Below are 72,089 nucleotides of genomic sequence, written 5' to 3' on the forward strand. Positions count from 1 at the left end.
ATTAATATTATCAAGCAGTTAATAGCATTTTCATAAAATTATGGTCAAAGGCATAGGCGTTTGATTTATAATGGTACCTGCAAACCACTCTTTTACTGAATTAATTTGTTTGTTTTGCTTGTATTTCCACAATTGTAAATGCTGTGAGTTAAGTGACTGCTTTGCTTCAACTACAGGAGAATGTGAAAACACTCCAGGAGAGAGAGGTTGCATATATCAATGCAGACTCATACACAGAAGGTAAATTTTATTTCAGATTGTCATTAAATAGTATACCAGTATTTAAGTCTATCAACTCCAACTCATAAACTAGGATTATCCTCTTTCTATGAGATGCCTCAATAATACCTCCATTTCTCCATTTTACCAGAGAGAACATTATTATGATTCAAATGAATCAATATGATTCATAACTAAGCTATTGATCCTAATTTCTTTAGAATATTTACCATTTGCCTATCTTGGATTACTACTTAAAACTTTAGTACTTTTGACATTCTTCCTGTGGAGCTATTTTTAAAAGTTGGGGTAAAATATTTCATACAGAAATAGTTCCTGTATGTATTGGACCAACTCTGAAATAAGCACCCACTACAGACTTCCTTTTGACCCTGACATGTGGCATGTGCATCTGTAGGCTTTCATCATATTATGGTTATTTCTAGGTAAGTGTCACAGGACACATGTTAGTTACTGACATGCTCTAGTCTAAAGTCTTGATATTGAATTGAATGAATGAATAAAAACATGAACATTATGGCCTTACCACTTCCTTTGCCAAAGACCCCTAGGTACTGCTGCCGTAATGAGCAATGGCCCTTAGTGTTACTGCAGGAGCTGCGGCCTTAGCAGCAGAGTCCGCCTCTGCAGCCTCCTATCCTGAGTGTGTGCTGCAGCCTCTCTGGCTCCTGAAGAGTTATTTCCACCTTGTGTTTTAGTTTTAGCCAGACTGTTTGTCTGTCTGTCTATTTATCTACCTACCTATCTATCTATTCTAAAATCTTATTTATTTGTTTTTACTGAAGTACATTTGATTTATAATATTAGTTTCAGGTGTACAGCAAAGTTACACAGTTATATACATATACATATACATATACATATACATATACATATACATATACATTTTTAGATTCTTTTCCATTATAGGTTATAATAAGATACTGAATATAATTCCCTGTGCTATACAGTAGGTCCTTGTTGTTTATCTTTTTCATATATAATAGTGTATATCTGTTAATACTGAACTCCTAACATCTCTCTTCCCTTCCCCCTTTCTCCTTGGGTAACCATAGTTTCTTTTCTATGTCGTGAATCTATTTCTGGTTTGTAAATAAGTTCTTTTGTATCATTTTTTTGTTTGTTTACATTCCACATATAAGTGATATAATTTGATATTTGCCTTTCTCTGTCTGACATACTTTACTGAATATGATAATCTGTAGGGTCCACCCTATTTTTAATTCTCCAGGAATGATGCCTTCAATTTGAAATCTGTTATATCTTGTTTATAATTAGAAAATAAAGTTAGAATTAAATACAGGTTTGAAGTCCATTTGGAGGTATTAAAATACTCTCTTATTTATTTTGCAGGCAATTATACCCTCAGAGTTGACTGTACACTTCTTCTTTTCCAGTTGGTATATAAACTGACAGAAGAGGTATGTAAATAGATTTGTCATAATGTTTTCTGATGAGTAGATAAGTCAATAACTTTTGTTTTCTAAATTACTAATATTTAAACTGGTGACAGACATAGCTGATTTGTATAAATAACAAATCAGAACGAGCTTTAATACACTTTTTATGTGACATAACTATGAGAACAGTAGTGCTAGTCTCTGTTCTAATAATAGTTCCTAATAATTGTATACATTTGTTAAAATGTGCAGGGTCTGTTGTTTCATGGGGCAGAGTCTCTTTGATGTAACAGAAAGAATACTGAGCTGGGATGGGGAAGCCTTGGCTGTGAAGATTGCCTTGGCTATTCATTCATTCATTCAGCAAGTATTTACTGTGTGGTTACTATGTATCAGGTCCTATGAAATGAATTCTAGCAGCAACAGTGATAAAAGGACAAGGTTACTGAATCCAAATACTTTGTAATCTAGAGAGGCCACAGACCTGTAAATGAGGACTCATACTTCACTTGAATATTGGATACTATGTACAGTGGAGGACAGTTGCGGAAGAGAGAAACTAAGACCCTGGGGTAGCTGGTGAGGTTGGAAAGCATTAGAAGGTGTTCACAGAAGGATTAGTGGTTAGGCTGTAAAATGGAAGGATGTGAAAGTGGGGAGGTTTCTCCTCAGAGGACACAAGACCAAATAAAGACATAGATGTGTGAAAGAACATTTCCTGACCTCTGGGTAATGCAATATAACCTAATTGTAAGGTGTTGGTGAAAAAGCTGGTAAGAAACGGGGCCTGACACATAGGCCTAAATGTTCATAAATCTGGTGATGGAGAAATTAAAGAATCTTTAACAAGTTTGTACATTATCATTTTTATTCATTAGAAAAATTACTCTGTATCAGTGCAGTGAATAGGTTAAGCTGTAGTAAGTCTAAAAGCAAAATGGAAATAATTCCACATACTTATTTAGCACACAGGAATTTATAAATACTAGTTATTGTTGTAAAAAGTACTCTGAAAATGCTAATGCACTCTAAATCTCTAAAAATTAGGTGATCTACTCATTGAGAATATGTGTGCTTCATTTAAATAACCCCCTATTATAGAATTTAACTGTAGAAATGTTTCTTTCAAGTAGGTATCACTTAGATGACAGTGGGAAGTAGATGTCACATCTCTGTGGTCCTGTTTCCCAATCGCCCTTCATCTTGCCCTGTCCTTTTCACTGTTAGTGTCTTTAACATCTCATCCTCCCAAGTGAGCATCCTCCCATGCCCATCACAACTCCCACCATACTGGGAAGCTTAGGTCCTTGATCCTTTTATTAAAATGTCCCATAAAAACATCTTATCTAAAAGCACGCTGTAAAGACAGCCCTTGTTGTGGAATCCTTCTCAGGAGATACATTTACACTCTGTCCTACAGAGGAGGCTCCTGCCTTTATAGGAGGTGTAGTAAGAATTTTAGGACCAAGAAGGAGAAGCTTAGGTCTATCCCCTTTGTACATTTATTTAATAAGTATTAAATGTGTAAGTGGTTACCATAATGACAGGATAAATCAAACAGAGATTCTGCTATTAGTGTGTTACCTGTGTAGCCAGGAGAGACTATGATCAAGAATTTTCAAATCCAAGATAGAGATTAAAATCACCAAAGTGAATACAGATAAAAGTGTGGGAAGCAAAAAATAAATATCTTAGTTTATTATTTTACATGTTGGAATTAAACAGCCTGCTTAATGGGAAATTGCAAATTTTTTTCCAATTTTAAAGCCTCTTTTATGTTAATTTGAATTTAATTTGTATGCCACTTGTATTAGATACAATATATTTGTCTTTCAGAGTTTTTGTTTTAGGTAGTTTTTTAACAGTTTAACTGGGAAATTAAAATGTATCTTTAGAAGTTACATTATCAGGATGAACTAATTAATTGTCCAGAAGAGAAGAGTGAGATTTTATAATCTTTTTTGATTTGATTGTCAGTGGAGGAATCAGACATCATTCATCTGGAGAAATGCTGTTGGTTGCTGAGGGCTCAATCCCGAACTGGATGATTTGATTTAGAGACATTTGGCCCATTGGCTTCACCACCAATTCGTCCATCTCTGAGTGAAGGTGGGAATCCTTCTATTTTCTACAAATGTTCTTTGGTAAACACGTGAGCCTTGTTCCACCTTTGGAGCCTTGTGTAAGTCGGTTTACCTTTCTGCACCTGAATATTCTCATATATAAAATCAGTTTGACCAAGACAATCATTATGAAACTGTGCTCCAGTGCGGTGCCTCAGCATCTGGTGCAAGGTCAGGGTGGTGGACACTAAATAGGCAAAGCTCTAGCTTCCACACGTGACCTCACCTTTTCCTCAGCTGAGTAGTGTCTATTGTATTTCTTTTATATAGAAGAAGGTTCCACTGCTGTATCCTTCCCCCACCCTTAAAAAATTAAAAAACCACTGGACTAGACCATCTCTAAGGTCCTCACTTAGCTCTAAACTTTTCACTACTATATATATATATATATATTAAATGAGGTTTACAAGGAGTAGTTGTGGCTGATAATCATAAAAACTGTATTTGAAATCTGAAAGCTTGGGTTCTGCTTCTGATTCAGACCTTTTTAAAAAAATTTCTTACTTTTAGCAAGTCATTTAACTACTTCTTAGCTTCAATTTTCTGCTCTTTGAGGGCACAGAATTAGATTCTTGAAATAGTCTGTATTCTTCAGGTTTCTAGTGTGTTTTAGAAATATTTGTTAGGGGAGCTAGAACAGACAGGGCTTCCACTTCAGCAGTGCAGTTATGTTTTTACCTTTTTAGAATTAGAGATTGAGAAATCATTTCATTTGAAAACAAAATGATTCCATTTATTTTTTATGAAAAGTTTAAAATCCACAGGATTAGATTATAAATTGCCCTTTTTTTCTGAAATTTAATATATTTATATATACAGATTAAGTAGTACAATGAAGACTGCAGTACAGAATTTCTTTCTCTTATAATATAGTGTGTTAGTTTTCTTTGCTTCATGAAGGAGTTGTATGAAGCTTGTTAATAACAACACAGTATATCTTTGATAGAGTTCAACTTTTCTTCTTTTTTCTTTTTTCTTCTTAGTCTTTCCAAATTAGGATAATTGTGGTCTCTGACTTTTTTCCAGTTAAATTTTTAAAATATATTTTTATTTTTTACATTCTACAATCACTTTTGACTTTTGGAATTAATATAAGATAGAGACAGGTAGGCAGACAAAACCAAACACTAAATGATAGTATTTTCTTCTAGAAAGTTAAATTTTGGTTATAATTATTACAGGGGGGAAAAAAAAAACTTCCTAAGACAGTGGAAACTACTGATAACTTTTAAAAACTAAGTCAGTTTATGCGAGTCATGCCTCCTTTCATAAGCATGTCATTATTAACAGGAAGTTTGTTGGCTGTGATTTATTCTGTGTTCCTATTTTACAGGTTTATTTAATGCTTTTGGTGAAAATCATGACAGCCACATAGATTTTAAGGAGATATCCTGTGGGTTATCAGCTTGTTGCAGAGGACCTCTGGCTGAAAGACAGAAATGTAAGTGTGTTAAACATCACAAAATTTGGAAGCTATGCAGAGAAAAAAATTAGCATCCATTCATGTAAAAAGTCATCTGATTAAGGCTTGAATTTTCATCCCTTTGGCAAATAGCAATCTCTTGCTGAGGTTTTACTGAGGTCAGTGTAAAGGTTCAATCATCTATTCTTTTTTACTGTGGAGTAATTTAAGATCTTTGTTATTAATAATGGTTGATTTTCCAGATGAATGTACAATTCATGATAAATGAACTACATCATTCATGATGTGTTTGAAAATGTTAAGCATATAGAAAATATTTTCTGGTAGTCTATATAGAAAATTTGTCTTGCTTAACTTGAATTCCAACTTATTTTCTAGCACTGTGTATATTGATATTAGCAAAATTAAATTTATGATAAAACAATTTTATTAAATACTAAATTTATCTTTTAAACCTAGCTAAAATATTATAGCGTAATTTATAAGCATATTACATTAATAAATCTTAACCATATTTGGTTAGGAAAATGCAGCAGTTTACATTTAATTGGAACCTAATTCTTATATATTCACTAGGGTCATTATCTCTGCATATTTCTAAAATACAGCTTCACAAATACTGCGTATTTTGGGTATGATACTTATTAGTTCAATATTCTTTAGTAATGTTGTACTGTGATGTACTCAGTTAATTTAATAGCATAATTAATACATAATTATTACACACACAGGTGTGTGAAGTAGATAATTATTTAATCTTAAAAATTTAGATTTCTTTTATCTTCCCTGATAGTATACCATTACTCTAACCTGGCTTTGTGATAGATTATTTGTTCACATTAAAGTTCTGGTATTAAAGAGGCTGAAGTCTTTGTTTCTCAATTGAGGTTAATTATTGTCTTAAATTTTTTTTTAATTTATTTTTTGCCAGTGGACTAGTGGAAGTTAACTAACTAGACTAACGAGCAATTTTGCTGATATTGATGTTAATTAGCAAAGTGCTGATATTTCGGATTTTTAGCTTGTTGTATATAAACTTCATTGAAGATTTGAGATTGTTCTTAGGCAAAAATATTGGGTGCACATTAATTACACTGGAGAGGCAAAATCTTTATACAGTCATCTCTCATTATCTGCTGAGGATTGGTTCTGAGACCCCCTGAGATACCAAATCCATGGATGCTCAAGTCCTTATGTAAAATGGCATAGTATTTGCATATAACCTATGCACATCCTCCTGTATACTTTCAATCATCTCTAGGTTACTTGTAATACCTAATACAATGTAATTATTTGTAAATACAATGTAAATGATATGTAAATAGTTGTCAGTGAATAGCAAATTCAAGTTTTGCTTTTGAGAACTTTCTGGGAAAATTTATATATATATATATATATATATATATATATATATATATAATTTTTGATCTATTGTCTATACCTGTGAATGCAGAACCAATGGATACAGGGGGCTGACTGTACCAGCTTTTTGTTGATTCTTAATGTAGATGGAATATTTTCAACATTGTAAGAATCAACTCTGAAGTGATCAGTTTTAAATATTAGAAATTAATTTAAAAGCTTGAATTACCTTCTCAAAATCTGTGAGATATTGTATAGTAACTTGGCCCTTCTTTTTCAGTTTGCAAGAAATTTAACTTTAGATTTAGGTGAAGGATACAGTTCTCTAAGCTGGCTAATGATATAAGGAGAGAGACTTGTGAAGTGTACAGGAATTCCTACAAGTACAAAGGACTTTAATGACACAATCTCCTCCAAATAAGAACTTAATCCAGAATGTAATTGAGGAACTAAGTAATTTTACTAGGGCAGCTTGTAATAAAATGTATTATACTTCAGAATATGAAAGTAATTTCCCTCCATAAGAATTTCTTTTCTTTAGTTTGCTTCAACGTATTTGATGTTGACGGTGATGGAGTTCTCTCTAGGGTTGAACTGAGAGACACGTGGTTGCACATTTAGAGGTCTGGAAGGACAACTGCACCGATGATACCCTGGTAAAGTCTGATTGTATACATCTTCTTGAATGTAAACTTCCAACAGGAACATAGAGTGAAGAACTTTTTAAAACAGGTTGAGAAAAAGATTTCTTACTACTTCTAGGTTCTATATTATGCTACTCAAAATATTCATAGCCAAAGATGCAAAATTGGGAAGAGAATTTGCCTTAGAAAATTTAATAAGCTGAATGTATTATATTAAAAAAATGAAACCACTGGAAAATTGTCATAAATTTTTAAGGCAAACAAGCAACCTATTTCTGTAATTAAAAAAAGAAAAAAAAAGTTGACCGAAAATACTTTATACTTCAGCTACTGGCTAATAAAAATGATACCTTCTCTATCCTAACTACTGATTTGGGTTTCTGGTTTTAAAGGAATTACATGTGGATGTATCCAACATTGTAGTAGACACATAGAATGCACATGACACCACAAAGGTGAGTCTAGCAGAGACTAATTTATTCTTTTCTAAAAATACATTATATTCTGAATTGGTATACATACCTTACATATACATACTTGAATCTCTTCTACATCATCCCTGCTAAATGCTTATTTGGACCTGTGGTTACAATACCTCCAAGTTGTCCCTAAGGAAAGCCCATTCCACCTTTAAACAACTCCATTAAGTGTTATTTACATAAAAACATTATATTTTATAAGCTAGGCATTTTATAAAAATTAAGTAGAGACAGCCCTTGACATCTGTAGTTTATAATCTTTACTTCTCCCATTTTAATACATTATGGTAAGACAAAGCTTATATTGAGCAAAAGAAGCCACAGAATAAAAGAACACATTGTACAATTCAATTTATACGAAGTTCTAGAACAGAGACAACTCATGTTAATAATTGTTACAATAGTGATTTTGGAGATGGGTCATTTAACTGGGAAGGACCATAGGATATCTGGGATGATGGAAATTATTTTTTATCTCAGTCTGGGTGGTGTATATAGTTTTAAAATTTTTTTTCAATAATATTGGTGAGGGTCTGTTCTAAGTTTTTTAATAGCAGCCAGAATAAGTGTATAATAGCGGAAACAAGCATGTACTTTACAAAGAATAAAGCCTTGAATTTTTTTTAGTTTCACAACATTTATTAAAGATATTATAATAGGTTTGCCTTAATGTCTATGTATCCCTGTGAAACTAAAGATAATCCATATATGTGAGACACATATGAGTTAATTTGACCCTTTCTATTCAAATGTTGACATGTACCAAGTAGCAGATGGTAGGATGTAGACCATAGTCGTCTTCTACAGGCTTAGAAAAATAAGTAACTTTTTTTTTCAATCACAAATCCAGAAGAAATCATCATAGTCTTATTAAGTGACACTCAACAGAAATAAATAATAGAAATGAATTTTTCAGGGCTTGATCTTTGTTTGGCAACTCAGGTAACCGTCTTCATTTACTTTTCTGCCCAAAACTAAGGTAGCCATTTCTATTTGGTATATATGAAAACAGAAACATAGGAAAGTTTCTGTTAGGAAATACCTTATGTAGAGATACAATTTCCATTGCCTTTTTTCTGGGTGTTTGATAAGTATGGAGGTTATCATCGCTGTCTATTTTTATGTAAGACCGTGTTTCTTCTTATGGCTGTACTTTTGAACATTAAAAAAAAAAGATCATTTAGCTGCTCCATCTCCGTGTAACCATAATAATGAAATGGTAAAAATTTAGAATAGAATTTGGACCTTTCAACCAAACCTATTACCCATATTCACTGGTGACTAGACTGTGACAATATTACCCATTATTTTGTACCATTACATTGGTGTTAATATACTTTTATGGAAGTTGCATCATGAAAGCCAATAATTACCATCATAGTGCTTTAAAATCTTTTCTTATAATACATGGTATTATATATTGAATGAATACATGAATATCATTAATAATAAATATTAAATATAATTAAATAATAAATCATTAGATAATAAAAATATAATTAAGTAATAAAAGCTAAGAACATTATTATTCATCTAGGATTGTTAAGGTGATTGTTCAAAACATGAAGTAAGAAGCATTTGGTTATATTTTTGCCTGCCAAGAAATATTGTCTACTGTATATAAATGTAATTTTTGGTACACTTTGACACCAAAAAAAAAAAAATACTGCTTTATTCAACTTGTGAAAGTAATGTTAAATTTTATTTTGAGGAAATGTTAATATAGATACTCATTTATTATATATATTTAGTTTTTTTAAATCTCTTAAGAAGTCTAATAATATTGCCAGATGTTTTAAAGAAGATCTTAGAAAATTGTTAGGGTCAAAGGGCATAATCCAGAGAGTTTGGAAAGATGCTTTCAAAGTTAGTAAATAGTCCTTTTTCTCTAACCAGAAACTTTTGTGGGTTCTGTTAGTAAACTTCACCTTGAACCAGAAGATACTGTGAGTTATTTCCCAGGTCTTACTGGAGGAAGAAGATTTTTGGTGATAAATTGCCCACGTTGTGACTGACTACTTCAGAGTTTGGTTACTTTTGAACTTATTCTTGCTGGCCTACTTTCAGATGAACACATAGCATCTACGTTAAATCATTAGTTTTCTTTCAGACAAATGACCATTGCAAGTTTAATAAAACAGATTTTATTCAAATATAAGAAGATGAAGATTTAAGATATTCTTAAATATTGTTTCTCTTTCAGAATGGCCATCTTAACTCTAGAGGAATATCATCTCTGGAGTGTGAAAAATGTTCTTGCCAATGAGTTTTTGAATCTACTTTTCCAGGTATGTTTAAGGTAAATGACAGAGACCGAGGGCAGTGGTATCAGTAGTTCTACATCTTTTCCATTATGTAGTAGTTAGACAACTAGACTACAAAACCATATATTGTCAAAAGAACTGCATTAACCTGTACACCACCTGCAGATGGTAAGTTAGAGCGTGCGTGCTTCTCAGAGTCACAATGTGCATGATAGAAAAATAGAGTATAGCTGATAATGTTTATCTTAATAACTCATGATAGAGCAGATTGTAGACACATAGAAAAGAATTTAAAATGTAAAAGCCATTATAATTTGCTATTTTTCTTTACTTTTTTTTTTTTTAAGACCCTTCCTAACAAGTAAGGTAGTGTGGACAGAGACAAAGATCATAAGTCGGCAGCTGTAAATTTTTCACAAAGTATACAATCTTTCCAGTTAGGAGGTTATTTTAGATGCAAATCTGTTTCTTAATTTTCTTTTATTCTTTCTTTCTTTCTTTTTTTTTTTTTTCTTTTTTTAATTTAGTTCTTTAGAAGGTCCAAAAAAGATTGAAGGAGAAAGGAGGAAAAAAAGCTGTCAGGGGTGAACATGAAATCATAAAACTTGCCAGATTTTAACTATTTTCCAGTTAAAGTAGTTCTCTTTGCTCCAATTTAAAGAAACAACTTATAGTTTCCCATTTTTCATAGTTCTTCATAAATATATGTTGATTTAATAGTATTTTACAGGGTGTGAGTAGGGACAGACTGGAAGTTCAAGATTTGTAAATACTGACAGGTATCTATAGAATAGATAAACAAGTTTATACTGTATAGCACAGGGAAATATATTGAAAATTTTGTAGTAGCTCATGGGGAAAATATATGAAAACAAATATACGTATATTCGTAAAGTACTGAAAAATTGTGCTGTACACCAGAAATTGACACAACATTGTAAACGGACTATAACTCAGTAAAAAAATAAAAACAAGATAAAACTGTTAGAACACTATAAAAAAGGTAGTATTTTAGATTTTTCTTATTTTATTCTCCTTTTCTTATAAAAGCACCCCTATGAAGATCAATAAGGCTTGATATCTTTATATCTATCATGATCCTCCATTGTAAATACAGAGTAACCTGCCTGTGACACAGCTATGTTAGAATAAATGAAAATTGAACTCTTCCTGACAGCTAATAATTAATGTATATTTAAAGCATATGAAATCTGATAAGTCTATGATACCCATTTAAATCAATCAGTTGCTCCACTGTCAGTTATCAGCCAGGATCTAAGTTGATGTTTTTATAAAATATAAATACATATAAAAATAATATAAACCTACTATAAACAGAAATGACTTGCTTAGTAATATGAAAATTGAGCAGCTATTTTTATCTCATTTAAAATGATGTCCTCAATTACTTTAAGTTATCATTAATTATATAAACATTTTGACCACTTAAGTTTGTGTCTGAGTCACCTTGCAGCTCTTACATAGCAAAGCATTTTGAACTTTTATATTGCCTTTCCTATTTTCTCATGTTTATCAGGGACTTGCATAGGCACTATTTTTTCTAGGACTCTATAAACAGATGTATGCCTGAGATTTTCTTTTGTGTCTGTGTTTCTAGCATATTACTGACAGATTTTTTTGTTGGTTATCAATCTAATTTTTTTTCTTCGTATATATAGTCCTTTCAGCCCTTTCAAGTATATATATATGTAGTCAGTTTACAATGTGTCAATTTCTGGTGTACAGCACAATGCTTCAGTCATACATGAACATACATATATTAATTTTCATACTTTTTCACCATAAGTTACTACAAAACAGTATTGGATATAGTTCCCTGTGCTATACAGTATGAACTTATTTATAAATTGGGAGTTTGAGATTTGCAGGTACTAAATATTAACATTACATTTTATGATGCTTACTTTATCCCATATTCAGACATGCTTTTAAAACTTAATTTTCACTTAATATATAAGTAATCAGACTTACTCTAAATTGTTTTATTTTCTGTCTGTTTCTAAAATAGAATTAGCTAGTAAATTCAGTGATAAAAGCTTGAATTATACTTTTATTTTATTTGCCAAGATCCCACTCCTGGCTGACCATTTTGGGTATTTAAGTATAAAGTAAGTAAATGTCAGTAGAATTAGGAAACCATTCCTGTGGTAATATTATTTTCAGTCCTTTCAAATAAACTCAGTGCTCAATATTTTGCAGAGGAAGCACTCTAAACATGATCAGGATCTTCTATCTTGTACGTTAGTCAGAAAGCGTCAAATGTTAAACAGTTTGATAAACAGAATAGTGCACCACACTGACCCCTACCTATATCCATGCTCTAATCCTGAAATCTGTGAATATGTTATTTTACATGGCAAAGGGGATTTTGCAGATGTATCAGGTTAAGGACTCTGAGACAGGGAGATTAGCCTGGATTATCTACATGGGCCTAGTCTAACAACAGGAGTCCTTAAAAATTGAAAATCTTTCCCAGCTGTGGTCAGAAAGATAAGACTTTGGAAGAAGGATTAGAAAGCTGTAAAGCTGTTAGCTTTGAAGATAGAGGAAGGGCCATGGGTAAAGAAATGTGGGTGAACTCTAGAAGCTGGAAAAGACAAGGAAATATATTCTTCCTTTGACCTACAGGGCATACAGCCCTGCTGACATCTTGATTTTTAGCCAAATGATACCTGTTCCTGACTTGAACTACAGAACCATAAAATAATAAGTTTGTGTTGCTTTAAGCTGCAAAATTTGTGATAATTTGTTACAGCAGTGATAAAAATAAATATAGGGGAGGTAATCCAACTTTATGGATTGGAGGGCTCAGCATTTTAAAGATGTCAGTTCCCCTTCAACTGATTCAAAGATTTATATGTGCACATCAAAATCCCCAACAGTTAATTGTTGTTACTGTTTTTTTGTAGAACTTGACAAGCTGATTCTAAATACATAGAGAAGCGTGAAGGGCCAACAATAGCCAAGATGATATTAAAGAACAATGTTAAAGGACTTATAAAACAATATTAAGTCTATGTGATAACTACCTAAAGTTAGACATATAGACCAATGGAACAGCATTGAATTAAACCCTGTACCATACATGAACAGTAACTTTAGATAGATTATAAATCTAATATATTTGAAACATAAAGCAAAGCATCTGGGGGAGGGTAAAGCTCAGGTGGAATGTGTGCTTAGCATGCATAAGGTCTTGGGTTCAACTCCCAGTACCTCCATTAAAATAAATAACCTAATCCCCCACCAAAATAAAGCATCTAGAAAATAGTGTAGGAGATAGTTTAATGACTTTGAAGTGGCAAAGAGTTCTTAAACCAGACAAAGCATGAAACATAAAAGAAGAGTTTTAAGTTGGACTTCAGTAAAATTAAGAATTATTTTTATCAAGAGATACCATTAAGAAAGTGAAAAGCTAAGCCACACGGTGGGAAAATATATTTGCTATACCTATATCCAACAAAAGACTTGTATCTAGGGCATATAAAGAACAAAAACCAGCGGAGAAAAAGGCAGAACCTCAATATAAAAATATGCAAAATAATTGAACAGGTGATTCACACACACACAAAAAAATCCACATAAGCTATGAAAAGGGGCTGACCTCTTTAGTAATAATGGAAATATGTACTAAAACCACACTTGGAACACCATTAGACATCCACTAGAATAGTTAGTTGTTAAGTGATATGAAGCATTGGTGAGGGCAGCAAACAATGGGGACTCTTACACATGGCCAGCGGGAATATAAATTCTTACAAATACTTTGGAAATAGGCTTTTTGAATGAAAGTTATATATGTGTGTGTGTGTGTGTGTATATGTACACACACACACATACACATACACACACACCCACACCCTATTACCAAGGGTAACCCATGTGTGTACCCTTCAGAAACTTCTACATATGAGCACCAAAGGACATCCAGAAAATTCTCATAATCAGTATTTGTTATACCCCCAAATAGAAAATGACCCAAACACTTGTCAACAATAAATACATAACCATAAGTGGTGGCACATGCATACAAATTGTATACTTTAAAGCAATAAAAAATATACTAGTTTACAGAAAACACTAGTGGATGAATCTTACATAATGTTGAGTGGAAAGTACGGGACCAAAAATTTCAAAAGCAAAAAAACCAATCCATGGTGGCTGAATTTAGGATGGTGAATCCATCAAAGGGGTGCCGTAGTAACTGGGAAGAAACCCAAAGTGGAACAGCAATGTCCTGTTTCTTGACTGGATGAAGGTTACATAGATGTGTTTACTTTGTGAAAAATCACTGAGCTGTATACTTAAGATGTGTTCACATTTAAGCATGTATATTATATTTGCATTCTTTAAAAAAAAAGTTTGCTTGCAAAAAAAGATATCCAAAGCCCAAGTATTTATCAGTAGGAGAATGGATAAAACAAATGATAGTATATTCAAACAATGGAATACTACTCAACAATAAAAAAGAATCAACTACTGATACAAGGATGAACCTCAAAAGCCTAATTTATACATTTCATTGTCAGGTAAATTTTAACTCAGAAGGTAAACAAAACTAAACAGGCATGTGCCCTGGGGGGAGGGGTGCTGTAGCCTTTGTCTCCTCAGACCTGTGCCATTACTGGCACATCTCGCAAGAAGAGAGGCAGGGCTCAGCCACAGCTACCATCTCCTCCTGTGCATAGTGCCTGGGCAGGGGCGGGGCTGAGGCCTGAATCTGCACGTGGGGGCTCCACAACCTCCTAGGCAGGACTGAGACTTGTTTATAGCCTGAGGCAGAGAGGATCTTTCTACCCTGACACCTCAGAGAACTTGTGCTGCCAAGAGAAACAAGGAGCTAAGATTTGGCACAGAGCATAGGTGGGGCTGTTCCGCAGTCTTCCCCGAGCCCACCTACAGACCGCCTACCCGAGGCAGAGCAGGCAGCTGCACAGAGCAGCAGAGTGACCAGCACGAGGAGAGGGCAGGTGGGCAGCCACCCACCTTCCTGGCAGGAACACAGCTCCTGACCACGGTGCTGGGACTGGGTGTGATCTGCCCACCTGCCTCCCCCTGATCACAGCATCTGACTGTGGCATCAGGAGGGGGAGTGACCTGCCCGCCCACCGGGTAAGAGCTCAGCTCCTGACCTAGTGTTAGGAGGGGACACAATCTGCTACCCAACAGCCACTGAGAGCAGCACAGATGAGGGCGCCAACAGAAGACCTATGAAACAGCAAGCTGAGTTCACGAAGCAGGGGGAAGATACAAAGACCTGTCAATCAAATCATTAAGGGCACACCATCTCCAGGTTAAGTAGGTAACTGATACTCCTTAAGCCACGGTGCCAGAGAGATATGAGCAATGTGAAGAAGCAGAGAAACCACTCCCAATTAAAAGATCAAGAGAAATCCCCTGAAAGCATGATCAAGGAAAAAGACATTGATGGCCTACTAGATAAAGGTTTCAAAAAAAGAGTGATCAAAGTACTGAAGGAACTAAAAAAAATAGTGTTTAGGGATATAAAATATGTCAAAAATGAAATAGAAACTATAGAGAAGAACCAAGTAGAAGTAGTAAACTCATTGTCTGAGATGAGAGCTGACCTAAAGGCTGTGCAAAGCAGACTAGAAAATACAGAAGAACAAGTATGTGATCTAGAAGACAGGACAACAGGAAGCACCCAATCAGAACAGCTGAGAGAAAAACAAATAAAAAACAATGGAAACAATATACGGGACCTACGGGGTAATATAAAGTGTGCCAATCTATGCATAATAGCATTTCCAGAAGGGAAAAAAGAACAAAGGGGATTGAAAAGGTATGGGAAGGACTCATGACTGAAAACTTCCCAAACCTAAAGAAGGAATCATATCCAAGCACAGGAGGCTCAGAGGGTCCCAAACAGGAAGAACCCAAACATACCCACACCAAGGCATATCCTAATCAAGATAGCCAGAGTCAAGGATAAAGAAATGATCCTAAAGGAAGCAAGAGAAAAACAGAGTGAGTTACAAGGGAACCCCCATAAGGTTTTCAGCTGATTTCTCTACACTGTTTACAACAGCTAAGACATGGAAACAGCCTAAAATGTCCATCAACAGATGACTGGATAAAGATGTGGGATATTTATATGATGGGATACTATTCAGCCACAAAAACTGACAACATAACGCCATTTGCAGAGACATGGATGCTCCTGGAGAATGTTATTCTAGGTGGAGCAGAACAGAAAGAGAAAGAGGAATACCATATGAGATCACTCATGTGTGGAATGTTAAATATATGCAATGTCTTGTGGTAACTCACAGCAAAAAAAAAAGTGACAATGAATGTATGTACGTTCATGTATAACTGAAAAATTGTGCTCTACACTGGAATTTGTCATAACATTGTAAAATGACTATTACTCAATAAAAAATGTTTAAAAATAAGTAAAATAAAATATAACCTTTAAAATACTGTATAATGAGAGGTGTGATGTTCTAGTATCTGTTCTAAGAAGTACGTTAGACACACATAAGAATAACCAATGGTCAGAAAGATCACATGTTACCAGCTACCACCCCATGCAAATTAATGGCATTTAGGAGATATTCATATATGTATGTACATATGTAAAATATGTATTATATATATGTAAATCAAATAAAATATTATAATCTAATGTAAAATCATATCAGCAAAAGCACTGTGCTGACATAAGTATCTTGGTGTAAATAGATTACAATTTTTTATTGAGTTGTCATAATGGGAATATTGTGAACCAAGTGGAAGTTGTAAAAAAAAAGTCATCCAAAAAAAAAAAAAATCCTGACTACATGAAAAGATGCACAGTTACTATAAGGCCTCTCCCCTTATTTACTATCAGTGTGAGAAAGTCTCTTGGAATAAGTTAGGAGAATTAAAAACTCTTAACAAGACACAAAAATGCACTCTCTGTTAAAGAAAATAAACCAAAAGAAAAAACAAATGAATGGACAATTAAGATCCTACAGATAAAAATACCAATTTTTATGGGAAATATAGCCTTAAAATAAAAAATGAGATTATATTCTAATTTCACCTTTTGAATAAAGATATACAAAATTTAGCTGAATACCTTCGTATTTTGCACTTACGAAGAAAAAATGTATTTGCAATGAAAAAACAGCCATTATCCTGCCTTTTGAGTATTCTAAAGTTTTAGGTTTGAATATATTTCATCTTAAAAGGTCTTACGCACTATGCAGTGGTTGGTGTTTTAAAAATACCACTGTGTGTGGAACTTCTAAAAGTGATTCAAAAAATTTATATTTTTGTAATAATTTAGTAATGACCCGGATATTATTTTTAACAAGACTACTCACCATGGAATGGTGCAAGATTTTTTCGATGAGTTTATATTCACACATGTTAAAGATTGTCACTATATTACGAGAAAATGTCAACCATGGCAGTATTTTGACTTGAAAACGAGATAAGCTGAGAAGCATATTTTAAGTATAAAATAAATGATTGCATGCCTTTAAAGACAAGAAAGTAAAAGCATGATAAACTCTGACTTTGACACACTTAAAATATAAAAATTAACATAATGTGATTTACACACTTCTCTTTAAATCTTTCAGTACTTTTTCAGCCCCTTTCCCATTACACCTGCGTCCCCGCTCCTGGCCCGCGGTGTACACACCCCCGATCACACGGGGGAGGGGGACCCGGGCGGTGAGGACCAGGGGCTCGGACACTCACCCGCTCCCTGCGGGCGAGGAGAATAGTCGAAGCGGGCCCGCCAGGGCACCCGTCCCCTCCTGCCCAGCCGGCCGGGGCCCCAGCTCGGTCAGGTCCACACACACCCCGGCAGGAAGCGGGCGCAGGCAGTGGGAAACCGGCGTAACTTCAGACAGCGGGCGGGGAGCGTCCTCCTCCCGCGGACACGCAGGCAGCCCTGTCCTGGAGCCTCCATGGCGCCGCCAGCTCAGTCCTGAGGAAAACAAGCTCCGCCCCCAGGGAAGATGCTGGCTGCTGACGCGGACTGCGTATGCGCACCGCCACCTAAGACACGCTGGCTTTGCGCGCCCCCTGCAGGTCCTCGAGGGCGGTGCATTATACTCAGAACTCACTGTAGAACACATGACCCCTCCCAGCCAGGATGCTAAATCACTGGAAATCTCAGTGCCCTGGCCTCTTTGTTGATGGCACTGGCGATGCGCTCATCCAGCCATGCCTGCTCTCTTGCCTGGCACATGCCTCAGTCTTTGGAATCCCGCCTGAATCAGATTCTGTTCTGGAGGAAGGACAGGTGCAGAAGAATCTCAAAATTCCAAACTTAGAAGATGATCAGGAACCCAAACTCAACTCTGTCAACTCCCTGGGGTCCCCTGAGGAGTGTGGTTTTCTCAGACCATCTGCCCTGTGTCAGGAGCAGACCAAGCCTCAGGTAGCTTAGAGAGACTATCATGCAGCACATGCTTTGGACGGTTCTCAGTTCTGACCTGCATGATCTTGAGACCATTTTGTAACTCCTAACACTGTTTTCTCATACCTATAGTGATGGTTATTGATGACTGAGTTAATCCTCTTACAATGCTGAGGTGCTGTTGTTCCTTGGATAACCGAATATTTTGAAGGGATCAACTGTTTATCACTTCCCCCTAATTAAGTATGTTTTTAAAACTAGAAATGTTTCAGGGGGCACTCAGGTCCTCCTCTTGCACCAGTTCCTGGTGTTGGCAGTTTCTGCTCTGAGCTCCAGATCCTGATCCTGCCGGTGGTCTATGGTGATGCCAGTGTGTACATGCTCTTCCTTGTGCACCGGTGTGGAAAGGAGGCAGCCCTTCCCCTACATGAGGCTGCAACTTGCTGACACTCAAAGCAGGCACAATGAAGAATCAGCTAGAGTTCCCGGTACCAGCTGTCCCAGGTAGAAACATCACCTTCACCACAGTGTTCCTGTGCTCCTATCAGGCCTTCACTACTCCCATCACGCCATGCATGAGCAATGTGACAGGTGACTGCCTGTCCCAGCACAGCATGGTGGTGATGATCCCACCTTATCTGTTTGTCTTTGGAGTGTCCCCACACCTCTCTGAGCTTCACTTTGCTCTTCTCACAGGCAGGCTTGTACAGGCATGAACCTGACAGGATTATGGTAGGTAGTCATGGTAGCTGCTCACCCAGTGGCAGGCTCTGCCGAGAGGGCTACTGGGAGTGCTGTGTGTCTTCACACGTCCTTCATTCTCCCCAATGAAAACACTCTTGGCCTTATCCTTCCCTGGCCTGTGGCCTTTCTGTGTTTGCAAAAGAACATGGAAACAATCTGTTTGCAAAGAAGTTTTGAGGTTCTGTCCATCTGGTCCAGGAAATGCTGACTCTGCTAGATGTGCTGTTGGGTGGGCTCTCATGGGAGAGGCTTGGGCAGGACTTCCCTTGGCAATAAGCTGCCCCACCCAGGCCTTTCCATGATCCAGACTCCTGGTACCAGGGTGCAAATCCCCAGCTCCCCACTTGTAAACAATGTGACCTGGGCAACTTTCTCAAACCCAAGCTTTGTCCACCCAAGGTCATCAGAGATGGGGGATAACAGGATGTCCTGCACAGAGTGTCTGTGCAGATTAAGTGAGGTAGAACAGACAGAACAGTGGTGGGGCCTGGCCCATTGGTTGGCAGAAGGGAGCTCACCATGTGCAGCAATTTCCGCGGGTCACCCAGCAATCTGCCCAGAGGCTTAGCTACTCCATCACTATCATGTATCTGAAGTCCACTTAACCACATGGGAGAGAAACAAACACATATTCTGAGTGTAGCTGCCACAGGAAAAAGTGCATCTGAGCGGGGAGTAATACCAGAGGGTGATCAGGATGGTGGAAGATGCCCCCTTGGGTTGAGCAGAGTGGAGCTGCCCTCTGGAGCCTGGGGTTAGTGAGGATGGGCTTGTAGAAATGCCCCTCTCCTTTACCCATCAATGCTGGGTCCTGCGGGTACTGAGTCCCACAATCGGTGTGCTGCTAGTGCCCTCAGCACAGAGAAAAACCCAGGGGTTCCCACAAGGCTTCGGCCACGTCCTCTGCTTCCTGAACTCCCATTCTGGTGACCCCACCTGGGATGCAGAGATGAGGTGAGGCAGGGGCTTGTGCTGTCAACACCACTGCTCTACCCTGGGAATCTGACACACAGTAGGTGCTCGGTAAGTCATTGTTGAATGAACAGCAGTACTGGGTCAAGTTTCTGTGGGTGTCTGTGCCCCTAGATCAGGGACCCCTCAGGGCCCACCTCACAAGTGACATGAAAATAATAATGCCAAAAGGAGCAATAACAGTTCCTCAGAATAAGTGGGCTTTTCCAAGCACTCTCCACCTGTTGCAAAGGCCTCCCAGCAGGGAAGTGGGCTGTCAGGGGCAACACTGCACTCTCCACTGTAATAAGGAGAAAGCCAAGGGCCACAGAGAGGAGTGCCTTTCCAGTGTCACTGCTCACTTTCCCACCTTTTGGGAGACTGGGAGGCTTTTCTACTACATTCTGGCTCTGAAGCCCCAATATTGTTTGGACATGTCTCCCTCCCTGGAGCAGGGAATCACTAAGTGACCTGTCACTTGTCACCAAGCAGACAGGCTCATTTCAGCTCATTGTGCCACCTGCAGGTTGTACTAGTAGCAGGATCCTCTGGGAGACATCACAGTCTCCCAACCTGAAAACAGGTGAACAGCTCACAGGTTTCCTGGAGAGGATGGTCACATGGCCTTGATCTGGCCAATCAGCATTTTCCATCCTCCCTGGCCACTGTGATTGGCTCAGGGCTGGGCACCAGCCCAATCAGGCTCCACGGAGGTCAGGCCTAGTTGCTGGAATCCTGGGAGCAGAGAAGTTCTATTTCAGTTGGGAGTTGAGGGGTGGTGATGTCAGCCTGTGGCAGTTGGTGACTATCTTGCTCTCGTAAAGGCAGAGCCATGTGAAGATGACACCAGTGGCAGAGCCCAGAGGTGGGGAAAGATGACTTCTGCTGATGTCACTGAGCACCAGGTACAGCTCTGCCTGAAGCTATCTCCTTGTGGATGTCTCAGTTAGGTAAGTCATTCTCTCCTGCCCTGTTTGCTTCTTTAAGCCACTTTGGTTTTCTGTCACTGGTTTTAAGAAAAAGTTTGACTATTCCTTCAAGCTGGCTAAATGGAGACCCTGGAACTGCAACAGTGTGGTGACAGGCAACAATGTGGCTAATAGACTCCAGAGGCCTCTGTTCAAACAGGGGATTGTAAATGACAAGGGAGAGTACACATGGCCTCAGTGAACAGACTTGCTAGTGGTAGCTCGCAGTTCCTGGATATTAGAGTGCATGCACTCAGCCAAGTCTCAGCCCTGCTCTCACACCTGCTAACCCATACATCTCCTCTCCCACCTGCCTGGCCTAGGGGCCTGGACACCCCCAGGCACCTGAAACAGCCCAGGGCTTTGTGTTGTAATTTACACAGGCTGCCCCTACTTCTGAGGGTGAGGGTGACTGGGTTCCAGTTTACATAGAAAACAGACTAGACGGTCTCACTAGTGAGCTGTGGGGGTGGGACCCCAATCTACCATCTGACCTATGACTTCAGAGTGGACAGCCTACCCACCCTCAGCCAGGATGCTTGCTAAGCCTAGGGGCTCAGGAGTCCTGCTCCCTCCAGCACCCCTCCTGGAGGTGAGAGTGGGGGGGCTCTGCCCTATACAACATTCACCCCTGCAGGGGCACACGTGTGACCTCACAGTCTGTCATCCCTTCCTTATGACCTGGACCTCCTTGGCAGGGCATGAGAGGTGCCTTGATGTGTGAGAACTGCAGTTCATGGGTGCACATGTGGGCAGGTGCACCATGACTGAGAGGACAGCACCCCAATTTAAGCCCCCTCCATGCTCAGATGATTACATTCTGGAATTGAGGGGTTCCCAGGGGTCAGGTGGCCAATTCTGGCCTTAGGGGCAAATTCTTATCACCCAGGAGGCTAATTTTTAAATTAAATAAGACATTTACAGTTCAATAGTCAAGCCCCTTTCTCAGCAGCCTTGTAGCCTCTCAGCTTTTACCTCTCGCTGTGACCATGTTCTTAGCTTCAAATTGAGTGCCATTATGGACATGAACATGTCCCTGTCATGTGTCACCTTCAGAGTAAGGGGCCACCCGAAACTCCCCTCCCTTCCCCTTGTCGATACCTCCACACAGGGAGTAGGGCCCTTTCGATGCAGTTGTGCAAATGTGTGAGCTAAGGGTTTAGAATGACCAGGCTAGGAGGGGTCTGCCCCACATGGCAGGGCAGGTGGGCTGGCAGGGGTTGATGGTTCACTTGTAAAACTCAGCTGGTGTCAGGCAGCGACAACAGACTGGCAGCCAAGGGCTCAGCTGGTGCAGAGTAAGCGGATTAAATGTGTTCACCCAGACGCCTCGGGGATGGCAGCCCTGGAGTAAGACTACAAGTGAGGAAGGTGGAGGGTCCCCAGTGCCTGGACCTCCACCTTGTAAAAATCAGGACTGAGATGTGGCTTTGAAATCAGAACACTGGAGTTCAAAGCTTCCCCCACCACTTGGTCAATAATTCAAAGCAAATGAGCCTCAGTTTTCTCATGTGTAAAATCGGAACATTGAAGCCTCTCCCTCTGAGGGTGTGGAGGGAAGTAAATGCGGTGACAGCAGAGCACAGGAGCTGTCTGGGCTGAGCCTGCACACAGGCAGGCCATTGTTGCTGACATGACCACCGTCTTCCAGGGCAGGGTCTGCACACTCTCCCTGTGAAGGTCCAGACAGTAAACATTCTAGGCTTTGAGGGACCTACAGTCCCTGTCACAACTACCACCCTCTGCTGTTGGGGGGCAAAGGCAGCTCCTGCAGTAGGTAGTCCAGGCTCGCACCCCCGCTTCCTGGGATAAGTATTCCTGAGATACAATTGTCACATAACTTTGTTGGCTTTAGGTGTGCAGCATAATGACTTGTTACATGTGCATATTGTGAAATGATCACTGCATTAAGTTTACTTGACGTCTGTCATCACCCATAGTCACACACTATTTTCCTTGTGATCAGAAATTTTAAGAGGTACTCTCTTAACATCTATCAAATGCACAGTGCAGTGTTGTTAACTACAGTCACCTTGCAGTACATTATGTCCCCAGGACTTGTTTATCTTCTAACTGGAAGTTTGTACATTTTGATTATCTTCCCGTATTTCAATCACCCCCTGACTCACCTCTGGCAACCACCAACCTGATCTCTGTTTCTATGGGTTTCGGTTTATTTTATAGATTCCACATATAAATGAGATCATAGGTATTTGTCTTTCTCTGTCTTATTTATTTCACTTAGCATAATACCCTGAAGGTCCATCCAAGTTGTCACAAATGGCAGGATTTCATTTTTTTAATGTCTGAATAAGATTCCATTATATATACATATATATGCGTCACGTTTTCTGTATCCATTCATCTGTTGATGGACACTTAGGTTGTTTACATATCTTGGTTATTGTAAATAATGATACAGTGAACGTGAGGGTGCAGTTGTCTCATTGACATAGTGATTTCATTTCCTTTGGATATATTCCCAGCAGTGGATTTGCTGGATCATATGGAAGTTCTAATTTTAAATTTTGGGGGAGTCTTCTTACTCTTTTCCAGAGTGATGGCACCAATTTACATTCCCACCAACATTGCAGAAGTTTCCCTTTTCTTCACACCACCACCATCACTTGTTATCTCTTGTATTTTGATGACACCCACCCTGACAGGTGTGAGGGGATATCTCATTGTGGTTTTGATTTGCATTTCCCTGATGGTGAGTGATGTTGAGCACCTTTTCATGTACCTGTTAGACATCTGTGTGCCTTCTTTGGAAAAATGTCTATTCAGTTCCTCTGCCCACTTTTTAAATCAGATTGCTTGTTTTTTTGCTGTTGAATTGTAAGAGTTATTTATATGTTTTGGGTGTTAACCCCTTATCAGATACATAGTATGAAAGTACTTTCTCCCCTTCTGTCTGTTACCCTAACCTCTGCTTTCTGGATGACAGGGGTCCAGGCACTTGGGAATCTCTGCTTCTCACATGTTTCCAATGGTGGGTGGGTGAGGGCTGTGTTGTGATAAAACTGTGCACAACCTTGGGTCACTACCCCTTCTTTTAGAAGGTGGGCTCTGAAGAGTGCAGTGTGGGCAGGGATGTTTCCCTGAAGTCATCATTTGGATGGTCATGTGCCCTGGAACTCACATCTTCTAGCCCGGATGTGATGGGGGAATTTGCAAAGGGAGGACCTTGCAGCTAAGAGACTGACCAGGTGTTCTTGTGTCTTGTTGGAAGCACCTGGAAAAAAAGTTGTGTGGAACAGGGACTCCTCCAGGTCACAAGGCTCAGTTCAGGCTTCTGGGATGCAGAGACCTGCTCTGAGCCACTGTCACTGAGGAGGGAAGGGCCTCAGGCAGGAGGGAGGGGTTGCTGGATTTCACTTGCCCTGTTTGTCAAGTATCAGCTCTGGTGATGTGTGGCACATGGGCTTAGCTTTGGGCATGTAAGAGGAGAGGTTCCTGGGGAAGGGCTGGCTTTTTCCTCTGATTGAGGTCCTACTGTGTGCCAAGCACAGCAGTCCTCTGAGTCAGAGCTGGAAAGCCAGGCACAGAGAGGTCAGGGAGTTTCCAGGTCACACAACATTAGGGGCATCATTAGGGTCTGATGCAGACCTGACGCCCAGCCTACATTCTCTCTCCTTTCCCAGGACCATCATGATCCCACATGTCAGCATCACCCAGAGAGGCCCAGGTATGGGCACTGGGACCTTTCCTGCCTAACATGCCAGGAGCCTTAAGAGGGAGGACAAGACACTTCCTGAGTCCATGATGCCCAGAGGCTGCTCTCAGCGAGAGGCCCAGCACACACTATTGGATGAATCCTAGCTCTGTCCTGAGTCACTCTATCCTCCCTGCCTCAGTTCTTCTGCCCACATGGGGCTGGAAACAGCAGCCACTTCACAAGGGTCTAAGGAACCTCCAGGATCCTGGAAGCAGCACCCTCACACAGGGAGCACGGTGGGGTCAGCCTCCATTGTCTCCTTAAGTTTTCCTCACCTCTTTGCTGGATGAGGAGCCCTAGCGGGGCCCTGGCTTGTCCCAATTCTCACCCCAGATCAGGGTCCAGCAGGGGGTGGTGTCCAGGCTGGACTCTGTCCTCTGCCCCTTCTGGGCACCCTCATTCCCCACACCTTGGCTGCCTGGACACTGTCTTCCAGGGGCCACTCTGTGCCTCCCACACCTACCTAGCATCCACCCACCCTGGGTTACTCCATCGCCCTCTGGCCCTTGGACACACACCTACTCCGTGTTGAGTGGAAATGAGGTGACGGACATGCTGGGCCTCCTGGACAGTCTGGGGGAGCCCGATATCCCCATCCTGCCCACCGCCCCAAGAGCCCAAGTTGGGGAGAGGGTGTGCCTCCATTCATACTCTGATTTGCTCAGATTCTCAGCACCTACTTTGCTGGGTGGATATGGGGCAGAGGGATGATGTAAAAGCAGGAGACCTGGACAGCAGAGCATGAGAAGGGGGCTAGCCCAGGCTGGTCTCATAACCCCCTTAGCCTTGGCTTTCTCATCTTTAAAGTGGGACAGACTATTTTGAGGTGAGCAGTATCCTGACCCATAGCCAGGCACTGTCCTACATGCATAAGAGATCACTGACTCCTCATGAAAATCTGTGGGGCAGGGACAGGCGTTATCACCCATTTCTGCAGAAGTAACTGAGGCACAGAGAGAACAGGGGAGGTGACCACTCCAGATTACAGAGCCCAGGCCATCTGGTTCCAGTGTCCAGGCTCATGGTCAGTGCCCACTCTGGGTTTCCTTCCTCCCTTCACCCTCCACTGGGACCCATGGCTGCAGCCTCATCTCAGTGTGATTGTTCATGGGGAGCAGGATGGGGGCTCTGAGGGCCAGTTTCTCCGAGCACTGCTTTCCCAGAAGGCTCAAGGGGTTGACTGTATTCACTACTGGACACCCAGGCCTGGGCCCAGGCCAGCCACACTGCAAGGCCTGAATCAATGATTGTTGAGTGAATAGCTGAACCTCTGCATATACATGCATGTTGCTCCCATTTCCTCATCTCCACAGCTGGCTACCCGGCCAACACCTTATGTCATCAGGCCTCTGCCAGGGACAGTCAAGGGGACCAGAGCTGCTCATCTGGGGACAGGGAGCCTCAGGGGCCCTGTGTCTGTCCCAAGCATCTCCTGGGCCAATTCACAGGGAAGCCCAGGCAGCTTCCAGGAACAGCAATCAGGTCCCAATCCCAGGGGTGTAGAGTAGGTCTTGAGGGGTGTTTCCTGAGACTGACTTTGTGTATGAAGGGGTCCTGGGGGTCAGGCTGCTTTCAACCTCCATTCCAGGCCCACACCCCTGCTGGCAGCATTGAGCTAGTAATAAAGGACACAGGCCGTGGGGCCAAGGCTATAGCAGGGCTCTGCTCCCTCTCTGTGGTTCAGTGTCCTCATCTGTAACAGAGAACTAGTAACAGGGCCAAGGGAGGGCTCACTGAGACCCTCCTCTGTAGCTTTGGTTGGACACTGCCCTCTCTCTGCTCAGTGCCCTTCTCTGTAATAGAGAACTAATAACATTTTTCTTAGCCCCTTTTGGCCCCGTTTTTCTGAGTCTCTTTCCACATTGGGCCCAGTGCTTTCACAGAGATCACAGACTTGGGAGGTAATCAGAGTGTGGTCTCAGCCCTAGTGGTCCCAACTGAGGCCAGAGGAACTTCAGGAGGGGTGGGAATCCAGAAGTGCTTCATGGAGGAGGTGAGATCTGAGCTGTGTCCCCAAGGATGAGCTGTCATCCAGCTGAGGCCTGGCACTGAGCAGGACCCATGTACATGGTGAATGAGGGTGTGAATGAATGAATGGGCACCCCTCTAACAGAGAGTGAGGGGGGAAGTCCCCCAGGCCAAAGCAGGAAACACAGGGCACCCTGGGGGAGCAGAGGGCGGGGCTGCAGTGTGATGCCTGCCTCACCCTTTATGGGTGTCTTGCCCACACTTTAGCCTGTGTTCTGGTGGATTGGGAGCCCTTGCCTCTCCTCTGCTCCAGGATCCTGCTCTTCATTCCCAGCAACACCCACCTGTGTCACCTCAGTGTCCCCTAGTGGACCTGGACCTGTCTTGTGGGAGATTGTGAAGAGGGATTTGGTGTGCAGCCCAAGACTGAAGTGGGAGGGAGAGGATAATAGGGACCTCCAGAGGGGATCATGGGCTGGGGGAAATCGGAGGGGTGGGGAAGGCAGAGACTCAGGGCTGAAGGATCCTGCTAGTGGTGGCTCCTTCACAAGGGGCTTCACAGGGAGGAAGCATTCATGGGGTAAAGGCAGAGCTCAGTTTGGGGCTCACTGACATGGAACAGCTCATCACAGAGACGTCCAGAGGAGCTGGATATAGGGAACAAAGGTGCCACTGATATCAGGGTCAGAGCCTGAGACCCAGATGAGGTGGGGTGGTGGTGCAGGGGAAGGGGCTTGAGGATGTCAAGATGTTCATTCATTGGGGTCCTCAGGGTGGGGACCTTCATGTTCATTTCACAGCCACCTGGTGCCTGACAGAGCTAGGCTTAGGGAGGTCACTGAGTAGACACGTGCTGACAACCTAGATTCTCCTGTTTTCACATAAAGTCCCTGGTGTGAAGCCAGGTGGCACTCTTTAGAGTCATACACCCTCACCCCTGGGCTCTCTGTGTGCCTAGAGCCCAGTGGCACCTTACCTCCCACTCCCCACTGCAGGACCCTTTGCACACCTGCATTTCCACAAGCTATAAAACATCTCCTCTTGCTGTGTGTTTACCCTATGAAAACTCATTGCCCCAGGAAGAGAGGCCTCACATCCTGCCCTTATTAAAGTGGTAAAGCCTGTTGTTCAGAGAAGCCCCTGACAGATCTCACAACCAACCAGGTACCTGTGCATGAATTGATCATGCAGCCCCCTCCTCCTTGTGTGAACAGCACCCCCCCCAATAACAGACCCCACACACTCAACCTTGGCGCTCGTGTAGGCACCTCTTGCCTGTGTGGCCTGATGTTGCCTATAGCAGTGTCCCTATTAAACTTTCCTAGACCCTTCTCAGACGCTGGTAATTCTTTACCAACCCAAGTAACTAGCCCGCCATTGTGCCCACAACACCTGAAACAATTGGCTAAATTATGCAGATTGATGATGCAGTTTAATTTGCTTTAAAGGTGAAATCAAGGTTTACAAATAAAAGCACCATACGTACTCAAGGCAGGACTAAGAACTCACACGGATAACTAAGACCCTCCACGCGCATCCCACTGTGGCCTCAGGGCCTTTGCGCTGGCTGCTCTTTCAGCCAGGATCTCTCTCCGCCTGCTTCTTGAACACCTCCAGGAATCTGCTCAAATGTCCTCCCTGACCTTATTTTTCTCCATGGAACATATCACCTCCGGACATTGTGTATATTATACTTAATTTTCTCTGTGTCCCCCACCAGGCTGTCTGCTGCATGAGAATGGAGACCTGCCTGCTTCACTCCCTGCTGTGCCCGGTATATGGAACCCGCCCAACACACAGTAGGACCTCAGCGAATGTGTGACGGGTGTGTGATCACTGTAGGCCACAGACAAAGGTCTTCCCAGCAGTGATGGTAAGAGTCATTCATTCTCTACTTACTGAGCCCTACTGTGCACTGGATACTGACCTGGGTGGGAGGCATGCAGTGGATGAGACACAGTGAGCACACACAGCATGTTAGGAGGGACACGTGCTCTGGAGAGCACACAGGGCTGGGGGAGTGAAGGAGTGGAGGAGAAGAGGGTCAGGTGGAGACATTGGTGGCAGAAGAGACAGAGAGGTGGGGCCCAGGTCGTGCAGGGCTTGATGGGGCTGTGGAGGGCTTTTCCTCAGGGCAGTGGAACCATGGCTGGGCGTGGAGCAGGGGCCCGGTTCCTGAATGCTATGCAGGAGATGGAGCAGGTGTCTGCTTTGGAGATGTGCGTGGAGGAGGCTGTCCCTGTAGACTGTGCAGGCAAGGAAGGCTCCTCTGAGGGGGTGACATCTGAGCTGAGCCCTTGTATGGACCATGTTTACACCTTCTGCAGACTGGATGCTTTCGTCTGCCCTGCAGGCCTATGCAGGACACACCCTGTTCTCAGTCACCTGGACTTGGCCTCCTGCCTCCCTTGTGGGCCCTCCCACCCCAGAAGGAGTCCTTCTAGATCTAACACACTACCCCCTCCACTGGACTTGGACTCACACAGAGACACTGTCCACCTGCCCAACTCACCCAGAGTCAAGTCCAGACACTTGGGGGAGCCCCTCCACCCCAGAGCCCATGAACTTACTCAAATGGCCAGTCCTCAGCCTGCTCACATGCCTCACCCTCCCCTCCTGCAGAAACCCTGTGACAGATCCTGTCCACAGCACCCTGCTCCTCCGATCCTGACCCCAGGCTTTCCCATGGGGTGTGACCCCGCATGGGGTGCAGTCCCCTCCTCCAGTCTGGTGAGTAGAAACTACCTTTTCTTTTTTCTTTTGTTAATATATTTATTTTTTAATTTTTATTTTATTGAGTTATAGTCAGTTTGCATTGTTGTGTCAATTTCCAGCATAGAGCATAATTTTGTCAATTGTGTTTACTCTTTCAAGAAACCATCTCTTGGCTTGATTTTTTCAAATGTTTCTAATATCTCTATTTTATTTATTTCCTCCCTTATCTTTATTATTTCCTTCCTTCTGCTTACTTTTGTTATTTTTTGCTCTTCTTTTTCTAATTCTTTTAGGTGGTAATTTTGATTGTTTATTGCAGTTTTTCCTCTTTTTTGAGGTAGACCTGATTCTCTCGCTATAAACTTCCCTCTAAGCACTGCCTTTTCTGGATCCCATAGGTTCTGTGTGGTTGTGTTTTCATCATCATTTGTCTCACTGTGTTTTTTTATTTCTTATTTGATTTCATCATCCACCCTTTTTTTTTTAAAGTAGTATGTTGTTTAATCTCCATGCTGTCATTTATTTCTCCTTTATTTTTCTGTAGTTAATTTCTAGTTTTATGGTATTCTGTTCAGAAAAAGTTGCTTCAAATATTTTCTATCTTCTTCAAATTGTTAATGCTTCTTTTGTGCCAAAGTATATGATCTATCCTAGAAAATGTGGTACGTGCGCTTGGGAAGAATGTATATTCTATTTTAGGGAAATATAATGTTCTGAAAATATTAACCAAGACAAATTGTTCTATTTTATCATTTAATTTCTATGTTGTCTTATTAATTTTATGTATGGAAGATCTGTCCAGTGATGTCAGTGGATAGTTAAAGTCTTCTACCATGACTGTATTCCGATCAAATTTTCCCTTTTTATCTGTTATGTATTTAGGTGCTCCTATGTTGGGTTCATATATGTTAATGAGTGTAATATCTTCATCTATGACTCCTTTAATCATTATAAAATGTCCTTCTTAATCTTTCTTTATAATCTTTGTTTTAAAGTCTATTTTATTTGAAATCACTGTTGATATTCCTGCTTTCTTGTCATTTCCATTTTTGTGGAATATCTTTTTCAATCCTCTCACTTTCAATCTATGTGTGTCCTTCTCCCTAACGTGGGTCTCTTGTATACAGTGTATTGTAGATACTTGCTTTATTATCCACTCTGCACTCTATATTCTTTGATTAAAGCATTTAGTCCATTGACATTTGTAATAATTATTGATAGATATGTGTTTATTATATTTTGAATTTTGTTTTGCAGTTGATTTTGTATTTCCTCTTTGTTCCTTTCATTTTCTTTTTGTGGTTTGATAATTTTCCTTTTTATTATCTTGGTGTCTTCTTAGTTTTGTGACTCTATTGTAACTTTTTGGCTTGTGGTTACCCTACTTTGTACGTATATTAACCCATTACTATATCTGTTTGTTTTAAACAGATAGTAATATAAGCTCAAACTCATCCTACCAAGAACAAAAGAGAGAGAGAGAGAGAGAGAGAGAAACCTGTAAATTTTCTTGTTCCCCTCCCCCACCCTTAATGATTTAAATGTCCTCTTTTATGATTTCATGTTTATTCTGTTGTAATTCATTGTAGCAATCACCTTTCCAATCATGGTTTTCTCCTTTTTGTAGCATCCTGCTTCTTTTCTGTTTAGAGTAGGTCTTTCAATATTTCCTTTAGCATAGGTTTAGTGTTGCTAAATTCTTTTAGTTTTTGCTTGTCTGTGAAGTTCTTTATCTCTCCTTCTATTCTAAAGGATAGCCTTGCTGGATAAAGTATCGTAGGCTGCATCATTTTTTCATTCAGGACTTTGAATATTCCTTGCCCCTCCCTTCTGGCCTGTACTGTTTGTGTAGAGAAATCAGCTGAAAATCTTATGGGGGTTCCCTTGTATCTCATTCTTTGTTTTTCTCTTGCTGCCTTTAGAATCATTTCCTATTCTCAACCCTGGTCATCCTAATTGTAATATGTCTTGGTGTGGGTCTGTTTGGGACCTCCTTGTTTGGGACGCTCTGTGCTTCCTGTACTTGGATATCTGATTCCTTCTTTAGGTTTAGGAAGTTTTCAGTCATGATTTCTTCAAATACCTTTTCAATCCCCTTTGTTCTTTCTTCTCCTTCTGGGACCCCCATTATGAGTAGGTTGGCATGCTTTATGTTATTCCATAGGTCCCTTATATTGCTTTCATTGGTTTTTATTTGTTTTCTCTCAGCTGTTCTGTTGTCCTGTCTTCTAAGTCACATATTCATTCCTCTCAATTATCTAGCCTACATTTTACAGCCTTTAGCTCAACTCTCATCTCAGCAAATGAGTTTTCCAATTTTCACTGGCTCCTCTTTAGAGTTTCAATTTCGTTTTTTGACATATTCTCTGTCTCTATAGACAATCTCTTTTAGTTTCTTCAGTACTTTGATCACTCCTTTCTTGAAATCATCTAGTAGACTATCAATGTCTATTTCATTTATTGTCCTTTCAGGGGATTTATCTTGTTCTTTTAATTGAGAGAGGTGGCTCTGCTTCTTCATCTTGCTTATATCTCTCTGGCACTATGGCTTATGGAGTATCAGTTATCTACTGTCGTCCTTTAGGAGTTTATTTATTTATATAAAGTGGATGCAGAAATAAAACTAAGCACAAAGAAATTAGTTTTAAAAGCAGTATAATCAATAACAGAAGAACATATTGAAACAAGATAACAATTGAGTTGGGATGAATTTTTAAAACATTAAAGGAAGAAAAATATTTGAGAACAGAGTATTATCATAACAGAAGAACAAAACAAAGATAAAAATGAAATTGGACAAATTGAAAGATAATAATATTAGTATTTTAAAAGAAAATTTTAAAAGGGATTAAAAATAGAAATATAAAAATTATTTAAGAAGTAACATTTAAAAAGTAAAAGAAAATGGAACAGAAAAAGAAGAGAGGATGTTCCCGTGGAGATTGTGTGCCCTTAATAATTTTATCAAGAGGTCTTTCTTAAATAAGTGTGGTTGCCAAGTCTTACTTCTGTGCCTTTTGTCTGTTATCCCTTTGGTTACGGATGTGGCCGTTAACCTGTTAACCAGAGCCTACCCTGACTATTGAATGGGGACTCCTATTTGTTTTGTGGTTGTCACAGCTCCTGCCCCTGCCTTGTTTCATGAACTCAGCTCATTGTTTCCAGAGACCCTCTGGTCACACCCTTGGTCTGTGCTGCTCCCAGTGCCTGTAGGTAGACATGTCACATCTCCTCCCAATGCTGCATCTTGGTGCTGCTCTCCTGCATGGTAGGTGGGCAGGGTGTGCCCCTTCCCAATGCCGTGTCCAGGTGCAGCAGTCCTGCACAGTAGTTGGGTTGGTTGCTCCCCTGTTCAGTGCTACTCCCCACTCCACATCTGTTCCACACTCTGTAGGTGGGCTTGAGGCAAATGGCCACACCAGCCCTAGTCCCTGCTCTTTGCCAGAACTCTGCTCCTTGTTCATTTGTCTTAGAGGTGCGAGTTCATAGACGCACCAGGACAGAACCTTCCTATATGTCTGGGGATGTAAACAAGTCTCAGTCCCACCTATGAGGCTGCAGAACTGCCAGGTACATATTCAGGTTTCAACCCTGCCTCTGCCTGGGTGGGTATGATGGCTGTGGCTGAGCCTCATCTCTCTTCTTCTGAGAAATCACCAGTTATGTTGCTGTGGGTCAGCAGAGACAAAGGACAAATCTCCCCTTCCCTCAGGCAAGCCAGCAGTGTTGCTTTGCTTTATTTTTTTTCTTATTTTATGGGGGGCCCAGGCTGTTCTGATCTGTATACAATCCAAGCAGTTGTCCACAGCACACTGTAGTCCCCCAGGGTTACCTCTGTACAGTCAACCAGAGTCTGCCTGGATCCAGCAGCCTGTCCCTTCCCATCCCTGATTCACTTCTAGGTTTGGGGGTTGTTGACACACTTTGTGCCCATATAACTTAATTCTGTCAGTCAAGGGCGGTTCTGTAAACATCTGAGCCTCAGAGGTTCCCTGTCCATCCTGCTGACCTCTCCGTTGGAAAGGGGGAGACCCAGTCAACCAGCACTATCCTTCCTTTGCTGCTCCCTCTTCAAAGGACCAACCCCAAGCCATTTTGCATTTTCTTCCTTCTTTTTTCCGTTTCTCCTACCAGATTGGTGGCACATTTCGTCTTTTGAAGATGGCAATGTTTTATCAAAGTTCAGCAGATGTTCTGAGTGGATGGGTGTGTCTGTGAATGTCAGTCTTGGTGTATTTATTGGAGAGGATAAAATACAAGTATCCTTCTACTCCACTATCTTGGCCTTTCTCCAAGAATATGCACTCTTACTAATTTTGTCATAAGGTTGTTTTTAATTATGGGTGGTTGCCAAGTCTTCCTTCCATGCCTTTTGCCTGTTATTCCCTTTGTTGGTGGTGTGGCTGGTGTTCTGGTGGCCTGAGTCTGCCCTGGCTATTGAGCAGGAGCTCCGTTTTTTCCTGTGGTTGTCACACTCCTGCCCATATCCTGCTGTGAAAACTCCACTTGCTGGTTCCAGAGGCCCTCCAGTCGTGCTCCTGGTCTGTGTCCCAGCATCAGTTTGTGGGTGGTCTGCACCCCCACCAGATGCCTGGTCCCAGCACCACACTTGTGCAAGGTAGTTGGCAGGTAGCTCCCCTGCCGCATTAGGTCCATGCTTCATAGGTGGACTCAGAGAAAACAGCTGCACTAGCCGTCACCCCTGCTCTGTTCCAGAACACTGCTTCTTGTCCATTTGTCTTAGAAAAGCAAATTCAGAGAGGCATCGGTGTGTAATGGTCCCCTCTGCTTGGGACTGTAAACAAATCTCAGTCCCACCTATGAGGTTGTGGAGCCCCTAGGTAGGGATTCGGCTTTTGACCCCTCCTTCACCTGGGAACCATGAACCAGAAAATATGGTGGCTATGGCTGAGCTTTGACTCTCTTCTCCCAAGAAGTCTCCAATAATGGCACTGTGGGTCTGTGGACACAAAGGCTACGGATCCCCTTCCCCCCAGGGCACAGCAGCAGTGTTGCTTTGCCTTTTTTTTTTTTTTTTTGGATTTTATGGGAGACCCAGGCTGTTCTAATCTGTATACTCTCCCAGCCATGGCACACAGAACATTGCAGTCCCCCAAGGTTTCCTCTGTACAGTCAGCCCGAATCCTCTGCTCGACTCAGACAGCCTGTCCCATCCCACCTCTGCTGGTTCACGTCTAGGGCTGGGGATCATTGGGACTCTTTGTGCCCAATTAACTTAGTTCTGTCAGTCAAAGACTATTCTGTACAGATCCGAGCCACAGATGTTCCCTCTCCATCTTGCTGAACTCGCCATTGGAGTTGGGTAGACCCAGTGTATTAATGCTATTACTCCTTTGCAGCTCCCTCCTCATTGGAATGGTCCTGAACTATTTTCCTTTTCCTTCTTTTCTCCTACCAGATTTGTGGAAAATTTTATCTTTTGAAGAAGGCAATATTCTGTCAAAGTTCAGCAGGTGTTCTGGGTGGTGGGTGTGTCTGTGGATGTCACTCTTGGTGAATTTGTGGGAGAGGGTGAGCTCTGAGCATCTTTTTTACTCCACCATATTTCCTCCTCCTTCACTTTTTCTTTTGATTGGAACACTTAGTCCATTGACATTTATAGTAGTTATTTTATAGATGTGGTTTTATTGCCATTTTGAAATTTGTTTTCCAGTTGATTTGGTATTTCTTATTTGTTTCTTTCTTTTAATTTTTTTTTCATTTTTGTCATATGATAAATTTCTTTTCTATAAGCTTGGTTTCTTTTTGGGTTTTATGACTCTTTATATACTTCTGATTTATGGTTATCTTGTCTTTCAAGTATGGTAACCCCTTACTTCATCTGTTTGGTTTTAGTTGATAGTCATGTAGGCTCAAGTGCATCCTAAAAAGAAAGAAGACAAAAAGAAAGAAGAAAAAAAAAAAGGGAACAAAATCTATATTCTCTTGCTCTCCTCTTTCACCTTTTATGATTTTGCTATTCTCTCTTTCTTTCTTGCTTTCTTTATTGACTTACTGACTTATTTATATCTTCATGTTTTCCCTTGCAATTCACTGTATTTATTGCATTTCCAATTATGGTTTCCTAATTTCTATAGCTTCCTGTTTATGTTTTATTTAGATTAGAACTTTCAATTTTTTTTTTAGCATAAATTTAGTACTGCTGAATTCTTTTAGTTTTGCTTGTCTGTGAAATTCTTTCTCTCTCTTTCTGTTCTAAAGGAGAGTCTTTCTAGATAGAATATCCTAGTTTGCAGCCTTTTCTCATTCAGGACTTTGAATATATCTTGCCACTCCCTTCTGGCCAGAAGTTTTTATGTAGAGAAATCTGCTGAATGCTTATGGGGCTCCCTTGTAACTAACATTTTGTTTTTCTCTCACTGCCTTTAGAATATTTTCTTTATCTTTAACTTTAACCATTTCAATTATAATATATCTTGGTGTAGGTCTGTTTGGTTTCTTCTTGTTTGGGACCATCTGTGCCTCCTGTACTTGGATAATTCTTTCCTTCTTAAGGTTTGGAAAGTTTTCAGTCATGATTTCTTTAACTATATTTTCAATCCCCTTTTCTCTTTCTTCTCCTTCTGGGACCCACTATTATGCATAGGCTGGTGCACTTTATATTATCTTGCTTTAATTGGTTTTTATTGGCTTTTATGTCTGCTGTATTGGGTTATTTCTTTTATCTTGTCTCCTAAGTCATTTATTCATTCCTCTGCATTATCTAGTCTGTTTTTGATTGCCTGTAGTTGAATTTTCTATTTTTAACTAGCTCTTCTTTATAGTTTAAATTTTCTTTTCAAAGTTTTCTGTCTCTATTGATAGTCTCTTTTAGTTCTTTCAGTGTGTTGATCATTCCCTTTTTGAAGTCTAGTAGACTATCAATCTATTTTACTGTTTGTTCTTTCAGGGGATTTCTCTTGTTCTTTTAATTGAAAGTGGTTCCTCGGCTTCTTTATTTACTCATATTTCTCTGGCTCTATGTATTTCTTCGAGACCCGTTTCTGAGCTGTGGTGTGTAGTAGGCAGGGTGGGAGCACTTCAGTTGTGAAGAAAAATAGGCAGGAGATTTCCACTGGGGAGTTCCCTCTGTGGTGTTGTCTGTCACTTGTTATGCAGACTTACAAAGTACTATTTGTTGATGTTGGCTTTATCCCTGCTTTAGCTATGGGAATGTCAGCCACCTACTCTGGTGCCCCTCAGGTTCTGAGCCCCAGGAAACATCAGTGCAGATCCAGCAGTGTCAGTCACTTGGACCTGCCTTAGCAAGTGTGTAGTCACACACATGAATTTGTGGTCCACTACAGGTTCAGCTCAAACCCCAATCCTGCATCCACATATGGAACCATACACCACCCTGTTGTAAATACCCTCACTGGCCACCCTTCTTGAGTCAGAACTGCACTCACTGCCTGTAAGTCCCAGAGGTGTGGATCCACAAAGTGACCAGAGAGAGCAAATCCACCCTCTCTGCCTGGGGCTGTAAACAAATCTCAGTCCCGCCTGTGAAGTTGCAATGGCACAGGATATAGATTCAACATTCAGCTCTGCCTTTGTGCAGCAGTGTTGGCTATGACCAAGCCCCATTTCTCTTCTCATGAGAACACACCAACAATGGAGCCAAGTGGAGAAAGTGACTTTGGCACAGCCATGCATCATTCCTCCCCCATTATACCAACATTGGTGCTTTTTTATGAGAGTTTCAGTCTGTTCTGTTCCACACACACACACACACACACAGCCAGAGCTCACACTGCCCTCTAGTTTCCTGATGCTGCCTCTCTGCAGTGTGACCCAGCCCTCTGCCTGGGCTCTTCACTGAATCCAGTAGCCAGTCCTGGCTCATCCCTGCTAGTTCATGTCTAGGGCTGGTCATCACAGGGACCCTCTGTGTCAGTATTCCCCAGTTCTGCCTGCCATGCAGTTGCCACTGTGTCCTCCAAACCTTGGAAGCTCTGCTTCTTTCCTAGCTGATCTCCCAGCTAGAGAGGTTGTGTCCCAGTGTGAGGGTGCCTTTCTTCCCATGCTACTTTTTCCCTGCAGGATCAGTCCTGCACTGAATTTGTCTTTCTTCTTTTTATTCCTTACCATATCTTGTGAGAATCTTCCTGTATTTCAAAATGAGAGACACTGTGCCAGAGTTCAGGAGGTTTCTGTGCAATTCAATGTTTTTGTAGATGTAATTCTTTGTGTATTTGTGGGAGAGGTCAAGCTGTGTGTCTGTCTACTCTGTCACTTTGACTCCTTCAAATTTTAAAATAGGGCTAGGTCTTTCTTAATTACTCTCAACAAGCTGTTGTAGTTTCCAGCGTACATGTCTTGTAATTTTTCCTTGCCTCTATTGGATGCTGATTCAGAACATACACAACCTTCTAGAGAAACCTGTCCCACCCTGCCATTTGCTGCCAACTAGCTGGCCTGTGTCTGAGTCACCAAAAGGTTTTGTTCTTTATCTGATTCTTAATTCTTTAGAATTTATCATTTTACTCTCATAAATGCTGATTGTACTTGTAACAAATACTTTAAAATAAAAATAATAAACTTTATGCTGTGGATTCAATATGAATGAATCTCAAGTAACATATGCTTTAAATACCTTAGAATTAGTAAAGCAATATAGATACATTATGAACACTTGAAATGTTGCCTAAAGGAAAAGTGCAGAGATTTGCAAATCCCACCCCCAGAAGTGACCGTCATGAATGGCTTGGTGAACATCTCTCAGTCTCTATCTCTCTTATTCTCTCTGCCTCTGTCTCTCACACACCACAAGATTCATTTACATCTATGATGATTTGACACATATGTGGTCATAGATGGCATCTGGGATGTAGATGATGGATTAACAAGCATCCAAACTGAGGGCTTCCTTGACATCAGGTAAAGACCTAGCAGTCATTTTTCCAGCTGCACAACAATCATTCCTCCATGTGAACCAGAACTGATGAATCCCACCCCCTCTCCATGAACATTAGTGTTGCTTCCAATCTCCTACTAGTTAAACCAGAACTGTGATGAACATCCTTGAAAAGACATCTTTGAAAAATTGTGCAAGAATTTTAGTATGATCAACAATAAGCATCAGCACTACTCGGAAAGGGGTGAACTTGTGGAACTGTAATTTATCCTGCATACTGTTCTCCCAGAGAGGAGTGTCTGCTCACTCTTCCCTCCAGGGGATCTACTGTGGCCTCTGCCTCCTCATGTTGTCACTAGAGCTGGTTGTCACCAGGCTAAAGTCCTGCCAGTGTGATGGTGACCAATGCTGTCTCCAAAGTGTGTACATCTGTGTGCATCCTCACTTGAGAGGTCAAGCACCTCTAATATACACTGGCCACCTGCATTTCCTCTTGTTGGAATTGCATGTGTTTGTTCTGTTTCTGTTTAGAACACAGTGTTTCAAGAAGTTTTTGGACCACAGGGATGTGAAACCTTTCTCTGACTTTAGGTTATGAAAAATGATTTTTCCAGGTTGTGGTTTGACTTTCATGGCTTTTGAATATTATTATTTTTTATTTTTTAGGTTATGTTTTGCCACAGGAAGAGCTAAGCATCTCCCTTCTGGCTCTGGTATCACACATAGAATAGCAGTGCCTATCTCGAGATTATGCACATAGTTACTAAAAATTTTCATTTTGTACATCTCATGTTTAATCCACCTGGGTTTCCCTTTCGAATAACCAAAATACTACTTCAAGTTAAAAAAAAAAAAACACCAGTCCCTTGTTAAAATATGAGAGCGGACACAAACAGCCACCTTTTGTATGATTTCATTGATAGGGAACATCCAGGGTAGGGAAAGACACACAGAGAGAAAGAGGATTAGGGCTTGTCAGGGGCTAGGGGAGGGAGAAAAGAGAATGTGTGCTTTGGATACAGGGTTTTATTATGAGGAAAGAAACAGTCTGAAACTAGACAGTGATGATGGTTACACAGCATTGTGAATGCACTTAATACTCCTGAATTGCATAATTTAAAATGGAAAAACATCTAAATTTTATTATTGTAAACTTAAAACATAAAAATAGGTGATACTCTAAATGACATGAAAGAAAACAAGGAAATTACAGAAAAAAAAAAAAATGATTCCAGGAGAAGGGAAGTAAAGTTCGGGTCTGGGAGTGGGTTGATTCTGAGAGTTAGATGACAGTGTTGGTGTTTGCAGAGGCATCTCAGCCCGTAGGGGTGGTGATGCCTGAATTGGCTCTGGGTCTCATAGAAGTGTGTGTGTAGGTGCAGGAGGAGCTACAAGATCAGGCTCAGGGTCTCCCTGCAGGACTGGTAATGTAACCTGGCTCTAGGTCTCCTGTAGGGCTAGTCTTACAGTCTCCCTGCAGAGCTGGTGGGATGTGACACGGTTCTGTGTTTTTTGCAGGTGCAGGTTCGGGTTCCCCTGCAGGGTTGGTAGAATGGGACCCAGTCCTGTGTCTCCTGCAGGATCCAGCTCAGGATCTCATGCAAGACCAGGCTCAGGGTCTCCTTGTAAGGCTTGTGGAATGAGACCCCATCCTTTTTCTCCTGCAGCAGCAGATTCATGGTGTCCCTGCAAGGTTTTGCAATTTCACCCTACTCTGTATCACCTGCAGGAGCAGGCTCAGACTGTCCCTGCTGGGTTGTTGGAATATGACCCATCTCTGATTCTCTTGCAGAAGCAGGCTCAGGGTCCCTCTACAGGGCTAGTCAATTTTGTTCCAGTCCTAGGTCCCTTGCAGGTGCAGGATTGGGGTCTTCTTTCAGGGCTGGTGAAATGTGACTCAGCTGTTGGTCTCCTGCAGAAACAGGCAGAGTTTCTCCCTGCAAGCCTTGTGGAATGAGACCCAGTGCTGGGTCTCCTACAGGAGCATGCTCGGGGTCTCTATGCAGGGCTAGTGGAATTGGACCTGGCTAATGGTCTCCCTGCAGTGCTGTTGGAATTGGTCCAATTCTTGGGTGTCTTGAAGGTGCAGGCTCTAAGTCTCCCTGCATTGCTGGTGAAATGTGACCCAGTTGTGGTTCTCCTGAAGGAACAGTCTCAGGGTTTCCCTGCAGGGCTGGTGGATGGGACATAGTCCTGGGTCTCCTGGAGGAGCAGGCTCTGGGTCATTCTAGAGCTGTTGCAATATGACCAATCTCAGGTTCTCCTGTAGGAGTAGGCTCGGGGCCTTCCTGCAGGGCTAGTGGAATTGGACATGGCTCATGGTCTCCGTGCAGTGCCATTGGAATTGGTCCAAATCTTGAATCTTTTGAAGGTGTAGGTTCTAAATTTCCCTGCATTGCTCATGGAATGTGACCTGGCTCTGGTTCTTCTGCAGGAGCAGGCTGATAAATTACCTGTAGGGCTGGTGGAATGTGACATGGCTCTTAGTCTCCTGCCAGAGCTGATTCAGGGTCTTTCCACAGGGCTGGTAGAATTGGTCCCAGGCCTGGGTCTCCTGCATGTGAAGGCTCAGGTATCCCTGCAGGGCTTGTGGAATGTGACTAGGTTTCTGTTTCCTGCAGGGGCAGGTTCAGAGTCTCCTTGCAGTGTTGCTGGAATGGCACATGGCTCTGAGTTTCCTGTAACAGCAGTCTTATGTTCTTCCTACAGGGCTAGTGGAATATGACTCAGACCTTGGTCACTTGCAGGAGCAGGCTAGTTTTCTCCCTGCTGGGATGGTGGAATCAGACCCTGTCCTGGGTCTTCTGCAGAAGCAGGCTCCAGGTCTTCCTGCAGGGCTGTTGGAACATGACCCCATCACTGGTTCTGCTTCAGAAGTAGGCACAGGGTCTCCTTGCAAGGATAGTGTAATTGGACCCAGCTCAGGGGTCACTACAGGGCTGATGGAATGTGACCTGGCTCTGTGGTTCCTGCAAGTGTAGGTTCTGTGTCTCCCTTCAGGGTTGGTTTAATGGGACCCATTCCTGGGTCTCCTGTAGAAGTAGGCTCAGAGTCTCCCTGCAGGGCTGGTGGAATGTGACCCATCTCTGGGTCACCTGCCAGAACAGATTTGGACACTACCTTCAGGCTGGAGGAATTGGGCCTGTTCTTGCATTTCCTGCAGGAACAGGCCTTGGGTCTTCCTGGAAGAATACTGTAATATGACCCATCTCTGGTTCTCTTGCAGGAGAGGCTCATGGTCTCCCTAGAAGGTTAGCAGAATTTGTCCCATTCCTTGGTCCAAGGCTCAGGGTATCCCTGCAAGGTTGGTGGAATGGGACCTAGTCCTGTGTCTCCTGCAGCAGCAGGTTCTGTTCTCTTTGCAGGGCTGGTGGAATGTGACTCCACTCTGTAGTATTTTTTGCAGATGCAGGCTTAGGGACCTCACCAGAACTGATGGCTCTTAGTCTCCTATGGGAGCAGGTGAGGGATTCCCTGCAGAGCTGGTGGAATTCATCCCAGTCCTCAGTCTCTTGCAATTGCAGACTCAGTGTCTCCCTGCAGGGTTTGTGGAATATGACTTGGCTGTGGGTATCCTGCAGGAGCAAGCTCAGTGTTTCCGTGCAGGGTTGGTGGAATGAGATCTAGTTCTGGCTCTCCTACAAGAGGAAGCTGGGATTCTCCCTGGAAAGGCTGATGGAATTGGACTGGGATGTCTGTCTCCTGCAGGAGCAAGCCTAGGGATTACCTGCAGAGCTGGTAGAATGTCACACAACTCTTGTTCTTCTGCAGGAGCTGGCTCATGTTCTCTTTGAAGGGCTTGGTCTCCCCCAGGAGCAGGTTTGTAGTCTCACTACAGGGCTGGTGTTATGTGACCCACTCTGTTTTCTGCAGATGCAGTCTCCGTGTTTGACTGCAGGTTTGGTGGAATGGGACGAAGACCTGGGTTTCCTGGAGTAGCAGGCTTACAGTCTCCCTTCTGGGATATTGGAATGTGACCCAGTCATGTGTTTCCTGCTGAAGTGGCCTCAGGATATCCCTGCAGGGCTGTTGGAATTGTACCTCGCTCTGTATCACCTGCAGGATCAGGTTTGTGCTCTCCCAGCAAGGCTGGTGGATTTGGACCTATTCCTGGGTCTCCTGCAGGAGCAGGTTTTCAGTCTTCCTGCAGGGCTTCTGGAATATGACATATCTCTAATTTTCCTGCAGGATCAGGCTTGTGGGTCACCCAGCAAGGCTAGTGGAATTGGACCCACTTCAAGGTCTTAGTGCAGAGTTGATGGAATGGGACCCAGTCCTGGGTCTCCTGCAGGAATTGGCTCAGAGTCTCCCTGCAGGACTATTGAAATTGGACCCATTCCTGAGTCTCCTGCAGGAGGAGGCCCTGCATCTTCCTGGAGGGATTGTGGAATATGACAGAGAATTGGTTCTCCTGCAGGAATAGGCTCAAGGTCTCCCTACAAGGCTAGTGGAATTGGACACATTCCTGGGTCCATTGCAAGTGAAGGCTTGGGGTTCTTCCTACACAGCTGGTGGAATGTGATTTGGCTCTGAGTCTCCTGCAGGAGTAGGCTCAGGGCCTCCTTGAAAGATTGGTGAAATGGGACACAGTGCTGTGTCTCCTGCAGTAGCAGGCTCAGGTTCTCCCTACAGTGTTGGTAAAATTGGACCTGGCTCCAATTCAACTGCAGTAGCAGACTGAAGGTATACCTGCATGGCTGGTTTAGTGTGAAGGAACAGCAAGTCTTAATACATTGGCCCACTCCTGGTAAAAGTATAAACAGGGCTTGGTGCATGGTCTCTTGTATTGTCTGAAAAAGCCCCTTGAGATGTGTTGATTATGATGACCTCTTCCAAGAACTTGAACACTTATAGAATCTCTGCCAACTCATCTTGTTTAGACTGAAGGAATCTGCCTTTCATCAGTTCTTGGAATAGAGATCAACACAAAATGAAAGAGGGAAGAAAAAATTACCAATCTATCTATTAAGAAATCAGCTGAAGACATTAGAAAGTTCTCTTGCAATGCACTTGTTTCTATTTTGGTGCATTTAGAATCATTTCTTTATTATCAACTTTGGCCATTTAAATTAGAATATATATTGTTGTAGGCCTACTGGGGTTCATTATGCTTGGACCCTCTGTGCTTCCTGTGTTGAGATAGTTGGTTCTATCTTTGGTTTAAGAAAATTTCAGTCTGATTTCTTCAAATATCTTTTCAAACCATTTGCCTTTCTTCTTTTCCATGTGGGTTCCCTATGAGTCATAGACTGGTATGTTTTCTCTTATCCCAGGTTTCAGTTGCATTGCTTGCATTGGTTTTCACTTGCTTTTCTATGTCGTGTTCTGACTGAGTGATTGTGGTTATCCTGCTTTCGAAGTCACTTATTTGTTCCTCTGCATTATCTAGTCCGATTTGGACTGTCTTTAGCTTAGCTATTCTCACCGTTGAGTTTTCTGATTCTATTTGGCTCATCTAAAGTGTTTCTCTTTCCATTTATACTAGCCTGCATTTGTATTCATAGACTCAAGATTTCCTTCAGTGTTTTTATGTCCTCCCTTTTCAAGTCATGTTCTAGTAAATTTTGGTGGTCTAATACATTGCATGTTCTTTCAGGAGACTCCTGTCTTTTGAAAATTTGGAATGGTTCTTTTAATTTTATTATATCTCTCTATTGCTATGGGTTAAGGATTATCAGTTATCTATTATAGACTTGAACAGCTTTTGTAAGTGAAATCATTTCTGTGCACATTTAGTATTAATGCTGTGAGGATTGTTTTTGGTATGTAATGATGCCATGCATTCCTTCTGTGTCTGTTGCCTGTTATATCTATGATTGCTAGTGTGGTTTTTGTTGTGGTGAATACAACCTATTCTAGTAAAGTTAGCAGAGTGTCATTTTGGTTAAATGCTTATCATAGCTCTGACAGTGCTGGGACTAGTAATTTTTGCTGGAATACAGGCTTCCAAATGGTTTCTGGGCTGCCGGCTGGATATGTGGATAGGGAATGGTTCCAATACACTCTCATGAAAGTGCATTCGTCCTTACTATTGCCACGGAAAAGTCAAAATTTTATAATGGGTTCCCTCAGGTTCTCTGCAAACAAAAACAAAAGTGGAAACAAATCTAATGATGTCACACATTAGAACCTGTTGAAGCGTGCAGTGCCACAGTTGGGTCCTTAGTGTAGTACTGGGTCAGCACCACAACTATTGTTGCATTAGCATGTGGTAGTCAAGTCTGATGGAAAGGCTTCAAATTCACATATTGTTCAGCAGATCTCTGCTCCAAGAACTCTTGCAATAAGGCATTGGAACTCAAAGGCAAGCATGGGGCATTTCAAAAACCTCTGCTTTGGACAATAAGAAATTTCAATCCTGCCTATGAAAGTTGCAGATCCTTGGGCTATAGAATCTGATTTCAACAATAAATTTCCCTGGATTCTAGAAACTAGATGAAGATGGCTCTGAATGAGACCCATTTCTCCTTTATGGAGAAAATGAGCAATTATACCGTGGATGTGGAAAGACTGTGACTAAGGCCCTGGGTTACTAAGCTAATCCACAACACATATGCCAGCAGATTTAATATTAAGAGAGGACCCAGGCAGATCTGTTCTCTAGATAGTACCAACCACAGCCCAAAACAATCTGCAAACCCCTGGGAATAAATTTGTGACATCAGACACAGCCCTAACACACAGATTCCACAGGCACTCCTAGCTCAAAATTAACAGGTGGAGTATTGGTCTGGGAATGAATTGCAGAGAAATTTTGTGATTATTGCTTTCAGATATGTCAACCAAACGTCCACTATGCACTCTTTTAACCCTCAGCACATTGTCTTCCATCTCAAATGACCTGTCCACTTTAGAGTGTGCATTCCAGTAAAACACAGTTTCCCATTTACTGCTCCCTCACCAAAGGTCAGGTCCTGCACTGATTTCCATTCTCTAATTTGCCTTCTACTCTTTCCAGGTTATGTGAGAATTTTCTGACTTTTGAAGTAAGAGATGTTTGGGCATTTTTCAGCAGGGTTCCTGAGCCAAGGGCTGGGAGAGTGTATGTTTATCTTGCTGTATACATGGGAGAGAGTGAGCGAAGTTTGCACTGGTTCTCTGCCAGTTTGGCATGGATAAATTAACACAATTTAGTCATAACTCACAGACACTTGATTCTTGTTTAGCTATTTTTCTGTATATCAGTTGTGGGAGGATGTGTCCGAAAACTCCAGGTCTGACAATGTGTTCATACCTCATTGCAGACTTTCAAATAATAAACAGAATTAAATTACATACATGGGAAATGTATCAAAATAAATACAGTTTTAGAAACATACTATATCTAACTATAAGACAGAGTTGCCAAATTTAGGTACCAGCTTGAAATATCCAAATAAGAAAAATGCACAGAAAATATAAATTAGCAGCCAAAAGTCATGAAGGAGGCAGGTCAACAGTTTTTTCTTGGTGCCTCCAGCACTAACAGAAACAATGAAATAATTCTTAGAACCATTAACAACCACAACCCTAGGTTTCCATTGTGCATGTGGTGCCCTTTCCTAATAATGACACATACTGGTCAATGTTGGCGATTCAAGGGGAAAAATTATTATTTAGGAAACCACAAAGAAACCCAAACAATGTATTTTTACATAGGCTTGGTTTCAATAGCACTTAGAGATATTATAGATATGAGAACACTGCCGCAGCTTTGCTAGGCTATTGAGAATCATGTGCTCTTCTATCAAAGATGAGAATGTTTAATCGACTAATTATGTTGAGAAAAGCAATTTAACCCAAAAAATACAGCAATCACATTATATCCTGCTCCTGGGACTTGACAAAAGGGAAAAGACGGTCCACAAAAGAAGTGTCACTACATATCTATCCCAACAATTACACTTCATTTCAATAACTGAATTATAATAGCTACAAATACTGTTTTGAAAAAATGAGGATAAATAAATATCCAAATTCAGGCAAAAAATTCACTCACTTACAAAACTCCCTTCACACCAAAGTAGACATAAGCCCAGCATTTGCTGAATCTAGGGGAAGATCATCATATCAAGGTGTGAGCGAAGAATTCAATACCAATCTGTTTTAGTCGAGAGTAGTTGACAATGGAGGAGTTCACTGTTGTGCACAGAATGTGAAGGAGGAGGAACTCTGATACAAGGAGGGGCTTGCTCAGCTCCTACTGGCTTCATTGCAACTCAAGTGCTGATTCTTTGATATGGATACATGAGGGGAGGGGAGGGAAGAGCAAGTGCTTGGTACCAAGGGCCAACCCTGGGAAAAGGCTTACCTGTGCTTCATGCTTGGTCGTCTGAGTGGTTTATAAATGCCCCTTGGGACGTGTGGATTCTCACGACCTCTTCCAAGAACATGAGCGCTTTTATCATCTCTGCCATCTCTTCTCTTTTAGACGTCAGTAATCTTGGACCCGTTCTTGGAGCAGAGAATTGAGTACCTTCCTAAAGTGTACGTTGACACTCCATATGTTTCTGCCAGTATCAGCGAGGTTCAATATGTCTCATGAATGTCTTTTGAGCCTGGTATTCTCAACAGAAGTCTCCATGCCAGTATTCTCCATTGTAGCAGAACAACTCTCATCAATGTGTTCGCATCTCACCTCAATTTGTGCAGCCAGCTTTTCTGCCAACTTCCTTCATGTCTCCTATAAAGTCAAATTCTAAAGGACAGGGCAAGTCTGAAAGTACCTCGGAGCCTCACCTGTAAGCTGATGACAGGCAGATCTTCCACTATCTGCCCTTTCAGATTCTGGAAACTGACCCGTGAACTCAGGCCATTGCGCAGCACGAGTATCTCGAACTTACACAGATTCCAGAAAAAGAGACTTAAGCCAAGCTCCATAGAGGGCGGTACCGCCTCCATGACACTGATCCACCCACAGAATTCTGCCCAGTTACCTTGGATCCACCAGCCACAACAATCCTGGCAGAACACACCAAGATTCCACCTGGAATCCAACCGGTAACTGCCATCCCCAATGGTTGCTGCATCTTGTCAGTGTTGGGGGAGGGGCTGCATCAGACGAGAGGTTCCAAAGGTAAATGTGATTCTCTCCATTAGCATCCCATGATCAGTTTTTTCTTCCCTCTATCCTTTTGTACAGATCTGTATACACAGTACAAACGGAGGGAATTCTGTCCATGTTAAGTTTATGGTTTCACACGTCTTTAAACTTTCTAACTGTTAACATTACACAAAGACCCACTATAAGAATCTTTTGTTTGTGTAATATCCATTCACCCACAATGCATATCCGTCTGTTGCTTTTCTGCTGAAATACACACTCTCTCAGAACATGGATCCATTTGTTTCATGGGGGCTGAAATTCCTAGAAGTGAAACCAATCCCAATGTGCACTTTCCTGTCTGTCTCTTTTGCTCTTAGTACAGTTTTGCAGAGCTACTTGTCTTTGTTATAGGTGTATGCCATTTATTCTCTACGTAGGGTTGAATATGCCATTCATTGATCCTGTTGGAAGACTTGTAAACCTATATCACGGAATATGACTCCATCTTATTCAAAATCGGCATTTGGGTTAGGTCACGATATGCTCTTTTGAATCAATATTTATGAATATTAATGCACACGTCTGTGTTCTGAATACATGTGTGTTGATTACATGCAAGCCTCGATACTGGGTCAATGCAGGCTGAATCATCCGTGACATCACTTTGAGTAATTTATTTTGAATTATCATGTTTCCTTTGGATGGATGTCAGCCAACCGTACACTTTTTGTGTTTATTTGTTTGATTGTTTGTTTGCTTGTTGTTTGTTTTGCAAACACATTACGCCATGAATCTCTCCGTTTGCTTCAGAGAGTTATGTAAGCTGATTTACTTAGTATAGTGCTGAAAATCAACTATGATTTCCTGCTCCCCACTTCCATCTTCAGGATTTTGATTTCCTCATTGCCTTTTTGTTTATTCTTTGAAACTCATTGCTCTTCTTGCATTTCCAATAATGGTTTTCTTATTTACATTTCTACTTGCTACTTTTCGATTCAGGGTGGAATTCTCAATCTTCCTTTAAGGATAAGTTCCTAACTGCTGAATTCTTCTAAGTTTTGCCGGTCTGTGAAATTATCTAGCTCTGCCTTTAATAGGAATGGCAGTCTTGTAGCATAGGCTACCGTAGATTGCAGCTTTTTCTTATTCAGGATTTGGTCTATGTCCTGTCACTCCTTCTATCCTGCAATATTCCTCTCGAAATATAAGCTTAAACCCCTCTGGAGGTAGTGTTGTGACTAAGTTGTTTTCCTCTAGATGCATTTAAAATCACTCGGTTGATCATGAACTTTGTTGATTTGAATAATACTGCTGAATGTAGGTGTATTGGGTTTCCAACTCCTTTGGTATGTGTACTTTCTGATTTCGTATACCTCATTCTTTCTTGTCTTTCAGCAAGTTACAGTCTGATTTTTCTACAAATATCTTTTCAGACTTTTTTTGTTAATCTTGCTTTTCCATCTGGGACTCTTACGAATCTTACTCTTTCATGCTTTGTCTTACCCCAGGCTTCAACAGCAATGTTTGCATTGGGTTGCACTTCTTTTTCTATGTCTTCTTCTGATCGAGGGATTTCTGTTCCCCTGTCTTCACAGTCTTTCACGAGTCCGTCTGCATTATCAAGTCTGCTTTGGACTGACTTTAGCCCTGATATTATCTCATCCTTGAGTTTTCTGATATTATTTGGCTCGTTTTTAGAGTTTCTCTTCCCCTTTCCTGGATAACTGCCTTTTGTGATTCTGAGACACTGTTGTACTTCATGTTTTCCTCACCTCAGTTTTCAATACATGCTCTGGTAGCGTTTTGCAGTCTAGATGTTTGAAAGCTTATTTTTTGGGCCTTCAAACTCTTTGGAACTGAAAATGGTACTTCCTGTTTCTTTTACTATACTTCTTTATCTCTACTGGTCAAGTAATATCAGATATATAATATAGATTTATAGGGCTTTGTTAAGTGAAAATTTTAGACCATTGGGTGTACAAAGTTCCATGATATTTCTGTGAGGACAATTTTCCCTAGGCATTGATGCCATGTCCTGTTCCTGTGTGTGTTGTCTGGTATATCTCTAATTGCTGGTATTGCCTTTGTTGTGATGAACACACCATATTTTTTCAATTAGTAAAACTTCGTTTTATTGCACTTACCTCACAATTCTGAAAGTGCAGAGTACACTTCCTGTTCTGGAAATGAAGCTTAAAGGTTTTCAGCACGGCATTCTGCTGTATGTCATATTGGAGTCTTTCCAAAACAGCAAACTGAGAGTGTGCTTGTGCTTTCTATTGCCATGGGAATGTCCCAACGTTACCAGTTCTTCCCAGAGCTCCTCTGTGTACAGAAACACCAGTGGAAACATATGTATGGATGCCATAAATCAGGGCCTGCTGGAATGATCCCGCAGACCGATCTTTGTGTCCTCTGTGCAGTACCATGTCAGTGCCATCCAAAATGTAGCATCCGCATTTGGGAGATAATGCTGAAGGAAATGCTTCAACTTCTCACGTTGTGGACTTTGACTACTCTTCCTTGATCCCTCATCCTTGGGTCATGGGTGCACGAATGCAACCACAGAGCTGTACCGAATTCTCTTCCTCAAACCAATCCATAATTCCTGTCCAGGTTATGACTGTAGCAGATCCTAAAGGTTTTCATACTGATTTCAAACCCAAGGGCCACTGAATCCCTCAGACCAGATGCACGACATCTCTGATTGAGCCCCACACGTGCTCTATTGGCAAAATGCCAAATTGATCCTGGGCCTGCAAAATGCAGTGGATGTGGCCATGGCACATATCGAAAAACTCAACCTCACACGCCAATGTGGTTGCTTTCTTAATGGGGTAACAGGTCGGTTTGCTCTCTTGATAGAACCCACCACAACCCACAATGCACTCCAGATCCCTGAGACTCAGCGTGTGCCATTATCTGTAGCTCTATACCTCATTTTCCGCTGCCTCTGCTGGCTCAAATTTGGCAGATCGGATCTTTGTCTCAGATTCAATTGTGGGGATATTTTGTGCTGACTTCTATGAGTTATGTCAGCCAAGCATCTGCTGTGCACTCTTCTAACACTCAGCGCATTACCTACAATCCCATCTGTGCTGTCCGCTTGAGAGTGTGCGTCCAAGTAAAACAGAGTTTCACCTTTCCTGCTCCATCAGCAGAGGTCAGATCCTGCACAGATTTCCATTCTCTACTTTGCCTTCTCCTGCTTCCAGGTTTTCTGAGGCCTCATCCTGTCTTTGGAAGTAACAGACCACACTTCGGAAAGTGTCCTGTGCCAAGGGCTGGGTGAGTGGATGTTTACATTGCTGTGTACATGGGTGGGAGTGAGCGCAGGTTGCACTGGTTCTCTGCCAACTGGGCATCGATAAATCAACACTTTACAGATATAATTCACAGAATTGTGATGTTTGTTTAGCTCTGTTTAATATGCAGCCATGGTGGGAGGGTTTGTCCGTAGCCTCCAATTTTCACATTGTGTTGATAACTCAGTTGCAGTTTTTAAGAAGGTTAATAGAATTGATTTACATGTTTTGGGATTTATAAGAAAATGAAGGTAGATTTTGAAACTTACTAAATCCACCTAGATGCCAGACCTGTCAATTTTGTAACATTATGTCAACTATAAGAAAAATATAGACAGTTATAAAGTAAAATCACTGTCCAATAATTTGAAGGGGATATGTCAACTCTTTACTGTTGAAGCCTCCAACACCAACCGGAACCATTAAGTACCTATTGGAACCACGAAATAACCGAGAACCTGGGTTTCCCTTGTGCATGTGGTTCCCTTTACTCACAATGACACATACTGGCCAATGTTGGCATTTCAAGGGGTAACATTCCTCTTTGGGAAAATACAAGAAAAACCAAACAAAATTATACATTTAGGCTTGATTCCAAAGCACCTAGAGGCATTTTAGCTATGAGAACCCTGCTGCAGCTATGCTAGGCATTTGAGAACCAATTGTTCTTCTATCATTGATGAGAACGCTTAATCATCCGATCATATTGGGTAAATAAATTTCACACAACCAAGTGTGCACCCCCATGATATCGTGCACCCGGGGCTTGTCTGAAGGGAAAGACGCCCCACATAACCTGTGTCTTTAATGTCTTTCACGACTTTTACAGTTCAGTTCACTATCTGACTTATCATATTTGACTATACTGTCTTGAAATACTGAGGCCTAATACATATTTAAGTTCAGTCAAAGATTCCCCTCACCTACCACACTCCCTTCACCTGAAAAATACTTAACCACAGCATTTGCTGAATCTACGGGAAGGTCATCATTTCTTTGTGTGAGCTGAGTATTAAATTCCTATCTATTTTAGTCGAGAGTATTTGACCTTTAAGGAATTCACCATTCTTCACAGAGTGTGAAGTTGGAGGAACTCTGATTCTAGGAGGGGCTTGCTCTTCTCCTACTGGCTTCATTGCAGCTCAGGATCTGATTCTTTAAAATGGATGACTGAGTGGAGGGGTGGGAAGTGCAAGAGCCTGATAGCTATGCCCAAACCTGGGAAAAGGCTAACCTGGGCTTGGTGTATTTTGGTCTGAATGGTTTGTAAATGCCCCTTGGGACCTGTGGATTCTCGTGACCTCTTCCAAGAACATGAGCGCTTTTATCATCTCCGCCATCTCTTCTCTTTTAGACGTCAGGAATCTTGGACCCGTTCTTGAAGCAGGGAATTGAGTAACTTTCTCAAGTGCACATTGACAATCCGTATATTTCTACCAGTATCACCGAGGTTCAGTAGGTCTCATGAAAGAATTTCGAGCCTGGAATTCTCTAGAGAAGCCTTCATGCCGGTATTCTCCATTGTAGCAGAACAACTCTCATCAATATGTTCGCATCTCAGCTCAATCCATCCAGCCAACTTTTCTGCCAGGTTCTCTTCGTGTCTCCCATAAAGTCGACTTCAACAGGACTGGGCAAGTCTGGAAGTAACTCTGAGCCTCAGTAGTATGCTGATGACAGGCAGATCTTCCACTGTCTGCCCTTTCAGATTCTGGAAACTGACCCGTGAACTCAGGTCTTTGGGCAGCAGCAGTAACTCAAACTTGCACAGCTTCCCGAACAAAAGACCTAAGCCAATCTCCACATAGGGCAGCAGACCCTCCATCACACTGATCCACCCACAGAATTCTGCCCAGGAACCTTGGTTCCATCAGCCACAACAAGCCTCGCAGTACACAGCAACATTCCTTCTGGAATTCCATCCGGTAACTGCCATCCCCAATGTTTGCTGCATTATTTCAGTGTTGGGGGAGTGGCTGCATTATACTAGAGGTTCCTAAGGGAAACGTGATTCAATCCACTGGCGTCCAATCGTCCTTTTTTCTTCCCGTTTCCTTTGGTCCAGACTGTATACACAGTACAAACGGAGGGAAGTGTGTCCATTTTTAGTTTATGTTTTCACACGTCTTGATACTTTCTAACAGTTCACAGTACACGGAGACCCACTAAAGTAAAGTCATGTTTGTGTAATATCCATTCACCCAGAATACATATCCGTCTGTTGCTTTCTGCTGAAACATCCACACTCTCAGAACATGGATCCATTTGTTTCATGGGGGCTGAAATTCCTCGAAGTGAAACCAATCCCAATGTGCCCTTTGTAGTCTGTCTCTTTTGCTCTTAGTACAGTTTGGCAGAGCTACTTGTCTTTGCTATAGGCTTATGCCGTTTCTTCTCTACGTAGGGTAGAATATGACATTCGTTCATCCTGTTGGAAGACTTGTAAGTGTATATTTCACGTTCTATGAACCAATCATATTCAAAACCGACATTTGGTTTGTGTCACGATATGCACTTATGAATCAATATTTATGAATATGAATGCACGCATCTGTTTTCTGAATACAAGTGTGTTGAGTACATGCTAGCCGCCATACTGGGTCGATGCTTGCTGAATGATCCTTGACATCACTTTGAGTATTTTGTATCGAATAATCATGGTTCTTTGGTATATGTCAGCCAACTGTAACCTTTTGGTGTTTGTTTGTTTGATTGTTTGTTTGTTTTGCAAACACATTAGGCCATGCATCTATACTTTTGCTTCAGACAGACAATAATATAAGCTGATTCACTTAAGATAGTGCTTAAAATCAACTATGATTTCCTGCTACCCTCTCCCATCTTTAGGACTTTGATGTCCTCCTTGCCTTCTTCTTGTTTCTTCTTTGCAACTCATGCTCTTCTTGCATTTCCAAAAGTGGTTTTCTTATTTCCATTTCATCTTGCTACATTTCTACTCAGGGAAGGATTCACAACTTGTGTTTTAGGATCAGTTTCAAACTGCTGAATTCTTTTAAGATTTGCTGGTCAGTGAAACTCCCTAGCTCTGCCGTTCTTAGAAACGGCGGTCATTTGGCATTGGTTACCGTAGATTGCAGCTTTTTCTCATTGAAGATATGGCCTATGTCCTGGCACTCCTACCTGTCCAGCAAAATTTCTGCCGAGATATGAGCTGAAACCCCACTGGAGGTTCTATTGTGACTAAGTTGCTTTCCTCGAGGTGCATTTTAGATCACTGGGATGAACATGAACTTTGTTTATTTGAATTCTACAGCTGCTTGTTGGTGTATTGGGATTTCACCTCCTTTGGATGCTGTGTACTTCCTGAATTCGTATAGATGATCCTTTCTTGGCTTTCAGCATGTTTCATTGTGATTCTTCTACAAACACCTTTTCAGAATTTTTTATTTTATCTCTTGATTTTCCTTTTGGGACTCTTATGAATCCTATTCTTTCATGCTTTGTCTTACACCAGGATTCAACAGTGATGTTTGCATTGGTTTGCACTTGCTTTTCTATGTCTTTATATGATCGAGGGATTTCTGTTCCGCTGTCTTCACAGTCATTCACGAGTCCCTCTGCATTATCTAGTCTGCTTAGGACTGACTTTAGCCCAGTTATTATCTCATCCATTGAGTTTTCTTATATAATTTGGTTCTTCTCTAGAATTTCCCTTCCCATTTTCTGGTATTCTGCCTTTTGTGATTCTGAGCCTCTGTTGTACTACAGTGTTTTTCTCACCTCCGTTTTCAATGCTTGCTCTGGTAGAGATTTGCATCTAGTTGCTTGAAAGCTTATTGTTTTGGCCTTCAATCTCTTTGGAACTGAAATGGTACTTCCTGTTTCTTTTACTATATTTCTTTTACTATCTTGGTCAAGTAAAATCAGGTATTTAATATAGACTTATAAGGCTTGGTTAAGTGAAAAATTTAGACTGTTTGGTGTACGCAATTCCATAATATTTCTGTGAGGACAATTTTCCCTAGACATTGAGGCCATGCCCTGTTCCTGTGTGTGTTTTCTTGTATATCTCTAATTGATGGTGTTGCATTTGTTGTGATGAACACACCATACTGTTTCAGTTAGTAGAACCTCATTTTTATTACACTAATCTCAAAATTCTGAAAGGGCACAGGGCACTTCCTCAAGTGGAAATGAAGCTTCTATAGGTTTTCAGCTCTGCATTCTTCTGTATGTCATTTTGAAGTGTCTCCAAAACAGCCAACGTAGAGTGAGCTTTTTCTTCCTACTGCCATGGGAATGTCACAATGTTACCAGTTCTTCCCAGAGCTTCTCTGTCTACAGAAACACCAGTGGAAGCATATGTATGGATGTCATAGTTCAGGGCCTGCTGGGATGATCCCGCAGACAGACCTATGTGTCCTCGGTGCAGTACCCTGTCAGTGCCGTCCAAAATGTAGCATCTGCATTTGGGTGATAATGCTGTAAGTAATGCTTCATATTCTCATGCTGTGGACTTTGACCACTCTTCCTAGTTCTCTCATTCTTGAGTAATGGGTTCACGAAGGCAACCACAGAGCTGTTCCGCATCCTCTGCCTCAAACCAGAGTGTAATCCCAATCCAGGTTATGAATGTAGCAGATCCTAAATCTTTTAATACAGATTTCAAACCCAACGCCCCCAGGAACACTCAGTCCAGATGCATGATACCTCTGATTGAGCCCCACACGTGCTCTATTTGCAAAATGTCAAATTGGACCCTGGTCCTGCAGATGCAGTGGATGTGGCCATAGAAAATATCGATAAACTCAACCTCACGCGCCAGTGCGGTTGCTGTCTCACTGATGTCACAGTTCTCTTTGCTCTATTGAAAGTACCCACCAAAACCCACAACGCACTCTAGATCCCTGAGTTGAACGAGAGCCATCATACCTAGCCCTATCCCTCTTTTTCCGCTGCCTCTGCTAGCTCAGATTTGGCAGCTCGGATCTTGGTCTCAGATTCAAATGTGGGGATATTTTGAGCTGATTTCTTTGAGTTCTGTCAGCCTAGCATCTGCTGTGCACTCTTCTTACACTCAGCGCATCACCTTCAATTCTGTGCCTGCTGCCCGCTTCAGAGTGTGCTTCCAAGGAAAACAGAGTTTCACCTTTGATGCTCCATTACCAGAGGTCAGATCCTGCACTGGTTTCCATTCTCTACTTTGCCTTTTCCTGCTTCTGGTTTTTCTGAGGCCTCATCCTGTCTTTGGAAGTAACACACCACTCTTCGGAAAGTGTCCTTTCCAAGGGCTGGGTGAGTGTGTTTTTACAATGTTTTGTGTATGGTAGGTAGTGAGAGCAGTTTGCACTGGTTCTCTTCCTACTGGGCATCGACAAATCAACACTTTTCACAAATAATTCACAGAAATTGGATATTTGTTTCGCTCCGATTTTTTACAGCCATCGTCGGAGGGATTTTCCGAAGACTCCAGCTATGAACTTATGTTGACAAGGCAGTTGCAGTCTTTAAGAAAGTTAACAGTATCAATTTACATGTTTTGGGATTTATATGAAAGTGAATTTAGTTTTTGAAATTTACCAAATCAACCTAGAAGACAGACTTGACAGTTTCCGTAAGATTTTGTCAGCTCTAAGGAAAAACAGACAGTCTCAATGTAAAATAGCAGTCCAAAAGTTTGAAGGGGACATGCCAACTCTTTTCTCTTGAAGCCTCCAACAACAAAAGGAAGAATGAAATACCTATTGGAACCATGAAATAAACCCCATTCTGGGTTTCCCTTGTGCACCTGGTGCCCTTTACTCCCAATGACACATACTAGGCAATGTTGGCATTTCATGGGGTAACATTCCTCTCTAGGAATATACAAGAAAATCTAAACAGAATATATACATTTAGGCTTGATTCCAAAAGCACCTAGAGGCATTTAACTATGAGAAACCTGCTGCAGCTATGCTAGGCTATTGAGAACCAGGTGCTCTTCTATCAGTGCTGAGAAGGCTTAATCATCCGATCATGTTGGGTAAAAGAATTTAACACAACCAAGTCTGCACCTCCAAGATATAGTGCACCCGGGGCTTGACGGAAGTGAATGACTGTCCACATAACCTGTGTCTTTAATGTGTTTGGCGAATTTGACAGTTCAGTTCACTATCTGACTTCTAATATTTTCCTGTAATGTCTTGAAAAACTGAGGCCTAAAACATATTCAAGTTCATTCAAAGATTCCCCTCACTTCCCACACTCCTTTCAGCCCAAAGAATACATAACCCCAGCATTTCCTTAATCTAAGGGAAGGTCATCATTTCTTTGTGTGAGCTAAGTATTCAATTCCTATCTATTTAAGTCGAGAGTATTTGACCTTTAAGGAGTTCACTGTTGTTCACCGAGTGTGAAGGAGGTGGAACCCTGATTCTAGAAGGGGCTTGCTCTCCTCCTACTGGATTCATTGCAGCTCAGGTTCTGATCCTTTGAAATGGATGCCTGAGTGGAGTGGAGGGAAGAGCATGTGATTGATAGCTAGGCACAAACGTGGGAATAGGCTTACCTGGGCTTGGTGCATTTCGGGCTGAATGATTCGTAAATGCCCCTTGGGATGTGTGGATTCACACGACCACTTCCAATAACATGAGCGCTTTTATCATCTCTGCCATCTCTTCTCTTTTAGACGTCAGGAATCTTGGACCCGTTCTTGGAGCAGAGAATCGAGTAACTTTCTCAAGGGCACATTGACTCTCCGTATGTTTCTTCCAGTATCACCGAGGTTCAGTAGGTCTCATGAATGTCTTTCAAGCCTGGTATGCTCTAGAGATGTCTCCATGCCGATAATCTCCACTGTAGATGAACAACTTTCATCAATGTGTTCGCACATCTCCTCAAACCATGCAGCCAGTTTTTCTGCCAGCTTCTCTTCGTGTCTCCCATAAAGTCGATGTAAACAGGACTGGGCATGTCTGAAAATACCTCGGAGCCTAACCAGTAAGCTGATGACAGGCAGATCTTCCACTGTCTGCCCTTTCAGATTCTGGAAAATGACCCGTGAACTCAGGTCTTTGGGCAGCAGCAGTATCTCGAACTTACTCAGCTTCCCGAACAAAAGACCTAAGCCAATCTCCACATAGGGCAGCAGACCCACCATCAAACTGATCCACCCGCAGAATTCTGCCCAGTTACCTTGGATCCACCAGCCGCAACAAGCCTCGTGGTACACAGCAACATTCCACCTGGAATCCAACCGGTAACTGTCATCCCCAGTGGTTGATGCATCAAGTCAGTGTTGGGGGTGATGCAGCATTAGACGAGAGTTTCCTAAGGGAAATATGATTCTATCCAGAAGGGTCCCATGGTCCTTTTCTCTTCCCTCTTTCCTTTTGTTCATATGTGTATACACAGTACAAACGGAGGGAAGAGTGACCATGATCAGTTTTTGGATTCACACCTATTTAAACTTTCTAACAGTTCACAGTACACAGATACCCACTCAAGGAAACTCATGTTTGTGTAATATCCATTCACCCAGATTACATATCCGTCTGTTGCTTTCTGCTGAAACACCCACACTCTCCGAACATGGATCCATTTGTTTCATGGGGGCCGAAATTCCTAGAAATGAAACCAATCCCAATGGGCACTTTCCTGTCTGTCTCTTTTGCCCTTAGTACAGTTTTGCAGAGCTACTTGTCTTTGTTATAGGCTTATGCCATTTCTTCTCTACGTAGGGTAGAATTAGGCATTCGTTCCTCCTGTCGGAAGACTTGTAAGTCTTTATCCAGTTCTATGATCCACTCTTATTCAAAACCGTCATTTGGGTTGGCTCACGATATGCACTTCTGGATCAGTATCTATGAATAGTAATGCACGTGTCTGTTTGCTGAATACAAGTGTATTGAATACATGCTAACAGCGATAATATGACGATGTGTGCTGAATGATCCTTGACATCAATTTGAGTATTTTGTGTTGAATAATCATGATTGTTTGGTATATTTCAGCCAACTGTAACCTTTTGTTGTTTGTTTGTTTGTCTGATTGTTTGTTTTGCAAACATATTAGGCCATGCATTTCTCGTTTTGCGTCAGACAGACAGTCATGTAAGCTGAATCACTTAAGATAGTGCTTAAAATCACCTATGATTTCCTGCTAACCTCTCCCATCTTTAGGATTTTGATGTCCTCCTTGCCTTCTTCTTCTTACTTCCTTGCAACTCAGGCTCTTCTTGCATTTGCAATAATGTTTTTGTTAATTCCATTTCATCTTGCTACTTTCCTACTCAGGGTAGGATTCTCAATTTTTGTTTTAGGATCAGTCTCAAGCTGCTGAATTCTTTTAAGGTTTGCCTGTCTTTGAAATTCCCTAGGCCTGCCGTTGTTATAAACGGCGGTCATTTGGCATAGGCTACCCTAGATTGCAGCTTTTTCTCATTCAGGGTATGGTCTATGTCCTGGCACTCCTCCCCGTGCTGCAAAATTTCTGCCGAGATATCAGCTGAAACCCCTCTGGAGGTTCTGTTGTGACTAAGTTGCTTTCCTCGAGGTGCATTTTGCATCACTGGGATGATCATGAAATTTGTTTATTTGAATTCTACAGCTGCTTGTTGGTCTATTGATATTCCACCTCTTTTGGACGCTGTGTACTTCCTGAATTCGTATAGATGTTACTTTCTTGGCTTTCAGCAAGTTTCATTGTGATTTTTCTACAAATTCCTTTTCAGAATTTATTATTTTATCACTTGCTTTTCCATTTGGGAATCCTATGAGTCCTATTCTTACCTGCCTTGTCTTAACCCAGGATTCAACAGTGATGTTAGCGTTGGTTTGCACTTGCTTTTCTGTGTCTTCTTCTGATCGAGGGATTTCTGTTCCCCTGTCCTCACATTCATTCACGAGTCCCTCTGCATTATGTAGTCTGCTTAGGAGTGACATTAGCACAGTTTTTATCTCATCCATTGAGTTTTCTGATACTATTGTGTTCTTGTTTAGAGTTTCTCTTCCCCTTTTCTGGTATTCTGCCTTTTGTGATTCTGAGGCACTGTGGTTCATCAGTGTTTTCCTCACCTCCATTTTCAGAGCTTGCTCTGGTATCGTTTTGCCGTCTAGTTGTTTGAAAGCTTATTTTTTGGGCCTTCAATCTCTTTGGAACTGAAAATGGTACTTCCTGTTTCTTTTACTATACTTCTTTTACTCTACAGGTCAGGTACTATCATGTATCTAATATAGACTTATAGGGCTTGGTTAAGTGCAAACTTTAGACTCTTTTGTGTACTCAATTCCATGGTATTTCTGTGAGGACAATTTTCCCTAGACCTTGATGCCATGCCTTGTTCCTGTGTGTGTTGTCTACTATATCACTAAATCCTGGTGTTGCATTTGTTGTGATGAACACACCATACTTTTTCAGTTATTAGAACGTCATTTAGTTTACAATAATCTCACAATTCTGAAAGTGCACCGGGCACTTCCTCTAGTGGAAATGAAGCTTCTATAGGTTTTCTGCTCTGCATTCTTCTGTATGTCATTTTGAAGTGTCTCCAAAACAGCCAACGTTGAGTGAGATTGTTCTTTCTACTGCCACGGGAATGTCCCAATGTTACCAGTACTTCCCAGAGCTTCTCTGTTTACAGCAACACCAGTGGAAGCATATGTATGGATGTCATATTTCAGGGCCTGCTGGGATGATCCCGCAGACAGACCTATTTGTCCTCGGTGCAGTTCACTGTCAGTGCCGTCCAAAATGTAGCATCTGCATTTGGGCGATAATGCTGTAAGTAATGCTTCATATTCTCATGCTGTGGACTTTGACCACTCTTCCTAGTTCTCTCATTCTTGAGTAATGGGTTCACGAAGGCAACCACAGAGCTGTTCCGCATCCTCTGCCTCAAACCATAGTGTAATCCCAATCCAGGTTATGAATGTAGCAGATCCTAAATCTTTTAATACTGATTTCAAACCCAACGCCCCCAGGAACACTCAGTCCAGATGCATGATACCTCTGATTGAGCCCCACACGTGATCTATTTGCAAAAGGTCAAATTGGACCCTGGTCCTGCAGATGCAGTGGATGTGGCCATAGAACATATCGATAAACTCAACCTCACGCGCCAGTGCGGTTGCTGTCTCACTGATGTCACAGTTCTCTTTGCTCTATTGAAAGTACCCACCAAAACCCGCAACGCACTCTAGATCCCTGAGTTGAACGAGAGCCATCATACGTAGCCCTATCCCTCTTTTTCTGCTGCCTCTGCTAGCTCAGATTTGGCAGCTCGGATCTTGGCCTCAGATTCAAATGTGGGGATATTTTGAGCTGATTTCTTTGAGTTCTGTCAGCCTAGCATCTGCTGTGCACTCTTCTTACACTCAGCGCATCACCTTCAATTCTGTGCCTGCTGCCCGCTTGAGAGTGTGCTTCCAAGGTTAACAGAGTTTCACCTTTGATGCTCCATTACCAGAGGTCAGATCCTGCACTGGTTTCCGTTCTCTACTTTGCCTTTTCCTGCTTCCGGTTTTTCTGAGGCCTCATCCTGTCTTTGGAAGTAACAGACCACTCTTCGGGAAGTGTCCCTTCCAAGGGTTATGTGAGTGTGTGTTTACAATTTTTTTGTGTATTGTAGCTAGTGAGAGCAGTTTGCACTGGTTCTCTTCCTACTGGGCATCGACAAATCAACACTTTTCACAAATAATTCACAGAAATTGGATATTTGTTTCGCTCCGTTTTTTTACAGCCATCGTCGGAGTGATTTTCTGAAGACTCCAGCTATGACCTTATGTTCACAAGGCAGTTGCAGTCTTTAAGAAATTTAACAGTATCAATTTACATGTTTTGGGATTTATATGAAAGTGAATTTAGTTTTTGAAATTTACCAAATCAACCTAGAAGACAGACTTGACAATTTCTGTAAGATTTTGTCAGCTCTAAGGAAAAACAGACAGTCTCAATGTAAAATAGCAGTCCAAAAGTTTGAAGGGGACATGCCAACTCTTTTCTCTTGAAGCCTCCAAAAACAAAAGGAAGAATGAAATACCTATTGGAACCATGAAATAAACCCCATTCTGGGTTTCCCTTGTGCACCTGGTGCCCTTTATTCCCACTGACACATACTAGGTAATGTTGGCATTTCATAGGGTAACATTCCTCTCTAGGAATATACAAGAAAATCTAAACAGAATATATACATTTAGGCTTGATTCCAAAAGCACCTAGAGGCATTTAACTGTGAGAAACCTGCTGCAGCTATGCTAGGCTATTGAGAACCAGGTGCTCTTCTATCAGTGCTGAGAAGTCTTAATCATCCGATCATGTTGGGTAAAAGAATTTAACACAACCAAGTCTGCACCTCCAAGATATAGTGCACCCGGAGCTTGACGGAAGAGAATGACTGTCCACATAACCTGTGTCTTTAATGTGTTTGGCGACTTTTACAGTTCAGTTCACTATCTGACTTCTAATATTTTCCTGTACTGTCTTGAAAAACTGAGGCCTAAAACATATTCAAGTTCATTCAAAGATTCCCCTCACTTCCCACACTCCTTTCAGCCCAAAGAATACATAACCCCAGCATTTCCTTAATCTAAGGGAAGGTCATCATTTCTTGGTGTGAGCTAAGTAGTCAATTCCTATCTATTTCAGCCGAGAGTATTTGACCTTTAAGGAGTTCACTGTTGTTCACCGAGTGTGAAGGAGGAGGAACTCTGATTCTAGTAGGGGCTTGCTCTCCTCCTACTGGATTCATTGCAGCTCAGGTTCTGATCCTTTGAAATGGATGCCTGAGTGGAGTGGAGGGAAGAGCATGTGATTGATAGCTAGGCACAAACGTGGGAATAGGCTTACCTGGGCTTGGTTCATTTCGGTCTGAATGATTCGTAAATGCCCCTTGGGATGTGTGGATTCTCACGACCTCTTCCAAGAACATGAGCGCTTTTATCATCTCTGCCATCTCTTCTCTTTTAGACGTAAGGAATCTTGGACCCGTTCTTGGAGCAGAGAATCGAGTAACTTTCTCAAGGGCACATTGACTCTCCGTATGTTTCTTCCAGTATCACCGAGGTTCAGTAGGTCTCATGAATGTCTTTCAAGCCTGGTATGCTCTAGAGATGTCTCCATGCCGATAATCTCCACTGTAGATGAACAACTTTCATCAATGTGTTCGCACATCTCCTCAAACCATGCAGCCAGTTTTTCTGCCAGCTTCTCTTCGTGTCTCCCATAAAGTCGATGTAAACAGGACTGGGCATGTCTGAAAATACCTCGGAGCCTAACCAGTAAGTTGATGACAGGCAGATCTTCCACTGTCTGCCCTTTCAGATTCTGGAAAATGACCCGTGAACTCAGGTCTTAGGGCAGCAACAGTATCTCGAACTTACTCAGCTTCCCGAACAAATGACCTAAGCCAATCTCCACATAGGGCAGCAGACCCACCATCAAACTGATCCACCCACAGAATTCTGCCCAGTTACCTTGGATCCACCAGCCGCAACAAGCCTCGTGGTACACAGCAACATTCCACCTGGAATCCAACCGGTAACTGTCATCCCCAGTGGTTGATGCATCAAGTCAGTGTTGGGGGTGATGCTGCATTAGACGAGAGTTTCCTAAGGGAAATATGATTCTATCCAGAAGGGTCCCATGGTCCTTTTCTCTTCCCTCTTTCCTTTTGTTCATATCTGTATATACAGTACAAACGGAGGGAAGAGTGACCATGATCAGTTTATGGATTCACACCTATTTAAACTTTCTAACAGTTCACAGTACACAGAGACCCACTCAAGGAAACTCATGTTTGTGTAATATCCATTCACCCAGATTACATATCCGTCTGTTGCTTTCTGCTGAAACACCCACACTCTCAGAACATGGATCCATTTTTTTCATGGGGGCTGAAATTCCTAGAAATGAAACCAATCCCAATGTGCACTTTCCTGTCTGTCTCTTTTGCCCTTAGTACAGTTTTGCAGAGCTACTTGTCTTTGTTATAGGCTTATGCCATTTCTTCTCTACGTAGGGTAGAATTAGGCATTCGTTCCTCCTGTCGGAAGACTTGTAAGTCTATATCCAGTTCTATGATCCACTCTTATTCAAAACCGTCATTTGGGTTGGCTCACGATATGCACTTCTGGATCAGTATCTATGAATAGTAATGCACGTGTCTGTTTGCTGAATACAAGTGTATTGAATACATGCTAACAGCGATAATATGACGATGTGTGCTGAATGATCCTTGACATCACTTTGAGTATTTTGTGTTGAATAATCATGTTTGTTTGGTATATTTCAGCCAACTGTAACCTTTTGTTGTTTGTTTGTTTGTCTGATTGTTTGTTTTGCAAACATATTAGGCCATGCATCTCTCGTTTTGCTTCAGACAGACAGTCATGTAAGCTGAATCTCTTAAGATAGTGCTTAAAATCACCTATGATTTCCTGCTACCCTCTCCCATATTTAGGATTTTGTTGTCCTCCTTGCCTTCTTCTTACTTCTTTGCAACTCAGGCTCTTCTTGCATTTGCAATAATGGTTTTGTTAATTCCATTTCATCTTGCTACTTTCCTACTCAGGGTAGGATTCTCAATTTTTGTTTTAGGATCAGTCTCAAACTGCTGAATTCTTTTAAGGTTTGCCTGTCAGTGAAATTCCCTAGCCCTGCCGTTGTTATAAATGGCGGTCATTTGGCATAGGCTACCCTAGATTGCAGCTTTTTCTCATTCAGGGTATGGACTATGTCCAGGCACTCCTCCCAGTGCTGCAAAATTTCTGCCGAGATATCAGCTGAAACCCCTCTGGAGGTTCTGTTGTGACTAAGTTGCTTTCCTCGAGGTGCATTTTGCATCACTGGGATGATCATGAAATTTCTTTATTTGAATTCTACAGCTGCTTGTTGGTCTGTTGGTATTCCACCTCTTTTGGACGCTGTGTACTTCCTGAATTCGTATAGATGTTACTTTCTTGGCTTTCAGCAAGTTTCATTGTGATTTTTCTACAAATTCCTTTTAAGAATTTATTATTTTATCACTTGCTTTTCCATTTGGGAATCCTATGAGTCCTATTCTTACCTGCCTTGTCTTAACCCAGGATTCAACAGTGATGTTAGCGTTGGTTTGCACTTGCTTTTCTGTGTCTTCTTCTGATCGAGGGATTTCTGTTCCCCTGTCCTCACATTCATTCACGAGTCCCTCTGCATTATGTAGTCTGCTTAGGAGTGACATTAGCACAGTTTTTATCTCATCCATTGAGTTTTCTGATACTATTGTGTTCTTGTTTAGAGTTTCTCTTCCCCTTTTCTGGTATTCTGCCTTTTGTGATTCTGAGGCACTGTGGTTCATCAGTGTTTTCCTCACCTCCATTTTCAGAGCTTGCTCTGGTATCGTTTTGCCGTCTAGTTGTTTGAAAGCTTATTTTTTGGGCCTTCAATCTCTTTGGAACTGAAAATGGTACTTCCTGTTTCTTTTACTATACTTCTTTTACTCTACAGGTCAGGTACTATCATGTATCTAATATAGACTTATAGGGCTTGGTTAAGTGCAAACTTTAGACTCTTTTGTGTACTCAATTCCATGGTATTTCTGTGAGGACAATTTTCCCTAGACCTTGATGCCATGCCTTGTTCCTGTGTGTGTTGTCTACTATATCTCTAAATCCTGGTGTTGCCTTTGTTGTGATGAACACACCATACTCTTTCAGTTATTAGAACGTCATTTATTTTACAATAATCTCACAATTCTGAAAGTGCACCGGGCACTTCCTCTAGTGGAAATGAAGCTTCTATAGGTTTTCTGCTCTGCATTCTTCTGTATGTCATTTTGAAGTGTCTCCAAAACAGCCAACGTTGAGTGAGATTGTTCTTTCTACTGCCACGGGAATGTCCCAATGTTACCAGTACTTCCCAGAGCTTCTCTGTTTACAGAAACACCAGTGGAAGCATATGTATGGATGTCATAGTTCAGGGCCTGCTGGGATGATCCCGCAGACAGACCTATGTGTCCTCGGTGCAGTACCCTGTCAGTGCCATCCAAAATGTAGCATCTGCATTTGGGTGATAATGCTGTAAGTAATGCTTCATATTCTCATGCTGTGGACTTTGACCACTCTTCCTAGTTCTCTCATTCTTGAGTAATGGGTTCACGAAGGCAACCACAGAGCTGTTCCGCATCCTCTGCCTCAAACCAGAGTGTAATCCCAATCCAGGTTATGAATGTAGCAGATCCTAAATCTTTTAATACTGATTTCAAACCCAACGCCCCCAGGAACACTCAGTCCAGATGCATGATACCTCTGATTGAGCCCCACACGTGCTCTATTTGCAAAAGGTCAAATTGGACCCTGGTCCTGCAGATGCAGTGGATGTGGCCATTGAACATATCGATAAACTCAACCTCACGTGCCAGTGCGGTTGCTGTCTCACTGATGTCACAGTTCTCTTTGCTCTATTGAAAGTACCCACCAAAACCCACAACGCACTCTAGATCCCTGAGTTGAACGAGAGCCATCATACGTAGCCCTATCCCTCTTTTTCCGCTGCCTCTGCTAGCTCAGATTTGGCAGCTCGGATCTTGGCCTCAGATTCAAATGTGGGGATATTTTGAGCTGATTTCTTTGAGTTCTGTCCGCCAAGCATCAGTTGTGCACTCTTCTTACACTCAGCGCATCACCTTCAATTCTGTGCCTGCTGCCAACTTGAGAGTGTGCTTCCAAGGATAACAGAGTTTCACCTTTGATGCTCCATTACCAGAGGTCAGATCCTGCACTGGTTTCCATTCTCTACTTTGCCTTTTCCTGCTTCCGGTTTTTCTGAGGCCTCATCCTGTCTTTGGAAGTAACAGACCACTCTTCGGAAAGTGTCCTTTCCAAGGGCTGGGTGAGTGTCTGTTTACAATGTTTTGTGTATGGCAGCTAGTGAGAGCAGTTTGCACTGGTTCTCTTCCTACTGGGCATCGACAAATCAACACTTTTCACAAATAATTCACAGAAATTGGATATTTGTTTCGCTCCGTTTTTTCACAGCCATCGTCGGAGGGTTTATCCGAAGACTCCAGCTATGACGTTTTGTTGACAAAGTAGTTGCAGTCTTTAAGAAAGTTAACAGTATCAATTTACATGTTTTGGGATTTATATGAAAGTGAATTTAGTTTTTGAAATTTACCAAATCAACCTAGAAGACAGACTTGACAATTTCTGTAAGATTTTGTCAGCTCTAAGGAAAAACAGACAGTCTCAATGTAAAATAGCAGTCCAAAAGTTTGAAGGGGACATGCCAACTCTTTTCTCTTGAAGCCTCCAACAACAAAAGGAAGAATGAAATACCTATTGGAACCATGAAATAAACCCCATTCTGGGTTTCCCTTGTGCACCTGGTGCCCTTTACTCCCAATGACACATACTAGGCAATGTTGGCATTTCATGGGGTAACATTCCTCTCTAGGAATATACAAGAAAATCTAAACAGAATATATACATTTAGGCTTGATTCCAAAATCACCTAGAGGCATTTAACTATGAGAAACCTGCTGCAGCTATGCTAGGCTATTGAGAACCAGGTGCTCTTCTATCAGTGCTGAGAAGTTTTATCATCCGATCATGTTGGGTAAAAGAATTTAACACAACCAAGTCTGCACCTCCAAGATATAGTGCACCCGGAGCTTGACGGAAGAGAATGACTGTCCACATAACCTGTGTCTTTAATGTGTTTGGCGACTTTTACAGTTCAGTTCACTATCTGACTTCTAATATTTTCCTGTACTGTCTTGAAAAACTGAGGCCTAAAACATATTCAAGTTCATTCAAAGATTCCCCTCACTTCCCACACTCCTTTCAGCCCAAAGAATACATAACCCCAGCATTTCCTTAATCTAAGGGAAGGTCATCATTTCTTTGTGTGAGCTAATTATTCAATCCCTATCTATTTCAGTCGAGAGTATTTGACCTTTAAGGAGTTCACTGTTGTTCACCGAGTGTGAAGGAGGAGGAACTCTGATTCTAGTAGGGGCTTGCTCTCCTCCTACTGGATTCATTGCAGCTCAGGTTCTGATCCTTTGAAATGGATGCCTGAGTGGAGTGGAGGGAAGAGCATGTGATTGATAGCTAGGCACAAACGTGGGAATAGGCTTACCTGGGCTTGGTGCATTTCGGTCTGAATGATTCGTAAATGCCCCTTGGGATGTGTGGATTCTCACGACCTCTTCCAAGAACATGAGCGCTTTTATCATCTCTGCCATCTCTTCTCTTTTAGACGTCAGGAATCTTGGACCCGTTCTTGGAGCAGAGAATCGAGTAACTTTCTCAAGGGCACATTGACTCTCCGTATGTTTCTTCCAGTATCACCGAGGTTCAGTAGGTCTCATGAATGTCTTTCAAGCCTGGTATGCTCTAGAGATGTCTCCATGCCGATAATCTCCACTGTAGCTGAACAACTTTCATCAATGTGTTCGCACATCTCCTCAAACCATGCAGCCAGTTTTTCTGCCAGCTTCTCTTCGTGTCTCCCATAAAGTCGATGTAAACAAGACTGGGCATGTCTGAAATTACCTCGGAGCCTAACCAGTAAGCTGATGACAGGCAGATCTTCCACTGTCTGCCCTTTCAGATTCTGGAAAATGACCCGTGAACTCAGGTCTTTGGGCAGCAGCAGTATCTCGAACTTACTCAGCTTCCCGAACAAAAGACCTAAGCCAATCTCCACATAGGACAGCAGACCCACCATCAAACTGATCCACCCACAGAATTCTGCCCAGTTACCTTGGATCCACCAGCCACAACAAGCCTCGTGGTACACAGCAACATTCCACCTGGAATCCAACCGGTAACTGTCATCCCCAGTGGTTGATGCATCAAGACAGTGTTGGGTTTGATGCTGCATTAGACGAGAGTTTCCTAAGGGAAATATGATTCTATCCAGAAGGGTCCCATGGTCCTTTTCTCTTCCCTCTTTCCTTTTGTTCATATCTGTATACACAGTACAAACGGAGGGAAGAGTGACCATGATCAGTTTATGGATTCACACCTATTTAAACTTTCTAACAGTTCACAGTACACAGAGACCCACTCAAGGAAACTCATGTTTGTGTAATATCCATTCACCCAGATTACATATCCGTCTGTTGCTTTCTGCTGAAACACCCACACTCTCAGGACATGGATCCATTTTTTTCATGGGAGCTGAAATTCCTAGAAATGAAACCAATACCAATGTGCACTTTCCTGTCTGTCTCTTTTGCACTTAGTACAGTTTGCAGAGCTACTTGTCTTTGTTATAGGCTTATGCCATTTCTTCTCTACGTAGGGTAGAATTAGGCATTCGTTCCTCCTGTCGGAAGACTTGTAAGTCTATATCCAGTTCTATGATCCACTCTTATTCAAAACCGTCATTTGGGTTGGCTCACGATATGCACTTCTGGATCAGTATCTATGAATAGTAATGCACGTGTCTGTTTGCTGAATACAAGGGTATTGAATACATGCTAACAGCGATAATATGACGATGTGTGCTGAATGATCCTTGACATCACTTTGAGTATTTTGTGTTGAATAATCATGTTTGTTTGGTATATTTCAGCCAACTGTAACCTTTTGTTGTTTGTTTGTTTGTCTGATTGTTTGTTTTGCAAACATATTAGGCCATGCATCTCTCGTTTTGCTTCAGACAGACAGTCATGTAAGCTGAATCTCTTAAGATAGTGCTTAAAATCACCTATGATTTCCTGCTAACCTCTCCCATCTTTAGGATTTTGATGTCCTCCTTGCCTTCTTCTTCTTACTTCTTTGCAACTCAGGCTCTTCTTGCATTTGCAATAATGGTTTTGTTAATTCCATTTCATCTTGCTACTTTCCTACTCAGGGTAGGATTCTCAATTTTTGTTTTAGGATCAGTCTCAAACTGCTGAATTCTTTTAAGGTTTGCCTGTCAGTGAAATTCCCTAGCCCTGCCGTTGTTATAAACGGCGGTCATTTGGCATAGGCTACCCTAGATTGCAGCTTTTTCTCATTCAGGGTATGGTCTATTTCCTGGCACTCCTCCCCGTGCTGCAAAATTTCTGCCGAGATATCAGCTGAAACCCCTCTGGAGGTTCTGTTGTGACTAAGTTGCTTTCCTCGAGGTGCATTTTGCATCACTGGGATGATCATGAAATTTGTTTATTTGAATTCTACAGCTGCTTGTTGGTCTATTGGTATTCCACCTCTTTTGGACGCTGTGTACTTCCTGAATTCGTATAGATGTTACTTTCTTGGCTTTCAGCAAGTTTCATTGTGATTTTTCTACAAATTCCTTTTCAGAATTTATTATTTTATCACTTGCTTTTCCATTTGGAAATCCTATGAGTCCTATTCTTACCTGCCTTGTCTTAACCCAGGATTCAACAGTGATGTTAGCGTTGGTTTGCACTTGCTTTTCTGTGTCTTCTTCTGATCGAGGTATTTCTGTTCCCCTGTCCTCACATTCATTCACGAGTCCCTCTGCATTATGTAGTCTGCTTAGGATTGACATTAGCACAGTTTTTATCTCATCCATTGAGTTTTCTGATACTATTGTGTTCTTGTTTAGAGTTTCTCTTCCCCTTTTCTGGTATTCTGCCTTTTGTGATTCTGAGGCACTGTGGTTCATCAGTGTTTTCCTCACCTCCATTTTCAGAGCTTGCTCTGGTATCGTTTTGCCGTCTAGTTGTTTGAAAGCTTATTTTTTGGGCCTTCAATCTCTTTGGAACTGAAAATGGTACTTCCTGTTTCTTTTACTATACTTCTTTTACTCTACAGGTCAGGTACTATCATGTATCTAATATAGACTTATAGGGCTTGGTTAAGTGCAAACTTTAGACTCTTTTGTGTACTCAGTTCCATGGTATTTCTGTGAGGACAATTTTCCCTAGACCTTGATGCCATGCCTTGTTCCTGTGTGTGTTGTCTACTATATCTCTAAATCCTGGTGTTGCCTTTGTTGTGATGAACACACCATACTCTTTCAGTTATTAGAACGTCATTTATTTTACAATAATCTCACAATTCTGAAAGTGCACCGGGCACTTCCTCTAGTGGAAATGAAGCTTCTATAGGTTTTCTGCTCTGCATTCTTCTGTATGTCATTTTGAAGTGTCTCCAAAACAGCCAACGTTGAGTGAGATTGTTCTTTCTACTGCCACGGGAATGTCCCAATGGTACCAGTACTTCCCAGAGCTTCTCTGTTTACAGAAACACCAGTGGAAGCATATGTATGGATGTCATAGTTCAGGGCCTGCTGGGATGATCCCGCAGTCAGACCTATGTGTCCTCGGTGCAGTACCCTGTCAGTGCCATCCAAAATGTAGCATCTGCATTTGGGTGATAATGCTGTAAGTAATGCTTCATATTCTCATGCTGTGGACTTTGACCACTCTTCCTAGTTCTCTCATTCTTGAGTAATGGGTTCACGAAGGCAACCACAGAGCTGTTCCGCATCCTCTGCCTCAAACCAGAGTGTAATCCCAATCCAGGTTATGAATGTAGCAGATCCTAAATCTTTTAATACTGATTTCAAACCCAACGCCCCCAGGAACACTCAGTCCAGATGCATGATACCTCTGATTGAGCCCCACACGTGCTCTATTTGCAAAAGGTCAAATTGGACCCTGGTCCTGCAGATGCAGTGGATGTGGCCATTGAACATATCGATAAACTCAACCTCACGTGCCAGTGCGGTTGCTGTCTCACTGATGTCACAGTTCTCTTTGCTCTATTGAAAGTACCCACCAAAACCCACAACGCACTCTAGATCCCTGAGTTGAACGAGAGCCATCATACGTAGCCCTATCCCTCTTTTTCCGCTGCCTCTGCTAGCTCAGATTTGGCAGCTCGGATCTTGGCCTCAGATTCAAATGTGGGGATATTTTGAGCTGATTTCTTTGAGTTCTGTCAGCCAAGCATCAGTTGTGCACTCTTCTTACACTCAGCGCATCACCTTCAATTCTGTGCCTGCTGCCAACTTGAGAGTGTGCTTCCAAGGATAACAGAGTTTCACCTTTGATGCTCCATTACCAGAGGTCAGATCCTGCACTGGTTTCCATTCTCTACTTTGCCTTTTCCTGCTTCCGGTTTTTCTGAGGCCTCATCCTGTCTTTGGAAGTAACAGACCACTCTTCGGAAAGTGTCCTTTCCAAGGGCTGGGTGAGTGTCTGTTTACAATGTTTTGTGTATGGCAGCTAGTGAGAGCAGTTTGCACTGGTTCTCTTCCTACTGGGCATCGACAAATCAACACTTTTCACAAATAATTCACAGAAATTGGATATTTGTTTCGCTCCGTTTTTTCACAGCCATCGTCGGAGGGTTTATCCGAAGACTCCAGCTATGACGTTTTGTTGACAAAGTAGTTGCAGTCTTTAAGAAAGTTAACAGTATCAATTTACATGTTTTGGGATTTATATGAAAGTGAATTTAGTTTTTGAAATTTACCAAATCAACCTAGAAGACAGACTTGACAATTTCTGTAAGATTTTGTCAGCTCTAAGGAAAAACAGACAGTCTCAATGTAAAATAGCAGTCCAAAAGTTTGAAGGGGACATGCCAACTCTTTTCTCTTGAAGCCTCCAACA

At 41.8% G+C, this 72,089-nt stretch overlaps 2 long non-coding RNA genes across 2 annotated transcripts; both read left to right on the forward strand.

Moving 5' to 3' along the window:
• Positions 1-2,996: 2,996 nt before the first annotated feature.
• Positions 2,997-16,612, forward strand: LOC135318870 (uncharacterized). The gene is made up of 4 exons (XR_010377262.1): positions 2,997-3,749; positions 5,097-5,204; positions 7,090-7,647; positions 9,875-16,612. It is a non-coding gene; the product is annotated as an uncharacterized LOC135318870 (long non-coding RNA).
• Positions 16,613-20,233: 3,621 nt separating this feature from the next.
• LOC135318871 (uncharacterized) lies at positions 20,234-51,976 on the forward strand. Its single transcript, XR_010377263.1, has 6 exons — positions 20,234-20,981; positions 28,406-28,558; positions 29,308-29,415; positions 46,668-47,312; positions 50,498-50,570; positions 51,942-51,976. It is a non-coding gene; the product is annotated as an uncharacterized LOC135318871 (long non-coding RNA).
• The last annotated feature ends 20,113 nt before the right edge of the window (positions 51,977-72,089 follow it).

This window comes from Camelus dromedarius, chromosome 22 (genome assembly GCF_036321535.1).
Source record: "Camelus dromedarius isolate mCamDro1 chromosome 22, mCamDro1.pat, whole genome shotgun sequence".
NCBI lineage: Eukaryota > Metazoa > Chordata > Mammalia > Artiodactyla > Camelidae > Camelus > Camelus dromedarius.